The sequence below is a fragment of the Mus caroli genome, unplaced genomic scaffold (assembly GCF_978045245.1).
Source record: "Mus caroli unplaced genomic scaffold, Mus_caroli_1 scaffold_4, whole genome shotgun sequence".
Classification (NCBI taxonomy): domain Eukaryota; kingdom Metazoa; phylum Chordata; class Mammalia; order Rodentia; family Muridae; genus Mus; species Mus caroli.
The window spans coordinates 109,404,313-109,467,561 of NW_028227259.1; the positions used below are offsets into that span (position 1 = coordinate 109,404,313).

At 43.3% G+C, this 63,249-nt stretch overlaps 1 protein-coding gene across 1 annotated transcript; it reads right to left on the minus strand.

Moving 5' to 3' along the window:
* Nucleotides 1-30,617: 30,617 nt before the first annotated feature.
* On the minus strand, nt 30,618-59,561 carry LOC110288888 (guanylate-binding protein 6-like). Its single transcript, XM_085836946.1, has 11 exons — nt 59,480-59,561; nt 56,670-56,877; nt 54,629-54,756; nt 44,256-44,365; nt 43,875-44,071; nt 35,134-35,379; nt 34,144-34,424; nt 33,280-33,486; nt 32,271-32,373; nt 31,749-31,942; nt 30,618-30,863 (listed from the first exon to the last, which is right to left on the minus strand). Exons 2-11 carry the CDS (start codon nt 56,851-56,853, stop codon nt 30,651-30,653), a joined length of 1,863 nt encoding a protein of 620 aa, XP_085693072.1. The 5' UTR covers nt 56,854-56,877; nt 59,480-59,561; the 3' UTR covers nt 30,618-30,650.
* Between the last annotated feature and the right edge of the window lie 3,688 nt (nt 59,562-63,249).

Genomic DNA, 63,249 nt, shown 5'->3' on the forward strand with positions numbered 1-63,249 from the left:
TGTTGCTCTGGTGATTTTGTTGCCCTCTATGAGCAGACCTGGGAGATTAGCTCTCTCCTCTGAGTTTCAGTGGTCAGAGCAGTCTCTGCAGGCAAGGTCTTCTCTTTCAGGGAAGGTGCACAGTTATCTGGTGTTTGGACCTCCTCCTGGCTGAAGATGAAGGCCCAAAACAGGATCTTTCCCAGAAGCTGTGTTGCTTTGGCCTGTGCAGACTGCCCTCCATGGAGTCCCGGAACCAAGCTGGCTCCTGCAGAACCTGAGGCAGAAGCCTGTCAGGCTGGGCAGACACCTGTGCTCTGATTAGGAAGCTGGCCGGTTGTCTGGAGTCGAAAATGGCGCCGCCTCAGAGGCTCTGTGGCTCTCGCCTGTCCCAGAGACTGCTGGCCTCTGTATTCCACACTCTCACCTGTGCAGACTGCCCTCCGCGGAGTCAGTGGAGTCCCGGAACCAAGCTGGCTCCTGCGGAACCTGAGGCAGAAGCCTCTCAGGCTGGGTGGACACCTGTGCTCTGACCAGGAAGGTGGCTGGTTGTCTCTTAGGCATTTCAAAAATTGACCAGATTTGTTAAATCTCAAATTGATTCATCTCTTTCAAGCACATTTGTTTCAGTTCATTAGCATCTGCTAGACGTTAGTGATAACAAGCAGGTTACTGGAGAAGAGGCAGACATGGATACCACTTCATCACCCTCTTCTCAGGGAGAGAGACTCAATTTCCATAAAATGCTTAAGTAAGATCATTCTCCTCCCCCTAAATTCGGCCATAAGTCTCATGCCACGAATCATTTATAGATTGCCATTAGTCTGTGCTTCCAACATGGTAATATATGTTCTTGCCACATTGGAAACTAAACAGTCATCCCAGGCTAGACACATCATAAAATTGGAACTTGAAGCCATAGCCCGTGAGAGCTGTAAGACTAAGTACTGCACAGAGATTAGTCTGGAAGATGTTAGACAGTCTCTGAGAGGCATGTCTGATTGCATGAAGGTTGAGTGCCCTAGGGTCCTTCCCCCAGAAAAAACAGCACGGGAGAAGGTCGTGGTTACTCTGGGTAAAGTCTGTGGGCCTGAGAGTCAATCCTGTACATGGCCGCCCCTAACATTACACACTGGGGATCAGACCTCTACCTCTACCCACGGAGCTTGCTTCGTTCCTAAATCCCTTGGCTAGCCCAAGTTATATCCAAAAGACTGGAACCATTGATTCAAGCCTCATAGATGACTTGTCCTTTTGTCCTTCGTGGTCTTAGAGAATCACCCAGTGAGCAAACAGACGCTTAAGCAGTCGTTAAAAACATGGCTACAAATTTATTATACAATATGCCTTTATAAAGATATTAAAACGGGGGAGATGTTGGGAGCTATTAAGGCAACGCTATTGTCCTGATCTCTGAATTGGCCCTCTCCCCCAGAGAAGAAAAGAGGGTCAAAAGCAGGCCACTGGACACACCGCTCCGAGAACAACCACAGATCATTCCAGCCCTAAGTCAGTGCTGGTTGTCCTGACCTCAAGATGTACCCTGATACCGCCAAGTTCCTGCTTCCCCTTGTAGCTGCCAAAAGAAAAATTTCTGCTGCCCCATCCCTCCTGCTGAGAAGTACTTCCTCTCTTTCCGCTGCCCCATCCCTCCTGCTGAGGTGCATTTCCTCTGCCCCATTCCTCCTGCTGAAAGGCACTTCCCCTTTTGCTTGTGCATTTAAACCTCGGGCATGGCTAATACATTTGGGGCTTTGATGCAATCCAGAACGGTTCTGTGTCGTTATTCGCACAAGGCCCTCATCTCTCTCTACCCCCCATTTGGTTATCAGGAGAAGGTTTCCTCGAGACCCTCGAATAACTGGGCCTGCTGGACAGGTCATTTCTCTTCTGTATTTTATTGAGAAAGAGAGAAAGAGAGGTGTGTGTGTGTGTGTGTGTATTTGTGTGTGCATATGAGTGTGTGGGTATTTGTGTGTGCACATGTGTGTGTGATCCTGCCTAGGTGCACCTCTGCAAATGCACATATTTGCTGATGTCTGCAGTTGACATTGGGTGTCTTCCTCTATTGCTCTCTGAAATTTATTTATTTATTTATTTATTTATTTATTTATTTATTTATTTATTTGACAATGCCTCTTACAGAATCAGGACCTCACTGCTTTGCTATACTAGCTGAGGCGTGAGCCTCAGGGCCTTGCTGTCTCTGACCCCACCCCAGCCTTGGGATTACAGGCACACACTGCCATGCCCAACTTTTCACTGCAGATCCAAATTGACTTCCCCATGCTTGCATAGCAAACAGTTCACTGAATAAGGCATATCGTTAGGCCCTGAATTTGATTTTTTTTTTTTTTGGTTGAGAACTAGAATATTTTTATTTGTAAAATAATCTTAATGTATCAGGAAACAATTTATTCTTGATTCTGCATTAAGACTTTTTTTTCATGCTTGTTTTTTATTAGATATTTCCTTCATTTACATGTCAAATGTTATCCCCAAAGTCCCCTATACCCTCCCCCCTGCCCTGCCCTACTCCCCAACCCACCCACTCCTGCTTCCCGGCCCTGGCATTGCCCTGTATGGGGGCATATGATCTTCATAAGACCAAGGGCCTCTCCTCCTATTGATGGCCATCCTCTGCTACATATGCAACTAGAGACACAGTTCTCTGGGTTACTATTTAGTTCATATTGTTGTTCCCCATATAGGTTGCAGACCCCTTCAGCTCCTTTGGGACTTTCTCTAAATCCTCCATTAGGGGCCCTGTGTTCCATCCAATGACTGTGAGCATCCACTTCTGTATTTGCCAGGCCTAACAAGATACAGCTATATCAGGATCCTGTCAGCAAAATTTTTCTGGCGTATGCAATAGTGTCTGGGTTTAGTGATTGTTTTTGGGATGGATCCCCTGGGTGGGGTAGTCTCTGTATGGCCCTTCCTTCAGTCTCTGCTCCAAAACTTGTCTCTGTAACTCCTTCCATGGTATTTTGTTCCCCATTCTAAGGAGGAACAAATTATCCACAATTTGGTCTTCCTTCTTCTTGAGTTTCATGTGTTTTGCAAATTGTATCTTGGGTATTCTAAGTTTCTGGGATAATCTCCACTTATCAGTGACTGCATATCATGTGAGTTCTTTTGTGATTGGGTTACCTCACTCAGTATGATATCCTCCAGATCCATCCATTTGCCTAAGAATTTCATGAATTCATTGTTTTTGATTCCCTGAGTAATACTCCATTGTGTAATGTACAACATTTAGAGTTGATTCTGATCATGGGAAGGTGGTTAAGAAGGTAGTAGATGCAGAGAAAGGAAGAGAAGGGAAGAGTAGAGAAGTACAGGCTGCTTATGACCACGTAGAGAGAGGGAGAAGGGGGAAGAATCCAAGAGGGCAAGAGAGAATCAAGCAGGAAACGGGGGAGAGAGAGAGAGAGAGAGAGAGAGAGAGAGAGAGAGAGAGAGAGAGAGAGAGAGAGAGAGAGAGAGAGGAGTGGCAAGCAGCCCCTCTTATAGTGGACCAGGGCTACCAGGATGTTTCCAGGTAACTGTGGGGAAGACTATACCAAGAGGAAGGAGAGTGGGTCATGCTTTCTGGTTGTGGACCAAGAAAGCAGGGAAGACCAACAGTGGAAGTCTATAAGCTCCAAATCGGGGACGTTTGTTTTTTCAGAGAGAGAGAATGAGCATGCCTAGTGCCTCACATCAGGACAGCAGGCTGGTGATTTGGACTGGTACCCAAGAAAAGAAAAAACAAGGGAAACAAGAGTTCCACTTTCTAACTAAAGGTCAGTTAGCAGCTACAGTAATAGTGCCCTCTGTATCTGTATTTGAGCATAACATGTGTTTCAAGTTACAACTTTTTGAGGGGTATTTTCCTGTCCAGGTGACTTGACAGGCTCACTTGGATGAACTCTTAAGGACAAGAACAATATAACATGTCTTTACAATACTACACTCTTTGGAAACCTTTAGAATGCCATATCTGCCCCATGTGTTAATGATATTACCGAAAAGTCTAATTGTTTTAAGCAAATCTCATGTGACAGAGTAGATGACAATAATTTTAAAATGAATTTAAAAATGAGTCTATAAAATAGCCATGCTCCACCAGGAAGAAATAACCTTCCCTACTCTGCCTCATCAAAACATTGCTATTTACACACTTGTCACCTCCATACCTGCTACCTTCACACTTGCCTCCCTTTCCTGAGGTAATTTCAGCATAGGTATGATTAATCATGCTGCTCCTTCCCTCCCTACCCTGGGGTTTGAAGTTCTTATGGGGGAAAAACTGTGATACTTTCCCTCAGTTCTCATGGTATTTCAAATTCTAAACAGACATGTGGGAACAGGAGGCAATGACACTCTTTCTTAAAATTAGAGAGAGGAGTCCCAAAGCTGGTTATAGGAGAGTCCAATCTCAGTGCCCCTAAACCTGCTTGTGTTTGAGTAGCTCCTTAACTATATAGTCAGTAAGAGAGAAACATTATACAAGTTCCTATTAGTTCTGGGCCAGGTGGTGTGTGTAGGTGTGATGTGCTGTTCAGAGTAGAATTGCAATTCCTGCAGAGTTTACCTCTCTCTTCCCATCGTAGGTCCCAAAACAGCTCACATTATCAAGCTTGGCAGAATATAGATTAAGTTTCCAACACAGACAGAGCTTTTTGGCAGTTCAGACACAATGAACGGTGTGATGTCACTTGTGTTCTCTCTGAGAACCATGGCATCTTAAGGGAGGACTTATTTTGACTCACACTTCCAAGAATACAGTCCTTCATGAAAGAAAAGCAGAGTGGCAGGAGCAGGGGACGCTGGGAGGGGAGGAAGAGAGAGGTTTCCTTGCTTATGCCCAGTTCACAGTTGCCTTTCTGTGTAGTCCTGGATCCCAGCTGTGACAGGAGAATAGAGACAAGAGGCTGAGCTTTCAAGATCAGCAAAGGAGGGAAGTCAACTTCAAAGGAAGACTGAGCACTGGTGAGACAGGACCTTGGAATACTAGTGGGAGAGACAGCTATTCCATGAAGGCTATAGAAAGAGTTTCATAGCTCATGAGCAAGGAGTAGAGCTCTTTCCTGGCTCACTGCCTACTCAATCTCCTGGGAGTGCTTCTGTTCTCTTTATAAGCTGCTCCATGACAGCTTCTAACCATATGTCTCCAGTGCACTGCATTGTCTTGGGAACAAGAGCCTGAAGCAAGTTCCCTCTGAACCTAGATCCTCAATGAGGCAATAAACACTTTTCCCTCTCTTCCTTTTCCTCCTCCTCCTCCTCCTCCTCCCTCTCCTCCTCCTCCTCCTCCTCCTCCTCCTCCTCCTCCTCCTCCTTCTTCTTCTTCTTCTTCTTCTTGGTTTTTTCTCTCTCTTTTCCCCTTGTGTATGCCTCTGTCTCTCTGTATGTCTTTGTCTCTCTGTGTCTCTGTGTCTCTCTTTTTGTGTCTCTGTCTCTCTGTGTTTTTTTCCTTGTGTCTCTTTGTGTTTCCCTCTGTGTCACTGTTTCTGTTATCTCTCCCTTCCTCTCTCTCTCTGTGCCTCTGGCTCCGTCACTGGCACTCTGTCTATGTGTCTCTGTCACTCTCTGTGTGTCTCCCTGTGTGTCTCTCCATGTCTCTGTGACTCTGTGTGTATCCCCCTCTGTCTCTTTCTCTCTCTACCCCCTAAACCCAAATTATTTTACTTTTGCAAGCTTTTAATTGAGTCACTTCCAGTTCTATGGCTACATGACTGACATAACTCAGCATGGACCATCATCCTTTTCATGGATGAGAAGGAAGAAGGAGCACATTCAGTATTCAGCACATCACTAGGTTTTTCTGTATTCCTGTTGAGTTAATTATATCAACCATGATTACAATACTGTGGGTTGTGCACTTAGGAATAACCATTCACTTTCTCATTGGATTCAAGGCCATTCCATGGGATGGAGCATACACATAGCATTACTAAAGAGACCCAAACCTGAATTCTTATGCCATAGGTCTAGGTTAGAATCAAATAGTGATGTTCCTACAGAAGACCACAGCAATAAAGTGACTCCTTAGGACATACTACTTTGCCCATAGAGCAAAGTACCCGTGGGCTACCCTTGATCTTTTCAGTCTACATCAGAGATGCTTCTTCTTGCAGTAGACAGAAATCAACATAGAGACCTATAACCTTTTTCAGTAGATAAAAATCAACACAGAGACCTACAACTGGTCAATGTGCAGACAAGGAGGCACTTTGTACTCTCAGTCTTAACTGGGACATCTTCATCACACCTCTCTTCTTGGGGCTCAGTGAACTATGTGTTAGAGGAGTCAGAAAGATTGTGAGATCCAGAGGTGATGGAAGACAACAGGAAATGAATGTCTTTCAGACATAAGACTGACACACATATAACCTCACAGAGATGGTTGAGCATGCACAGGACCTGCACAGGTTTAAGTCAGAGGGGATACCAGTGCTGAGATGGGACATGAACACAGGCTCTATGCCAAACCAAGAAGGTATCTCCAACTGACAACTGCTTGGAAATGAATCATCTGTTTTCTCCAAAGGAGTCAGTGGGTAATAAACCACAATTATGGGTAGAACCCATGCCCAGCATATGATGGTGAACACAAAAGGAGACCAATGTTATTTGTGTAGACATTTTGCCTCATGTTATTTTTAGTTTGTTTGTTTATGTTTTTATGGGTTGATGTGCTGTGTGTGTGTGTGTGTGTGTGTGTGTGTGTGTGTGTGAGAGAGAGAGAGAGAGAGAGAGAGAGAGAGAGAGAGAGAGAGAGAGAGGTGATGCTTTTCTTCTCTTGTCTTTTTCTTTTCTTTTTTTCTCTCTTTTCCTATTCTCATTTGCTTCCAAGGACCTCGATGAGAACAGAAGGAGACCAGCAAGGCACTTTTTCCCAACAGGCAATTTTAGCTCCTGTATACAGCCAGTTCCAAGCAGAGTTAGTATCCCTGTGATGGGCTTGCCCTCCCCTTCCTAGGATGTTGATCTCAGAGCTACATTAACAGACTTGTTTCCCAAGGACTCTCTCATCTACTGAGTCCATGTCTGTTCTAACTTGAACATGCAGTCTCAAAGTACATGCCCACCAAAAGCAAAGGCAAAATCAAGGGCTCCTCCATTTTCTTGTGGTGCTCAAGTGAGCTCAAAGGCTGACTCAGAAGCTGCTGGTCCAGATCTGAAGCCTGCTGCAGCAGAAAAGATGCTGTGCTCAGGAGGGTGGCCTTGGGCTTGGGAACAGTGACTTCACCTGATACAGAACTGGGTTCATTACTTTGTGGGAACTTCACTTCCAAATGGGAGACCCTAAAACTCAAAGACAAGTGTGGGGATCTCACTGAAAATCTGGAATGCAATTTTTTCTAAAGACTCTGACTGTCACAATTGAGGGAAACCACAGGTTCTCAACCCCTTACAATTGGTTGCACCTTCTCCTTTAGCTTATTCTCCCATTCTTGTTGACCATGAAAACATTCTCTAATGGGACTTTGGTGTCATTCTTTAATTGTTCAGGTCTCTTCTGGTATACATATTCTCATTTATGCCTCTGCCCTGCTCTGAAGGTATGTCAAGAGATTTTATAAATCTTTTTGCAAACCTCTTTATCCAGAGTTTTCATTGTGTCTTAAAATTATAAACTTCAGATTTTGCTTTTTTACTATGTTTTCCCAGTAGCTATTCTCTGACAGATGACGCGAAGACTCTGCGCCAACACAGACAGCTGAAAATCACACAGCCACACTGATTTTTGGAAGCACTGTGGGAGGCTTTAACTGTGGAGGTCAGGGAGACAGTAGACAATGAAGAGTCACAATGACAGTTGTGAGACTTCAGTGAAGTTTCCAACCAAAACCACCAACCATGCCAGGAAGCCTTTCTAGATGTGACACATAGGTATGACAGTGGAAAATGTAGTGTCTACAAGCACTCTGCAGAAGTACCCAGGGTGTGGCCACATGGCTTAGTTTGTAGATCCTTGGCCATTCAAGCCTGAAGACCTGAGTTTAGATCCAATGTGAGGCCATGTGCTACAGTGTGCATATGTAACCTTAGTGGTAGTGTTCAAGGCATGTGATAGAGGCAGAAAAATACTGAGAAACAAAAGAGGTGCCCTGCCTCACACAGCATGAAGAGCAAGGAGCTCCACCACAGTGAGACACACATGAACATGCATGCATTCATACAAACGTGTGTGCACACAGCATGCACACACACATAGAGACAGAGACAGAAAGACTTTCTATACTTTAACTGTATGTAGAGGGACCTGCAAGACACACAAACATGAACATGTGTAGTATCCCCTCCCCCAGCCTGAAACCTGCTTGCTCAGCGGTGGAGCTTCCAGCTCAATCGTTCTGCCATGCCCACTACTGGAACCTGCAGCTTTGCTGTTTGGAGCCATACACAAGTGGTCACCCTGCTACTGGTCCCCGGGACTATTTGGCGGGAATCAGGCCCCCTTCCCCTGCTTCATAACTGCGTGGGGAACAGTAAAATTGAGCTTTGATCAGAATGCCTGTCTTAGCTGCATCATTTTCTCTCGCCGCCTAGCCCCTCTTCTCTTCCAGGTTTCCAAAATGCCTTTCCAGGCTAAAACCCAGGCTGTGATCTGCTGGCCAGACACAACAAACATGTACACACACACAAACACACATGCAAATATACACATGTGCACATGACAGTGCATAAACATGCACACCCACACATGCACATATATATATACACACATGCACATACCTGATCGGGGGTGGTACAACAGGCCATCATTGTAGGTCCCTGAGTTTTGTTCCCAACACTGAAAAGAGGCTAAGGTACCTTGTTTCCTTGGGTTTTTCAAGTGTTGTAGTGTAACCCTCCCCCCAGCCTGAAGCAGGCTGAGCCAGACCTTGACCTTGATGCCACTAAGGAAAGTACCTTGGGTGGAGCCTTCCTACCTAGATCACTCTATTGTTCAGCCACTATAGCTCTTCCTCTTCAAGATACTGCTACCTCCTGGGAGGCCCCTGAGCTATTCCAGAGACTACACCTTATCCTGCACTTTGTCACCTGCAGCTGGTTCCAGGCTCCAAGGATGAATTGGCGGAAATGGCCTTCCCCCCACACCTGCCTTTATAAGCACATTTGCCATTAAACGTTTGAGCCTTGATCAGGAATCTTGTCTTGGCTCCATTTTTCTCTTGATGTAGGACCCCAACCTAGGGACCCCCACTCTAGTCCAGGGACAGAGAGCACCCACGAACACAAGAATCCTCTCTTGTTGCAAGACGCACGAGGCTTTATTGGCAGAGCTCTGGGTTGACATGTACCTCACACAGGAGGCAGGGGAATCGACGACAAGGCTCGGGAGTTAGGGGTTTTTAAAGAAGCAAAGGGTTAGGAATACAAAGATTTTTGACAAAGGCATGGGATTGATTCATTAACAGAAAGATTACATATCAGCAAAAGGGGCATCAGAGCTTTGTTCCGGTGGGCTTGGGGCTTATCTTTGTACCCGGCGCCAAGGGGTAATAGAAGGGAGGTCCCGGCCAGATGGCGTGGACTAGATAAGATGACCCTGCCTGTCTTCGGATTGAGGGGAGATTCCGGCCAGATGGTGTTAGCTTAGATAATATAGTCCCATTTGTCCTTGAATACCTTTTCATCTTTATGGCCAAGATGTTTTTAGGAATGCCTTAACAACAGCCCTGCCCTGGCATGCCTGGGGGCTGTTCTGCTTTGTTCTCAGTCCCAGATCAGGGCTGTGGGATCTTAAACAAGTTACAATATTCCATCTTCCTTCATTCCCCTCTTCTTCTACTAAATAATTCTAATCCTAGAATTCAGAACCCTGTGTCTCCTAATTCTTTTTTATCTGAATTATGGGTTGGTATTGTCATTGTAAAACCAGGAGTTTGACTGCATCTATCCTGCTCTGGATGAAAGCCATTTCCCTATTAATTATGCAGGGACCAAAGATCAGAATTAGACATATGAAAATAACAGGTCCAGCTAGGGCAGAAAATAAGGATGTCGTCCACGGTGACCGAGTATACCATGACTCTAATCATCCCTGTTGTGTCTCCCGTTCTTGCTTTCGCCGTTCGAGTATTTCCCTCAGCTTTGTATCGAATCCCTGATCTGCATAAAAACAGCACTCTTCTTTTATGGCTGCACACAATCCTCTCTCTTTTAGGAAGAGCAGATTAAGACCTCTTCTATTCTGTAACACTACTTCTGATAGTGACGATAAAGATTTTTTTCAAAGCATCAATTGACTTCTCTAACATCTCTAGATCTTCGTTAACAGCATCTCTTAAGGATTGGATCCCTTGTCTCCCTTTAATTAAAGCCGATACTCCCGTCCCCACTCCTACTGCCATTCCAATGCCCAAAAAGGTGGCTAAGGTCAAAGTAACAGGTTCTCTCTTAAATCTTGTACCAGCGTACATTTCCTCTAGGCTAGATGTAGAATGATAATACACTTGAGGTAACAGTTGGATCATAACACAGAAATCATGGGAAGATTTAAAAACTTTAGTTGATACACAGGGGGTAAGTCCTGAATTACAGGCCCACCAGCCAACTGGAGATGGCACAAGATAATAATTAGTTTCTGTTCTGGATACAGATTGAATTCAGCCACACAGATGTTTGTGGGTAGGAGGGGGGGTACCTATACAGAGACCTGGGTTTCTTGCCGATACCTCGGTCAGAGTCAATTTCTGCCCTGTCCCCCATGAGCAGGAGGCATGGTTGCTAGTTTTATTGAAATCTCCATCAAAAGCAATTCCTTCATAAAAAGGGGGGCCCGAGGACAAGCATAGCCAGCAGTCCTCAGTGGCATCTGGATTTGTTCTATTGAGGGCATAGAAAGCTCCTCTCACTAAATTAAACATTTTCTGTCCCATCGAAGGGTTTGTTGGGGCCACAGTTAGGGGGTTTTGTAAGGCAGCAGTGAGAGTGAGAGAGGCAGTATAAGAGGGGTCCGTGGGCAGGGCGGGTATTTGAGTCGGGGATTTGGATTTGGCTGGGGGGCCCTGTTCCATAAGGACCTTGTTGGGCCCTATGGGTGCCACTGTCCGGTCTCCCACTGTCAGTCTGATCTTAAATATGAACCCAGGGTCTGTTGATGGAGCGTATACTCGCCAGCCCCACCTATTTTCCTTAAGCCAGCTCTGACGATCTTGTTTCCCTTTCTCGGTGAATTGTATAAGTAGGGGGTTGCAGTATTTACCTTTGCATGGTCTTGTGGGGCTGTTTTTAAAAGCACACCCATTTTCTGTATATTTAGAGAGGTCCCTTTCTCCTTGGTTTGACCCCTTATGGCCACTACCCCATTTTACTGTGATTAGATCCCAGGCAGAGGAAGGATTTCAGTAGGCGTCTCCTGTTGTTTCGCATCCCCATTTACCGCAAAAAAAACTTGATGCCCCTCCACACTCCTGTCGAAGCCTTCTGCTCTGACCCTGATCAGGGCAAACATAGAAATCTGCGGCTCTAAGATTAGCTCGATAGAACTGCCCCGAGCATCTATACGTGCTCCCTATCCCGTTTGGGACACACTGCTCTTCAAGGGGTAGGTTACTAAGATCGGTATGATCAGGGAGGTCCCAAGTGAGAGATCCTGCCGTTAACTTACAGATGTTGGGTGTGAGATCAGGCCACCAAGTCCAAGGGGGGTGCACTGCAGTGGCCACCCACACAATGTTTTCCTCTTTATTAAGCACTTCCCAAGACTGCTGAATTGGAGTGTGAGGGTTAAAGTCTGGTGGGGCGCCCCTGCACAGCAGGCGTAGCTTAAGAGGATTAGCAGTTCTTTCCAAAGTCCACTCATCTGGGTCAGTTTCTGGGGGAGCCTTCTTGACATGGGACACATGAACCCAGGCAGGGATTCCTTCTACTTTGACGGCAGTGGGTGTTGTCAGCAGCACCAGGTAGGGTCCTTTCCACCGTGGCTCAAGGTTCCCCGCTCGATGTCTCCTCACCAGGACAGCGTCTCTCACTTCAAACTGGTGTGGCACCTGAATATCACCAGCGACATAGGTTTCTTTTAATTGTTCCCAGACTTCTTTCTTCACCGTTTCAAGAGTCTTGAGACGGGCTAAAAGGCGAGTAGAAGGAACAAAGGAAATGTCTGGGCAAGTCTTACTTTCTACCGTCATATAGATGGGCGGGGGCACACCATATAATAATTTAAAATGTGTTAGACCTAGGGCTCCAGGAGTGTTTCGAGCCCAGAATAGAGCACAAGGGAGAAAGGCTGTCCAATCATTCTTGCTGGACTCTAACGCTAATTTGGTTAAGGTCTCCTTGAGAGTTTTATTCATTCTCTCTACCTGCCCTGAACTTTGGGGTCTGTAGGCACAATGTAATTTTCAATTTGTCCCCAACTGTCTGGCCAATCCCTGGCTTACCTGAGAGACGAAAGCAGGCCCATTGTCTGACTCGATTACCTTGGGTACTCCGAAGCGAGGAAGAATTTCTTCAAGTATCTTCTTGGCTACTATAGTAGCTGTTTCTTTCTTGGTGGGGAATGCTTCAACCCACCCTGAAAAGGTATCTATAAAGACTAACAGATACTTATTTCCATATCGGGCTGGCTTTACCTCTGTAAAGTCGACTTCCCAGTAGGTCCCCGGTCTATCCCCCCTTAGACGTTTTTCACCATAGAGCTTACTGGATCCGGCATTGGTGAGTGCACAGGCTCGACAGTTTCTCACTAAACCCTCTGCAGCCTGTTGTAGTCCAGGGATGCGATAAGGGGACCTACTGACCAGCCTTATTATCTTTTTAACTCCTAAGTGAGTCAGGCGATGAATGTCAGCTAAATATTTTAGCCCCTCTTCTTCTGTGAGAACTCTTTTTTCAGTCCTCCCTTCAACTGTCTGGGGCACGGTTTTGATTACCAAAGTCATTGGCCCCTGGGCCGCCTCCTTAGCCACTTGGTCTGCCATCTGGTTTCCTCTCTCTATTGGTCCAGTTCCTTTTTGATGTCCTGGGCAGTGGATGATCGCCACCTTGAGAGGCAGGTGGACAGCCTCTAGCAGGCTAAGAATCTCTTCTCTGTTTTTGATGTCTCTCCCCGCAGAAGTTAACAGGCCACGCTGTCTATAGATTGCCCCATGGACATGAGCCGTAGCAAAAGCATATCGGCTATCCGTGTAGATGTTGATAACCTTGCCCTCAGCCAGCCTCAAAGCTTGTGTCAAAGCAATAAGCTCAGCTTTTTGGGCTGATGTTCCTTCAGGCAAACTGCTGGACCATATAACAGATTTTTCATCTACTACCGCTGCCCCTGTTTTGCGCTTACCTTTTACCACGAAGCTACTTTCATCAGTGTACCAAGTCGCTGCTCCCGGCCATGGCTGATCTTTGAGGTCTGGTCGAGTTCCAGTTTCTTCTGCCAATATTTCTTTACAGTTGTGCACTGGAGTCTCGTCAATTTCGGGTAACAAGGTGTCAGGGTTGAGAGAGGTAGGAGCGGCGAAAGTCACTCGTTCAGTGAGGAGCAGGCTCTGATAGTGGGTCATTCGAGCGTTGGTCATCCATCGGTCCAGCGACTGCCTGATAATGCTCTCAAGGGAGTGTGGAGCCACCACAGTGACATTTTAGCCCATGGTTAGTTTATCAGCATCCTTTACCATTACTGCCGTAGCCGCTACCGCACGCAGGCAAGAAGGCCATCCGCTAGCCACAGGGTCCAGCTTCTTTGATAGATAAGCCACGGGACGCTTCCAGGGCCCCAGAGTCTGAGTGAGGACCCCTCGTGCTATACCGTTCCTTTCATCGATGTATAGGGTAAACGGCTTATTTAAATTTGGCAGTGCTAGGGCTGGAGCCTGAAGCAAAGCCTTTTTCAGAGTCTCAAAAGCCGACTGATGGTCTTGGGTCCAGGTAAATTCCCCTTTTTCTTTCGTCAGGGGGTATAAAGGGGCTGCTAGGGTGGCAAATCCCGGTACCCACAGTCTGCAGAATCCTGCTGTTCCCAGGAACTCTCTTACCTGACAGGGAGTGGTGGGAGTTGGAATCCGCATCACTGTTTGTTTTCTGGCATCAGTCAGCCATCGTTGTCCATCTTTCAGGATGTATCCCAGATAGGTCACCTGGGTCCTGCATAGCTGCGCCTTCTTAGCTGAGGCTCGATACCCCAACTCACCTAACTCGACCAGGAGATTTCGAGTTCCCAGTTCCCACTCCTCTCATGTCCCTGCAGCTAGCAAAAGGTCATCTGCATATTGCACCAGAGTCACTTGTGGATTATTGACTCGGAAAGAGGCCAAGTCCTGGTGTAAGGCTTTATCAAACAGAGTGGGCGAATTTTTGAACTCTTGGGGCAGCCTCCTCCAGGTGAGCTGTCCCGCCCTTCCACTCTCCGGATCTCGCCACTCAAAGGCGAACACTGGTTGGCTATTGGGATGCAATCTTAGACAGAAAAAGGCATCTTTAAGATCTAAAACAGTGTACCAAGTTCGTTCAGGTGGCAAGGTGCTGAGCAGGCTATAAGGGTTGGACACTGTAGCGTGAATGTCTTGTACTCTTTTGTTTACCTCTCTAAGGTCTTGGACTGGGCGGTAGTCGTTTGTTCCTGGCTTCTTTACCGGGAGCAGTGGGGTATTCCAAGGAGATTTGCAGGGAACTAGGATCCCCTGCTGAAGTAATCTGGTGATATGAGGACTTATACATTCTCGTGCCTCTTTGCTCATAGGGTACTGGCAAAAACCAATGGGGGTGGCCCCCGACTTAAGCTCGATCACTCCAGGGGGAACTTGTCTTGCCAACCCCATTCCTCCTGTCTCGGCCCATGCCTGGGGAAATTGATCAAGCCAGTCCTGTAGCCCCTCAGGGGGTTTTGACTTGCTTTGATAAATCCGGTACTCTTCTCCCAGTTGCAGAGATAGTACTAGAGTCTGAGGCTGTTCTATTCCCCATGACACTATCGGTCCAGGAGGGGAAAAGGTTATTTGTGCCTTCAATTTAGTCAATAAGTCTCTTCCTAGCAGGGGTGCAGGGCACTCCGGAATGACCAGGAACGAGTGAGTCACCTGATTCCATCCTAGGTCTACTGTCCTGGTCGTAGTCCATGGGTATGACTTTTGTCCTGTGGCTCCAATTACTAAGGTTTTCTCATTTTTTTTTAAAGATTTATTTATTATTATAAGTAAGTACACTGTAGCTGTCTTCAGACACACCAGAAGAGGGTGTCAGGTCTCATTACGGATGGTTGTGAGCCACCATGTGGTTGCTGGGATTTGAACTCTAGATCTTCAGAAGAGCAGTCGGGTGCTCTTACCCACTGAGCCATCTCACCAGCCCCTCTCATTTTTTTTTAACTTTCCTAGTGGGGTTTTAAGCACTGAAAACTCTGCGCCCTTATCGACCAGAAAATTTATAGGGGTCCCCTCCACTTCTAGGGTTACCCTAGGCTCGGGGAGGGGGACCGAGCCCCATCTCCCCTAGTCTTGACCTTCTCCGAGAGACAATACTTGTGTCCCTTGCTTCTTTTTAGGACACTCACTGGCCCAGTGGCCTTTCTCCTTGCAGTATGCGCACTGATCTTTTTCTAGGCGTGGTCGGTCTTTTTTGGGTCTCCTTGGCCCCTGCCTTTTTTCATCTCTCAGGTCCCCTGTATGTCTAGCCCTATCCCTTTCTCTACCTACCACTGTGGCCAGAATTCGAGTCAGAGCTCTCTCCTGTCTCTCTTATCTTCATCCTCTTTTCTCTCTTTCTTTTCTCTCTCTAACTTTTCCTCTTCTGTTTCTCTCTTGTGATACACTTTCTCAGCCTCCCTAACCACATCCCTTATAGTATAATCTTGCAATCCTTCAATCCGCTGCAGCTTCCTTCTAATATCAGGAGCTGACTGCCCTATGTAGGCCATAATCACTGAAGCCCGCTGCCCCTCTGTCGTAGGGTCGAACGGGGTATACCTCTTATAAGCCTCCATGAGTCTTTCTAAAAAAACTGAGGGGGGCTCAGCTGGCCCCTGCATAACTTCTCTTACCTTAGCCAAATTTGTGGGCCTTCGAGCAGCCCCTCTGAGACCCGCAACTAGTGCCCGCCGATAATTGGACAGCCGTTCCCTACCTTGTGCTGTGTTATAATCCCACTGGGGGTGAGTTAAGGGAAATCCTTCGTCTATCTCGACCGAGGTCTGGAGCTGGGGTCTGGACCGGCCGTCCAGCTCCATCTCGGACATTCTTCCGTGCCTCGAGGAGAATTCTCTCTCTCTACTCCGTGGTAAACAGGGTTTGTAGGAGCTGCTGGCAGTCATCCCAGGTGGGCTGGTGTGAGTACACCAGAGACTCTATCAACCCTGTAAGTCCTGTAGGATTCTGAGAAAGAAGGATGGTTTACTTTCCAGTTATAAAGGTCAGAGGACGAAAACGACCAATATTGCAGAAGCTGTAGGTCATTCTGGCCGGTAGGGGAGCTCCAACAGCTCTAAGTGGAAGCGCCATTGTAGAATCGGCTGGCCCCTCTGAGAGCACTCCCCGCCGGCTTCTCGTTCCTGCTGAGGGACCTCCCTCCCCACTCCCTAGACCCAAAGGTGGAGCTGCCAGAGCCGAGGGCTGGGCTGCGGAGCTGGGAAAGGGTGCAGGTTGGAGGACTGGGGGATAAGGCGGTGGTAGAGAGTCGGGCCATTCCGGAGGTTCCTCTATCTCCGGATAGATTTTAGAAACAGCCACTGGTTGCGGTGGGGTGGATTTCTCGCTGGCTCCTTCAAGTAGTATTTTTAATTTTTCCTTTTCAGCATTCTCTCGAACCGTCAGAACCTTGGTACCTGGACGTAGGGGTGGAAGAAATGGGAGAACCCAGGCAGGCAGGAATCATGCTAAATCTTCCCACACTGTAATATACCGCTGCTGATCTGGAAACGATCCGGAGCCTTCCTGAAAAACAACGGCTTTTACGGCCCTAATGGTGGGGAGGTGAAATGTCCCTTCTTGAGGCCAACCCACTCCGAAGGTGGGCCATACCGAGGTGCAGTAAGACTGCCAGGGTTTCTTTTTAACTACTACTGATAAGTTTTGTCCTCTTGCCCTAACGTCCGTCCAATGGTCCTCAGTCAAAGATAACGGGGTTGAGATAGTCTGACCCATAACGAAAAACAGAAACAGAGACAAAACGAAGACAGAGACAAGGGACACGAGAACGTCCAAGCACACTCGTCCCTGCCTGGACTTGTACAACCAGCCAAACGCTACCTCTGATGGAGTGGGATTCCACGTCCACTCCAGCTCTGGCAGAAAGAGCACTCTATCTCCCTCACTCTGACAAAGGACAGCCGGGTCTTTCCAACTGTCTCTGACCCTGGGCACTTCCTCCTCCAGGATCACCCTAGAAACGTCTCCCCAGGGCTGCAGCTTTGCGGCTCAGGACGTCTCCTTCCACACGCACACACACTGGATCCTCACGGATCTCAGCGGCAGCTGCCAGAATACTAACACTGGAAAACCGAGACACAGATTCAGCGGCACCACACTCAGACACACCAAACTCACACAGACGTACCTCCAAGGGATATTCTTGGGGTTCTGGTTGCCCCCAAAATCCCGGACGAGCCCCCAAGATGTAGGACCCCAGACCTAGGGACCCCCACTCTAGTCCAGGGACAGAGGGCACCCACGAACACAAGAATCCTCTCTTGTTGCAAGACGCACGAGGCTTTATTGGCAGAGCTCTGGGTCGACACATACCTCACACAGGAGGCAGGGGAATCGACGACAAGGCTCGAGAGTTAGGGTTTTTTAAAGAAGCAAAGGGTTAGGAATACAAAGATTTTTGACAAAGGCATGGGATTGATTCATTAACAGAAAGATTACATATCAGCAAAAGGGGCATCAGAGCTTTGTTCCGGTGGGCTTGGGGCTTATCTTTGTACCCGGTGCCAAGGGGTAATAGAAGGGAGGTCCCGGCCAGATGGCGTGGACTAGATAAGATGACCTTGCCTGTCTTCGGATTGAGGGGAGATTCCGGCCAGATGGTGTTAGCTTAGATAATATAGTCCCATTTGTCCTTGAATACCTTTTCATCTTTATGGCCAAGATGTTTTTAGGAATGCCTTAACAACAGCCCTGCCCTGGCATGCCTGGGGGCTGTTCTGCTTTGTTCTCAGTCCCAGATCAGGGCTGTGGGATCTTAAACAAGTTACAACATTCCATCTTCGTTCACTGACAGCTTAGTTTCCCCTCTCTATTCAGCCCGGCTTGTCTCCCAGGTGTACCCCATTTCATGTGAACTGCAGTTCTGCTTCCAACACTGTAGTATGCCAACAGCATCAGACATCTCTTCATGCTCACCTCATAGCTTCCGTGCTCCCTGCACCTCACCCTCACTCCTCTCCCAGGATCCCCCTTCCTCATGCTCACTCCTCTCCAGTCCACTCTGCTCCTCACTAGCATACTTCACATACTTCTCCCTTGCTCCCTGCTCCTCACTCTAATTCTCCCATGCTCCCTGCTCCTCACCCTCACTCCTTCCCCATGCTCCCAGCTCTTTACCTTCACTCCTTTCTTGAACAGCCTCCAATAGTCATGCTCACTCTTCTCCCTCATGATCTCCAGACACTGAAACCATCGGGGCTGAATTCTCTCTGAGAGTTGCTGAAGCTGACCAGCTCTCCCTAGGTGATCACAGATGTCTCTTCATTCTTCTGTACAAATCACCTCCTTATCTGCTACTGATTCTTACAAGGAAAATGTATAGAGATATGACCAAATTGGAAAAAAAAAAAAAAAAACCAGAAAGGACCTTTCAAAGAAACCAGTAGAAAAGTTAGTTTGACTACCACTTGTGAGAAGCATATTCTGGTATATTAAGATTTGGAATAAGCCAAGTATCAAAAAATGTGGCTCATTCACAACTAAGAAGACAGTAATGACTTCCTTCTCACAGGCTCTGTGAGCATCAGCAGCTGATGGAGCATGTCTGAGGGAAGCCTCAGTCACTGGGCCTTTTGCTCACTGTAGTGGTCAGCTGCCTTCTGTACAGCTACTAAGTTCTCATGAAGGACCAGAATTGTCACCAGACAAGGCACTAAGTACAGTCTATTAAACCCATACAGTCTTGGGAGTATAACACTAGATGTGGTCATCCCACCAGGGGCTGCAACATTAAAATATGAAAACTGACTCCACCCCCCCAACTCCACCCCCACTAGTACCTCTGACTCCTTAGCTAGAAGTGGCACTCCATTTTTTACACCCTGGACTATATGGTCAGCACAATCTGTCCTTCATGGGTTTGGGAGAAAAGGGAGGAAGTTGGGTATGTGAGGAAAAAGGGAAGGTTGGTGGAAATGGGATCATAATAGACTGTATGAAATTCTCAGAGAACTAATAAACTGATAGAAAATAAGTTATCTACTTTCTTAAATCATCAAAGTTGTCCACAAAAAAAAACCCACTTCCATATTAACATGAAATTTGGGAGGTAAAGACAGAGTTGGCAGGCTAAGGCACACTGTGTTGTTTTAAAGTCATGAAGTATATAAATATTTTCAGGACCTTGTAAGTTGGCACTTCCTTTGGCTTGGTTAGAACTCCCAGTGGTCTTCTTAAGAAATAAATTCTGTATTAGAGGTACAGAGATGGCCAAAGGTAAAAAGCACTGTCTCTGGCAGAGGTCATGGGTTCTTTCCCCAGCACACACATGGAGGCTTGCAACCATCTCTAATTCCAATTCCAGGACATCAGAAGCCCTCTGGGACTCCCAAGGCAATACAAGGAGAAGACCACATCTATAAAGAATAAAAAGCAACTTTCAATAATTTTTAAAAAGTAATCACTTATGTGACTTCACTGAAGAAAAAATGTGTTCTGATTTTTTTTAAGTTAATGCTATTTAATCAAATATGGGGTCCTTCATACATGTGGAGATATATGATGCCAGCAATATATCTTAGACGTTCTAAGCATGAGCACACATTTCAATATGATATACCAATTGTGGTGATTTAATCCTTAAGCCAAAGAATTTGAGTTCTTGATTCCCAGCTGGTGGAACTGGTTGGGAAGAATTAGTGGTATGTCCTTGATGGAGTTGGTGTCACTGGGGTGGCCTTTGAGCTTTCAAAGACTCCCATTACTATATAGCTCTTTCTCTCTGCCTCGTACTTGTGGATCAGAGGTAAGTGAGACCTCAGCTACTGCTTCAGGGCATGCCTACCCACCTATGTGCATGCTTCCTGCCATCATGATCATAGAATCACCCTCTGAAACCATAACCCTCTAATAAATAATTTATTGTGTACATTGCCTTGGTCATGGTATCTTAATACAGTACTAATAAGTTACCAAGACATGAGTATTATAAAATACCTATTTCTGTATAGAAAGAAACCAGAGTACTGAATAATGTGTTACAATACTCAGTGCACAGTACCACACAGAAATATCATTTAAAAAGAAGGCTCACAAATCCCTGTGTCCTCGAGTCCCCATCCTGAGCCTTGTGCTAGTGAAGATGTAAGAACAGAAACCAATGCATTGCTCTAGAATGTTTGTATCATGATTGTTTTCAGATAACTATGCCATAGAATTTTTTTTTAAAAAAAATACTTGGTTGTCAAAGACAGAAAGCTTCCATTAGGAGAGTAAAAATTTATACTCTATGGACATGTTGAAGCTTTCAGCTTTGGAGGTCTGTACTGAGGATTAGGGGAAAGGAGTTACACTGCACATTCTTAAAGTGTTATAGGCCTCCTTTTCTTCATTCCTAACCAGGAAAACACTCTTTCTACCATTGTGATGATTTCTATATGCTAGGCCCAGGGAATGGTAATGTTAGGAGGTGTGGCCTTGTTGGAGGAGGTGTGTCCCTGTGTGTATGGGCTTTAAGAACCTCATTCTAGCTGTCTGGAAATCAGTATTCTGCTAACAGCCTTCAGATGAAGATGTAGAATTCTCAACTCCTCCGTCACCATGCCTACCTGAATACTGTAATGCTCCCACCTTGATAATGGAATGAAACTCTGAACCTGTAAGCCAGCCCCAAATTTATGGTGTCATTTATAAGACTTGTCTCGGTCATGGTGTCTGTTCACAGCAGTAAAACCCTAAGGCAGCCAGCAGTATTTATCATCCATGAAATACTGAAAGATCGCTGAGGGAGAATGTAACCCACCAGCACCCACAGAAGTGATGTCAGGTCATTGGTTTCATGATATGAAAGGGTTTTCCAGAGTCTGCTATGGACTTCAGTTTTGATTGGGCAAAACAAATATCAGCTTAGAAGTCGACCTCTTGGGCAAATGCCTCTTGACACCTCCAATTTCTGTCTGAGCTGGATTTGCATCCTCTTCCATTTCAGGAACCTTCATGTTTTCACACAGAAAGTCAGCAGAATACACTCAAGATAAAACAGGAAATCTGGAGTAACTATGCCAAAGAAAATTAATGTAGGTTTAGCCATTCAAGACATTTAGTAGGATATAAGTAAGACATAGCTCTGTTGTGGCTATATCTATGATAGTGAAGGTGACTATATACACATTGGGCATGGTTTGAAATGGGTAGAATTAGCTTCCAATGTAGTTTTGGCCCAACCTCGGGAAGTATTCAGCTGATACTTTGGTACAATTATTATGAAAAAACTCAGTGGTTCAAATATATTGAAATCATGTGTTATTTCTAATGACTTGAGACCTCATCAATTCTTGTTGCTCAGAAATTACTGATTTATCTTGAAGACTAACCGACTGTGTTCAAAACTTCAATCCAAGGGAGGTCAGTATGGCTGCTTAACACCAACAAGTGAGGGAGGAAATTATATTCTGGTCAGGCCATACTTTGATCACTGAGGCACCAGAGTAGAATCCCAAACATTAACAAGGCCTGATGTTTAACTTTATGCATTAAACTGTCAGGACCACACCTGATACTATACTTGGTAAAATTGTTTTCTTTTTCTTAATATTCCTGTGTCTGCTCCTGTCATTCCCAGACAGGGGCAGAACCAGTTGTAGTCCCTCAACCCAGAGTCAGGGCTCTGATACTCAGGTGGCCAAGGAGTCGGCACCTGACAAACATACACAAGAGAATGCTGAATCTGAGTGTAATTCCTCAAAGCAAGCATCACGCTTATATAGTCATTACAGAAGAAAACAAGTAATTTAGGTGATACATCAGCCAAGATGCACTGAGGTCATCCAAAGCATAATGACTCTGTACACAAAACAGAGAAATGCATACATAAAAACTCCCAGGACCAGGCAGTGTTTGCAACTGAGATAAAAATAAACAGCCCTATCTAAAGTCAGCTATCTAAAGGCAGAAGCAAACAAAATGGCTTCCAATAAAACAGCACCAAGACCTCTCCTTTTCACTGTTCATTCTTTTGAACATGACATCTTACAAGATATGAGGACAGAGGAAGTAAGCTTCTCCAAGATTCCAGTAATCATAGGAATGTCTACAATATAATTTTGAAATAATAAAACTAAGTATTTTAAAAAGAAGATCATACTGTTTTAAAATAATATTTTCTGGATATGATGGGGGCTTGACAATAGTTATGATTGTTGGCACAAAATACACACTATCAAGCCAGTCAACATCCAGTGTGGAGAGGCAGTGAGCTCATGAGACCCCACCCCTAGCTGAGGAACTACTAGCATTTGATATGTGGTCACTGGGAGAGTGTGTTTTCTATGGGGGTGTGCGTCATGATAAATTGTTCATGGTCTGGTAGATGGTGTCTAATGCCCAGGGACATGAGGCCAGCATTGATTTATTCAGAGTATGAGGAAAGAGGAAATAGTGGAGGAAGAGAAGAAGACATGAAGTTGGTAGGGGTATTGCAGGATGTCTTAGAGGAGCTGAGGTGGGTACATTCTTTTTTTATTTTTTTTTATTTTTAATATTTTTATTACATATTTTCCTCAATTACATTTCCAATGCTATCCCAAAAGTCCCCCATAGCGCCCCCCACTTCCCTACCCACCAATTCCCATTCTTTTGGCCCTGGCATAACCCTATATTGGGGGCATATAAAGTTTGCAAGTCCAATGGGCCTCTCTTTCCAGTGATGGCCGACTAGGCCATCTTTCCATACATATGCAGCTAGAGACAAGAGCTCTGGGGTACTGGTTAGTACATAATGTTGTTCCAACAATAGGGTTGCAGATCCCTTTAGCTCCTTGGGTACTTTCTCTAGCTTCTCCATTGGGAGCCCTGTGATACATCCAATAGCTGACTGTGAGCATCCACTCCTGTGTTTGCTAGGCCCCGGCATAGTCTCACAAGAGACCACTATATTTGGGTCCTTTCAGCAAAATCTTGCTAGTGTATGCAATGGTGTCAGCGTATAGAAGCTGATTATGGGATGGATCCCTGGATACGGCAGTCTCTAAATGGTCCATCCTTTCATCACAGCTATGAACTTTGTCTCTGTAACTCCTTCACTGGGTGTTTTGTTCCCAATTCTAAGAAGGGGCACAGTGTCCACACTTTGGTCTTCATTCTTCTTGAGTTTCATGCGTTTAGCAAATTGTATCTTATATCTTGGGTATCCTAAGTTTTGGGCTAATATCCACTTATCAGTGAATACATATTGCGTGAGTTCTTTTGTGATTGTGTTACCTCACTCAAGATGATGCCCTCCAGGTCCATCCATTTGGCTAGGAATTTCATAAATTCATTCTTTTTAATAGCTGAGTAGTACTCCATTGTGTAAATGTACCATAATTTCTGTATCCATTCCTCTGTTGAGGGACATCTGGATTCTTTCCAGCTTCTGGCTATTATAAATAGGGCTGCTATGAAGATAGTGGAGCATGTGTCCTTTTTACCGGTTGGGACATCTTCTGGATATATGCCCAGGAGAGGTATTGCTGGATCCTCCGGTAGTACTATGTCCAATTTTCTGAGGAACCGCCAGACTGATTTCCAGAGTGGTTGTACAAGCTTGCAATCCCACCAACAATAGAGGAGTGTTCCTCTTTCTCCACATCCTTGCCAGCATCTGCTGTCACCTGAATTTTTGATCTTAGCCATTCTGACTGGTGTGAGGTGGAATCTCAGGGTTGATTTGATTTGCATTTCCCTGATGATTAAGGATGTTGAACATTTTTTCAGGTGCTTCTCTGCCATTCGGTATTCCTCAGGTGAGAATTCTTTGTTCAGTTCTGAGCCCCATTTTTTAATGGGGTTATTTGACTTTCTGGAGTCCACCTTCTTGAGTTCTTTATATATATTGGATATTAGTCCCTTATCTGATTTAGGATAGGTGAAGATCCTTTCCCAATCTGTTGGTGGTTTTTTTGTCTTATTGATGGTGTTTTTAGCCTTGCAGAAGCTTTGCAGTTTCATGAGGTCCCACTTGTCAATTCTCGATCTTACAGCACAAGCCATTACTGTTCTATTCAAGAATTTTTCCCCTGTGCCCATATCTTCAAGGCTTTTCCCCCACATTCTCCTCTATAAGTTTCAGTGTCTCTGGTTTTATGTGAAGTTCCTTGATCCACTTAGACTTGACCTTAGTACAAGGAGATAGGAATGGATCGATTCACATTCTTCTACATGTTAACAACCAGTTGTGCCAGCACCATTTGTTGAAAATGCTGTCTTTCTTCCACTGGAAGTTTTTAGCTCCCTTGTCGAAGATCAAGTGACCGTAGGTGTGTGGGTTCATTTATGGGTCTTCAATTCTATTCCATTGGTCTATTTGTCTGTCACTATCCAGTACCATGCAGATTTTATCACAATTGCTCTGTAGTAAAGCTTTAGTTCCGGCATGGTGATTCCACCAGAGGTTCTTTTATCCTTGAGAAGAGTTTTTGCTATCCTAGGTTTTATTCTTTGTGTAGAGAAAGGCCATTGATTTGTTTGAGTTAATTTTATATCCAGCTACTTCACCGAAGCTGTTTATCAGGCTTAGGAGTTCTCTGGTGTAATTTTTAGGGTCACTTATATATACTATCATATCATCTGAAAAAAGTGATATTTTGACTTCATCTTTTCCAATTTGTATCCCTTTGATCTCCTTTTGTTGTCGAATTGCTCTGACTAGGACTTCAAGTACAATGTTGAATAGGCATGGAGAAAGTGGACAGCCTTGTCTAGTCCCTGATTTTAGAGGGATTGCTTCAAGCTTCTCACCATTTACTTTGATGTTGGCTACTGGTTTGCTGTAGATTGCTTTTTATCATGTTTAGGTATGGGCCTTGAATTCCTGATCTTTCCAAGACTTTTATCATGAATGGGTGTTGGATCTTGTCAAATGCTTTTTCCGCATCTAACGAGATGACCATGTGGTTTTTGTCTTTGAGTTTGTTTATATACTGGATTACGTTGATGGATTTCCGTATATTGAACCATCCCTGCATCCCTAGGATGAAACCTACTTGGTCAGGATGGATGATTGTTTTGATGTGTTCTTGGATTCGGTTAGCAAGAACTTTATTGAGGATTTTTGCATCAATATTCATAAGGAATATTGGTCTGAAGTTTTCTATCTTTGTTGGGTCTTTTTGTGGTTTAGGTATCAGAGTAATTGTGGCTTCATAGAATGAGTTGGGTAGTGTACCTTCTGTTTCTATTTTGTGGAATAGTTTGTGAAGAACTGGGATTAGATCTTCTTTGAAGGTCTGATAGAACTCTGCACTAAACCCATCTGGTCCTGGGCTTTTTTTGGTTGGGAGACTATTAATGACTGCTTCTATTTCTTTGGGGGATATAGGGCTGTTTAGATCATTAACCTGATCTTGATTCAACTTTGGTACCTGGTATCTGTCTAGGAACTTCTCCATTTCATCCAGGTTCTCCAGTTTTGTTGAGTATAGCCTTTGGTAGAAGGATCTGATGGTGTTTTGGATTTCTTCAGGATCTGTTGTTATGTCTCCTTTTTCATTTCTGATTTTGTTAATTAGGATGCTTTCCCTGTGCCCTCTAGTGAGTCTGGCTAAGGGTTTATCTATCTTGTTGATTTTCTCAAAGAACCAGCTCCTTGATTGGTTGATTCTTTGAATAGTTTTTCTTGTTTCCCCTTGGTTGATTTCGCCCCTGAGTTTGATTATTTCCTGCCGTCTACTCCTCTTGGGTGAGTTTGCTTCCTTTTGTTCTAGTGCTTTTAGGTGTGTTGTCAAGTTGCTAATGTGTGCTCTCTCTAGTTTATTTTTGCAGGCACTCAGAGCTATGAGTTTTCCTCTTAGAAATGCTTTCATTGCGTCCCATAAGTTTGGGTATGTTGTGGCTTCATTTTCATTGAACTCTAAAAAGTCCTTAATTTCTTTCTTTATTCCTTCCTTGACCAAGGTTCATTGAGAAGAGTGTTGTTCAGTTTCCATGTGAAGGTTGGCTTTCTATTATTTTTTTTTGTTATTGAAGATCAGCCTTAGTCCATGGTGATCTGATAGGATGCATGGGACAATTTCAATATTTTTGTATCTGTTGAGGCCTGTTTTGTGACCAATTATGTGGTCAATTTTGGAGAAGGTACCATGAGGTGCTGAGAAGAAGGTATATCCTTTTGTTTTAGGATTGAATGTTCTGTAGATATCTGCCAGATCCATTTGATTCATAACTTCTGTTAGTTTCGCTGTGTCCCTGTTTAGTTTCTGTTTCCATGATCTGTCCATTGGTGAAAGTGGTGTGTTGAAGTCTCCCACTATTATTGTATGAGGTACAATGTGTGCTTTGAGATTTACTAAAGTTTCTTTAATGAATGTGGCTGCCTTTGTATTTGGAGCATAGATATTCAGGATTGATAGTTCCTCTTGGAGGATTTTACCTTTGATGAGTATGAAGTGTCCCTCCCTGTCTTTTTTAATGACTTTGGGTTGGAAGTCAATCTTATCAGATATTAGAATGGCTACTCCAGCTTGTTTCTTCATACCATTTGCTTGGAAAATTGATTTCCAGTCTTTCATTCTGAGGTAGTGTCTGTCTTTTTCTCTGAGATGAGTTTCCTGTAAGCAGCAAAATGTTGGGTCTTGTTTGTGTAACCAGTTTGTTAGTCTATGTCTTTTTATCGGGGAGTTGAGTCCATTGATATTAAGAGATATTAAGGAAAAGTAATTGTTGTTTCCTGTTATTTTTGTTGTTAAAGTTGGCATTCTGTTCTTGTGGCTGTCTTCTTTTAGGTTTGTTGAGGGATTACCTTCTTGTTGTTTCTAGGGCGTGGTTCCTGTCCTTGTATTGTTTTTTTTTCTGTTATTATCCTTTGAAGGGCTGGATTCGTGGAGAGATAATGTGTGAATTTGGTTTTGTCGTGGAATACTTTGGTTTCTCCATCTATGTTAATTGAGAGTTTGGCTGGGTATAGTAGCCTGGGCTGGAATTTGTGTTCTTTTAGTGTCTGTATAACATCTGTCCAGGATCTTCTGGCTTTCATAGTCTCTGTTGAAAAATCTGGTGTAATTCTGATAGGCTTGCCTTTATATGTTACTTGGCCTTTTTCTCTTACTGCTTTTAGTATTCTATCTTTATTTAGAGCATTTGTTGTTCTGATTATTATGTGTCGGGAGGTATTTCTTTTCTGGTCCAGTCTATTTGGAGTTCTGTAGGCTTCTTGTATGTTCATGGGCATCTCTTTCTTTAGATTTGGGTAGTTTTCTTCTATAATTTTATTGAAGATATTTGCTGGTCCTTTGAGTTGAAAATCTTCATTCTCATCCACTCCTATTATCCGTAGGTTTGGTCTTCTCATTGTGTCCTGTATTTCTTGGATGTTTTGAGTTAGGATCTTTTTGCGTTTTACATTTTCCTTGATTGTTGTGCCAATGTTCTCTATGGAATCTTCTGCACCTGAGATTCTCTCTTCCATCTCTTGTATTCTGTTGCTGATGCTCGTATCTATGGTTCCAGATTTCTTTCCTAGGGTTTCTATCTCCAGTGTTGCCTCATTTTGGGTTTTCTTTATTGTGTCTACTTCCCTTTTTAGGTCTAGTATGATTTTGTTCATTTCTATCATCTGTTTGGATGTGTTTTCCTGTTTTGTTTTTAAGGACTTCTACCTGTTTGATTATGTTATCCTGTTTTTCTTTAAGGATTTGAAACTCTTTAGCTGTGTTCTCCTGCAATTCTTTAAGGGATTTTTGTGCCTCCTCTTTAATGTCTTCTACCTGTTTACCAGTGTTCCTTTGTATTTCTTTAAGTGTGTTATTAAAGCCCTTCTTGAAGTCCTCTACCATCATCATGAGATATGCTTTCTGATCCGTGTCTAGCTTTTCTGGTGTGTTGGGGTGCCCTGGACTGGGCGAAGTGGGAGTGCTGGGTTTTGATGATGGTGAGTGGTCTTGGTTTCTGTTAGTAAGATTATTACGTTTACCTTTCGCCATCTGGTAATCTCTGGGGTTAGTTGTTGTCGTTGTCACTGTTTAAAGATTGGAGCAGAAGCTGTGTTCCACTCACCAGAAGTCTCAAAATCCTGTGGCGGGGGTCGTGGGTAGCTGGTGGGTGTCAGCCGACCCTGCCCTCTTGCTACCCAGGTACTGTTCAGGCCGGAAGAGGCCTGTGGCCCTACTCAGGCCGGTTTTCTGTTTCCCTAACTAATGCAGTCTCAGGTCCCGCGTGCAATTGGATTGGAGCAGAAGCTGTGTTCCACTCACCAGAAGTCTTAAGATCCTGTGGCGGGTGTTGTGGGTAGCTGGCGAGTGTCATCCGACCTTGCGCCCTAGCTACCCCGGAGCTGTTCTGACCGGAAGAGGCTTGTGGCCCTACTCAGGCCGGATTTCTGCCTCCCCAACCAAAGCAGTCTCAGGTCCTGCGTGATTGGGCTGGAGCAGAAGCTGTGTTCCACTCACCAGCAGTCTCAAAATCCTGTGGCAGGGGTCGCGGGTACATTCTTAATACATTATATTCATTAATGCACTAATAAGAGTCCTTGGGTCTCTTTACTCATATGGCCCATTATCAATGTTAACAGTTAAAGATTCCTTTAAATCTTACTTGTAAATATGTATATGTGTAACCTGGAGATATGTAATGGAAATACCAGGGGTTCTTGGGGGTCAGAAAAGGAAGTCAGATCCCTTGGAGTTAGATTTACAGTTAGTTGTTTCTTGCCCCGGGAACTGAGTTACCCAGGATGAACATTGTACACTCTTGACCACTGAGCCATCTCTGAGCTGTCCACCTACCTCCCTTGTGTCCCATGTATTCTCTTATACACTATATTATCATATGTCTCTTAATACAGTTTCCCAATTAATTTGCAAATAAATAAATGTGATATAAATGTGGCATGTATAAATTGTATTGCCTGCCTATGGAAATAATATTTTGATATATTGGTTTACATAAAATGTGTTATTTAAATTATTTTTTTAGACAGTCATCTGTTTTTTTTTCTTTTTTTAATTAGGTATTTTCTTCATTTACATTTCAACTGCTATCCCAAAAGCCCCCATAACCCCACACCCCACTCCCCTACCCACCCACTCCCACTTCTTGGCCCTGGTGTTCTCCTGTACTGAGGTATATAAAGTTTGCAAGACCAAGGGGCCTCTCTTCCCAATGATGGCTGACTAGGCATCTTCTGCTACATATGCAGCTAGAGACATGAGCTCTGGGGGTACTGGTTAGTTCATATTGTTGTTCCACCTATTTATTTTAATTATTTTTTAAAAAGCATAGCCACAAAGGAAAACATTAAGCCGCAAAAGTTATACTTCCTGGTACTCAAGTCTTGGTCTTGGGTGCCTTCTAGTGGTTTCTGCCATTTTAAGAAGCAGAGACTTCATCGTGCAGTGGTGAGTTTTAACTTATTGTCACTATCTAAAAATTTAAATTCCCTTTCCCAGCACTCTTCATGAAATGTGTAAGACTGAGAACGTCATGGAATGCAGGCATCCCTTCAACGTTTGACTCCAACTTATTCTCTCTAGATGAAGCCAGTAGACCAGGCTTTTTACTAATCTTCCAGAGGGCATTTCATTTGTGTTCGTGTATGTTTGCATGGCATAGTAGCATTTCTAATAATAATCGCACAGTTTTATGGTGTTTTGACTTTACTTTTAAGATAAATTTTAGCTCAATTTGGAACATTATACAGATAGCTTGACTGACATTTGTTTCTTGACTACATAGTACTCCAAGATCAAGTCATATTAAAATTCATTGCCAATCTAAGAAGTGATGTTTAAGTAGATTCCGGGATTATCACAGTTATGATATCAATGACTTTTCCTCTTGCTGAGATGAAAAACCCTCACAAAACCAACTTAAGAAAGGGTTTGTTGTGGTCCATGAATCATGATGATACATTCTGTCAAGGCTGGAGAATGCATTCTGAGAGAAGTCGAGGCTGGCTTGTTGTATTGCATCCAGAGTCAGGAAGCCACAAGTGGTAGGGAGATTGCTTTCATCTTTCTACTGTGTCTTCTGTCCACAGGAACGGTCCTGCCCCAACATAGGATGGGTTCCCTACTGTATTAATCTGAGATAATTCCCCACAAGCAAAACTGGGCTAAATAGTCCTCAAATGAGTATGGAAAGCCTTGTCTCATAGCTGACTCTATATGCAGTCAAATTGGCCAACAGTAATAGCATGTAATGACTAATTGCATATCTTCTATAGGACTCATTTCAAAAATGTGTTCTCTAAAGGCTAACATTGTCTGTGTAGCCATGTATGAGCTGTTCTGTTCATGTGGGCAGATCACAGGTACCCTCAAATCAGCACTTTTATGTTTAAACTTATCTGAGTGAAAATAAAAACCAGGCAGCTTCAAAATAAAACAATGCTTATGTCACAGTCTATTATTTCCTTAAAAGTGAAGGATTGTGTCTTAACAACACTGCAACCAGGATAAGGGAACTAAAAGCCCCTGCACAAAATGCTCTTTCGATAAGTTCCAGAGTGGAACCAATGTTTTCTTTCATATCCTTGAAGTTTTGTCCCAGTTTCTGTATCTCTGCATTCATTTCTTCAGCTTTGTTTTTAAATCCTTCCTCAAGGAAAGCCTTTTGATCCTAAAACAGTGAACATAACAAAGAAGTAAATATTGATAAGTCCCAACATTGTACGACTGTTACTTTCAAAACTTTAGCATGCAGTCCTTAGTGTATTCCTAAAAACTTTCCCTTACCATGAAAAAGATGCACCGAAGATAAACCTACACATTATGAGGAAGTAGGGTTTAAACTTTACTAATCTTGATCCACCATGTTTGTTTCAGCTGTGATGGTAGCAGAGCTGTGAAGATGTGCTTATGTTCATGCCCAAAAAATGCCACTGTCCTGTTTGCACAGAGCTCAATCCACAAAGACTCTGTGACACTATATCATGCAGACAGTGGCAACTCATTGGATGATTAAGCAGTTGATTACCATTTCTCTTGCAGCTGGACAATGGGAATACCTCTGATGTCATGTGCTCCTTAAAGGAGGCTCTCTAGCCTGGGGACAGTTACAGAACCTGTAGAAGCTGCTGGTTCACTGACTGGACATTTCCTTCAGTTTTATGATAGCATAGATCATTCTGGGAAGGTTGGGGTGGGTAGGGCAGGGTTGGAGGCACTCAGATGCCTGATGATCTGGACAATGCAGACAGACCAGTTTCTGGCATTATTACACTGCCTGTTTGTGAGGTTAGTTTAGTGAAACCTAAAAAGATAATTTTTAAATATTCCAAGTCTGTAAGTCAAACCACTGTAGTCATTAAAACCCTGAAGGAACAACAGGAAACCTGATATCTAAAGAGTCTACATAAAGAGCAAAATTCAAAGACTATATAACACATGGTGTGGGGGCTCCTTAGCAATAATATATCATGACTGTGTTCATCCCATGACCAGGCTGACAACTTTCTCCAGCTGCCTGGTGTACAAGAACTAACAGGAGGATGAGGGGCTCCACCTTCAGTTGCTTCTCCAGCATTATCTTAAGTTCTTTGATGTCCTGCTCCCTCTCCTGCTCCAGCTTCCTTCTCAGTTGCTCTAGGTTTTCTTTATGACTTTTCTCTTGAGCCTCCATATACTCCTGCTGCTCCTTCTGCTTCTGTCTTAGTAGCTCCTGCTCCTTCTCTGCCGCCTCCTTCTGGGCACGCTCCACTGCCCCAGGAAGAATCAGGAGAAATAAAAGTAATGATTCAAATAAAATGTTAACATTCCAGAACCCAGAGAGCAATTCAATAATCTGTAAGAAGCATAGGAACCAGACTCCCCTTGGCCAACACCTGGAGAGCATGATTCTGAGGGTTAAGGAGAAGACCCTGCCCATGTGACTGACACACACCGAGAACTGCCTGTGGCTTCCAAGTTTGGTATCCACAGAAAGATAGTAAGCTACTGATCTTGGCATGGATTTATTGTGGCTTCTATCAGAAAGCCATGGTAGGAATCTGACCTCTCCTGGGAGCCAAGAGACATGTTCCTGTACCTGCAATGGCCTTCTCCCCAGCAGTGAGGGCTGTATCTGCCTGCAGGATGGAACTCTCGATGATGAACTGTGACTGGAGAAAGTTCTGGAAGACTTCACATGCCTGTAGGACCAAGAGGGAACAAAGAATCCTAATAAATCCTGAGAGAGTGAGGACCCATGAGACTCAACAGAGTCCTCACTGTGCCACTATTTAGTGGCAGTGGATACTTCCTGCTCTGTGGCTCCCTCCAGTAATCTCTGCTAGAGACACCTGCCTCCACTTAGATGCAGCCTGTCACAGTCATGTGCAGTTCGGCATGCTGCAAATTAGGATATCTTCAGATATTGTATCCCAGTGTAAAGTGCTTGGTTGGGAGCCATTTCCTTCTGCTCTTGCTTAGTGTATTTCTAGGGAAGTCACTTTATCTGCCTGGACCTTGTGGTACAGATGTGTGACTGACCACAGTAGTGGGAGCATAGCTCATAGCACTTAAAAAACTAAAGAAAGGTCTAAAGAATGTACTTATAATAGTATCACTGGCAATAACAGAGTAATATTTTAGCTCTGTTATTACACTCACTAATCCATAGTTAGATCATCCTGACAGAGTTATAAAGTCATCACTCAGAATGCTTTGTTAGGATTTTTCTAAGAATTCATACTAAAAAGGAGCCATTTTGCACCAAGCATAGTCAAGGTAAAGAACTTGCTTTGAATTGCAAAGCCCTGCTTTAGTCACCAACACCAAAGCTAAAGGTGTCAGGCTATCTTCATATTTTCTTATTTCACTGACACAGTGTTGTATGTTCATGTTTTATGACATGTCCTTCCCTCTACACTCAGCTCCAGTGCTCCCTGATCCTCACCTTCATCACATCCCCATGTTCCCTGATCATCTTCACCTTATTACTGTGCTCCCTACTTCTCACCATGTCCCCATTCCTGTGTTCCTGCTCCTAATCTTCATCCCTTTGCTGTGTTCCCTGCTCCTCAACTTCTCCCTGTCCTGTGCTCCCTGCTCCTCACCTTCACCCCTTTCCTGGGAACCTGCCAGTAGTCATGTTCAATCTTTTTCCTCATGTCCATGTAAATCCTGTGTCCCCCAGGAACAGAAAATGTTGAGATATTGTCCATAAAATCCTTTGAAAGTCGATCCAGTTCTTCCTGGCAGTATTTATTCGATGCCTCTTCATTCTTCAACCAGAAAAAAGCTATCTTCTCACTTATTATTTCCTACAACGAAGTGTACAGAGATCTGACACAATTGAAGGAATACAAGGGATTAAATTCTAAGAGAGTTCATAGAAGAGCCCACCTATTTCCACACTCCACTGTTACAAGACCTCAAGGTAATTTGAAGTGGTAAAACCTGAACTTGGATGCTAAAAAAATCTGTGGAAGACCACACTAAGTGTTCTTGAGGTTCCTGGTCCTTAAGACCTTCTGTAATGGGATGGGGCTGCATCCTACCATCTCTGGTTCCTTCTGGGTGTCACATCCTGGAATTCTATCTCCAATGACACAATTATATAACAAGAAGCAATAGAAGAACAGTGGGCTGTAATGAGACTCCAGTGAGAAACAATGTCTTAGGAACACAAAAATATAGCAGATTCAAAGATGCACTATAGATGTCCTGGGCAGGATCACAATCCACAAACATAACTGGGTAAAGGACTTAGGACACTATATACTCATTATTCCATCTGTTCGACATTAATTGGCTGTAATTTTGTGAACTAGACATGCAATCATTTATAACTATATTCATCATGATAGTCTGAAACACATATCTTTAAATAAGAAATACATCTATGGCCAATGAAGGCTCAACAACACTACCATCTTGAAAGGATGGCGCCATGACAGTTAATGACATTAACAGATTACCACCAGTTTCTTCAGGAATTGCTGATTTTTGTCCTTGAAGGAATTCTCCATGAAGACAGCCATGGCTTCCTTCTCACAGGCTGCATGCACATCCATCAACTCCTGGAGAGTGTCTGTGGGAAGCCTCAGTCGCTGGGCCATCTGCTCACTGTAGTGGTCAGCAGCCTTCTGCATAGCTACTGAGTTCTCGCGCTGGGCCAGAGTTGTCACAGCATCATCCAGACAAGGCACTGCTCCACTGTTGATGGCATCCACGTAGGTTGTCACCAGAGTACCCAGTCCTTGTGAGCCAGGAGTTATAAGCAGTAATGAAAAGTTATAATGAATGGGAACCACAAAACTACACATGCACTCTCATAAACATGCATTCTAAAACGTATAGGTTTGTTTAAATACTAGGATTTATTTTAGAACTATTTAAATTTCCAAATTAGATTTCAAATCTGTCATTCAAAATGCAACATACAAGGCATTCCTTATGAAAATAGAAGGTATTAGCTTCAGTGGTTTAAACAATAATTCTACAGTAGATTAAGGAACTTTTCACTGGTGATTTGATTATCAGTAGAGAATTTTATACAGGTATGTTACAGCTGTAGATAGAAGTGATGTGGTTATTCTTTTTTTTTTTTTAATAACTCTTTTTTTTGTTTGGTTGTTTGGTTGTTTGGTTTTTTTTTGTTTTTGTTTTTGTTTTTGAGACAGGGTTTCTCTGTATAGCCCTGGCTGTCCTGGAACTCACTTTGTAGACCAGGCTGGACTGGAACTCAGAAATCAGCCTGCCTCTGCATTTAAGTGCTGGGATTAAAGGCATGTGCCACCATGCCCAGCTAAGGATTTCTAATCTACAGTTATAACATTTTACAGTTGAAATACACGTATAGTACAATTGTGTATAATTTAAAAACAAACATGCTAATAAGTTCAACATATAGTACTCTATAGAGAAGTGTGATTTAAAAATGAAAAAAAAAAAAAAAAAGAACTCACTATTCCCAGTGACCTTAATTCCCTCTTTGAGGGTCTTGATCTTGGCATAAGTGAAGATGTAAGAAACAAAAGCCTTTGTTCCTTCCCGGAACTTAAGATCCAGTTGGTCTTCTGAGATAGTCTCAAGTTTTTGTAAGAGTTCTCTGTCATGAGTTGGCCGGTCAAAGACAAAACACTTCCGGTTAGGAAAGAAAAGTCTGATGCATTCCCTGGCTGAATTGGATGCTTGCACTCTGGGATTGTAACCTAGTGTTGGAGAAAACACAAAACAACTGGAGTCTTAGCACAGAGAAAAGATGAAGGAGGCCCTGGTCTATGTGAAATGTTCTGCACTTACAGACTCTTTACCATATCCTGCACCATTTCTTTGCCTGTCTAAGGTATAACAAGTTTGTACTTGGTACAAATCTGTTGAAATATTTAAGGAGTTATTTGACTTCAGTGGAGAAGCATATGGCAGAAATCTACAGAACTGAACATGGCGTCAAGCATAATGTAGCTGTGGTGTCCTGTTGACTGAACAACAAGAGGCTAAAGGTGATTTCTGTCCTAATCACTCCTTGTAGAAAAAGAGTTGTGGGACAAAAACAAAAAACAACAAACAAACAAACAAACAAAACCAAAAAAATACAGACACAAATAAAGAGTAATCAATTATTTTAAATAGCAACATTGGCAAATCTAAGATAATTCTATGCTGACTGAAGGAGAACTATCTTCAGTCTAAATAGAACTCATTTTTGTCAAAGTCAACTATACACTCCTAGAAAGTAAAAGTGGGGAGGGAAGGAAGGGCTATGGACACACGTAGGATACATAAGTCTAGAGAGCTAATGAGTAACATTAAGACAGAACTTCATGAAACTGTATATGTATGTGTTGTGTATGTATGTCTTGTGTTTGTATGCATGTCTGCTTGTGTTTGGGTGCATGTAGAAAGAGTCATTCTCCACCTTACTGGCAAAGGGTCTCTCAGGTGAAGTGGAACTCTCTAATACAGCCAGTGTGGCTACCCATCATGCTCCAGAGCTCTCCTGTGTCCTCAGCCTGTGCACTGGATTGAAGGTAGACTATCATACCTGCCTAGCGTTGAAGTAATTCTGGAGATCTCACCTCCAGTCCTCACACTTGGGTGACAGAGCTTTAAGCAACAAATCACCCCATGCCCATATATTTGGGACATTGCTTGAAACAATTTTAGTTGTTTATGGAAAGTTAGCAATGTGAGGTGCATGATGTACCATCTCCTCTTCTGAGTAACCATTGCTTTAGTATCTATATGTGTTCTATAATATTCAGTTATAAAGCTAAATTTCAACAAGAAAGTGTTTTCTGAAATGATTTACAATGCTGTTAATCTTTTCATTAAAAATAATGAGGCTCGCCACGAGTTTGAGGCTACCTTGTTCTACATAGTGTATCCCAAGCTAGCAAAGTCTACACTGTGAGATCTTGTCTTCCAAAACTGAAAGAAAAAGAGGAAAGAAAGAAGGAAGGAAGGGAGGGAGGGAGGGAGGGAGGAAGGAAGGAAGGAAGGAAGGAAGGAAGGAAGGAAGGAAGGAAGAGAAAGCTAGTAGGTTGTGGGACACATCTTTAATCCTGATACATAAGATGCAGAATCAAGAGATATGCTGTGATCTCCAGGCCAGCCCATCTGGTCTACAGAGCATTTACCAACCAGCTAGGGCAACACAGTGATACCCTGTTTAAAACTAAACACTAGTTGAAGATCATATGTGAATTGTATGATTGTGCTACTCCAGAAATGCTCTGAGATTAATAATTGCACTGGATTCATGGACTGCTTTCTACTAACTATATGTCCAATGTTCTAGAGAAAGCAGACAGAAAATGAGAGCAGTGAGCATTCCTGAATTGATGTGACTCACAAGGCTCCATCAGCTTTAGTCTCAGGCTGACAATGCCCATGCAAATAGTTTCCAGATCATGAATGTAACTGATCCTGACACATGAATTAAAATCGGTAGCTATGACAGTCAAATAGACTCAGGAAAACCGATACTGACTATGGAGAAGGCATAACCTCAGAAGGAACTGTTGCAGCTGCTTTTGCAGACAACACAATCAATGCAGCATTAAAAACCTATGTTCTGCCTTCCGGGCCGACCAGCACCGAGGTAGCTAGGGCACAGAGTCGGACGACACCCGCCAGCTACTCACAACACCAGCCATGGGATCTTAAGACTTCAGGTGATCCGGCCACCCTCCCGGCCAGAGGACAGGTGTCCGCTCGGCCCGAGAGCCCTTTGCCTCAGGAGCAGCGGAAGCCATCTTGGTTCCGGGACTCCGACGAACTTAGGAACTTAGTCTGCACAGGTGAGAGTGTGAACCACAGAATCTGACTGCTTCTGGGACAGGCGGGAGCCACAGAGCTACTGAGGTAGCACCCTTTTCGGGCCCCAGACATCCGGCCACCTTCCTGGACAGAGGACAGGTGTCTACCCGGCCCGGGAGGCTTTTGCCTCTAGAATGGCGGTAGACATCTTTGTTCCGGCACTCCACCGAACATAGTCTGCACAGGTGAGTGTGTGCACCACACAAACTGACAGCTTCTGTGACTTCCCAAAGCAACACAGCTTCTGGGAAAGTTCCTGTTTTGGGCCTTCATCATCGGCCAAGAGGAGGTCCAAACACCAGATATTTGTGCACCTTCCCTGTAAGAGGAGAGCTTGCCTGCAGAGAGTGCTCTGAACACTGAAACTCAGAGGAGAGAGCCTGTCTCCCAGGTCTACTGATAGAGGCTAACAGAATCACCAGAAGAACAATCTCTAAACAGAGACAATTATAACAACTAAATCCAGAGATTACCAGATGGTGAAAGGTAAATGTAATAATCTTACTAACAGAAACCAAGACCACTCACCATCATCAGAACCCAACACTCCCACTTCGCTCAGTCCACGGCACCCCAACACACCGGAAAAACTAGACACTGATCTAAAAGCATATCTCATGATGATGGTAGAGGACATCAAGAAGGACTTTAATAACACACGTAAAGAAATTCAGGAGAACACGGCTAAACAGGTAGAAGACATTAAAGAGGAAGCACAAAAATCCCTTAAAGATTTGCAGGAAAACCAGACCAAACAGGTGATGGAATTGAATAAAACCAACCAAGACCAAAAAGGGAAGTAGACACAATAAAGAGAACCCAAATTGAGACAACCCTGGAGATAGAAACCCTAGGAAAGAAATCTGGAATCATACATGCAAGCATCAGCAACAGAATACAAGAGATGGAAGAGAGAATCGCAAGGTGCAGAAGACTCCATAGAGAACATCGGCACAACAATCAAAGAAAATACAAAATCCAAAAAGATCCTAACTCAAAACATCCAGGAAATCCAGGACACAATGAGAAGACCAAACCTACGGATAATAGGAGTAGATGAGAATGAAGATTTTCAACTCAAAGTACCGGCAAATATCTTCAACAAAATTATAGAAGAAAACTTCCCAAACCTAAAGAAGGACATGCCCATGAACATACAAGAAGCCTACAGAACTCCAAATAGACTGGACCTGAAAAGAAATTCCTCCCGACGCATAATAATCAGAACAAAAAATGCACTACATAAAGAGAGAATATTAAAAGCAGTAAGGGAAAAAGGTCAAGAAAGGCAAGCATATCAAAATTACACCAGATTTTTCACCAGAGACTATGAAAGTCAGAAGGGCCTGGACAGATGTTATACATAAACTAAGAGAACACAAATTCCAGCCCAAGCTACTATACCCAGCCAAACTCTCAATTACCATAGATGGAGAAACCAAAGTATTCCACGACAAAACCAAATTCACACATTATCTTTCCAGCCCTTCAAAGGATAATAATAGAAAAAAACCAATACAAGGACGGAAACCATGTCCTAGAAAAAGCAAGAAAGTAATCCTTCAACAAACCTAAAAGAAGACAGCCACAAGAACAGAATACCAACTCTAACAACACAAATAAAAGGAAGCAACAATTAATTTTCCTTAATATCTCTTAATATCAATGGACTCAATACCCAATAAAAAGACATAGACTATCAGACTGGCTACACAAACAGGACCCAACATTTTGCTGCTTACAGGAAACTCATCTCAGAGAAAAAGATAGACACTACCTCAGAATGAAAGGCTGGAAAACAATTTTCCAAGCAAATGGTATGAAGAATCAAGCTGGACTAGCCATCCTAATATCTAATAAAATCAACTTCCAACCCAAAGTCATCAAAAGAGACAAGGAAGTGCACTTCATACTCATCAAAGGTAAAATCCTCCAAGAGGAACTCTCAATTCTGAATATCTATGCTCCAAATACAAGGGCAGCCACATTAATTAAAGATACTTTAGTAAAGCTCAAAGCACACATTGCACCTCACACAATAATAGTGGGAGACTTCAACACACCACTTTCACCAATGGACAGATCATGGAAACAGAAACTAAACAGGGACACAGTGAAACTAACAGAGGTTATGAAACAAATGGATCTGACACATATCTATAGAACATTTTATCCTAAAACAAAATGATATACCTTCTTCTCAGCACCTCACAGTACCTTCTCCAAAATTGACCACATAATTGGTCACAAAACAAGCCTCAACATATACAAAAATATTGAAATTGTCCCATGCATCCTATCAGGCCACCATGGACTAAGGCTGATCTTCAATAACAAAATAAATAATAGAAAGCCAACACACATGTGGAAACTAAACAACACTCTTCTCAATGATACCTTGGTCAAGGAAGGAATAAGGAAAGAAATTAAGGACTTTTTGGAGTTTAATGAAAATGAAGCCAGAACATACCCAAACTTATGGGAAACAGTGAAAGCATTTCTAAGAGGAAAACTCATAGCTCTGAGTGCCTCCCAAAAGAAACTAGAGAGAGCACACATTAGTAGCTTGACAACACACCTAAAAGCTCTAGAACAAAAGGAAGCAAATTCAACCAAGAGGAGTATACAGCAGGAAATAATCAAACTCAGGGGTGAAATCAACCAACTGGAAACAAGAAGAACTATTCAAAGAATCGACCAATCAAGGAGCTGGTTCTTTGAGAAAATCAACAAGATAGATAAACCCTTAGCCAGACTCACTAGAGGACACAGGGAAAGTATTCTAATTAACAAAATCAGAAATGAAAAGGGAGACATAACAACAGATCCTGAAGAAATCCCAAATACCATCAGATCCTTCTACAAAAGGCTATACTCAACAAAACTGGAGAACCTGGATGAAATGGACAAGTTTCTAGACAGATACAAGGTACCAAAGTTAAATCAAGATCAGGTTAATGATATAAACAGTCCCATATCCCCTAAAGAAACAGAAGCAGTCATTAATAGTCTCCCAACCAAAAAAAAGCCCAGGACCAGATGGGTTTAGTGCAGAGTTCTATCAGACCTTCAAAGAAGATCTAATCCCAGTTCTTCACAAACTATTCCACAAAATAGAAACAAAAGGTACTCTACCCAACTCATTCTATGAAGCCACAATTACTCTGATACCTAAACCACAAAAAGACCCAACAAAGATAGAGAACTTCAGACCAATTTCCCTTATGAATATCGATGCAAAAATCCTCAATAAAGTTCTAGCTAACCGAATCCAAGAACACATCAAAGCAATCATCCATCCTGGCCAAGTAGGTTTCATCCCAGGGATGCAGGGATGCTTCAATATACAGAAATCCATCAACGTAATCCAGTATATAAACGAACTCAAAGAGAAATCCACATGATCATCTCGATAGATGCTGAGAAAGCATTTGACAAAATCCAACACCCATTCATGATAAAAGTCTTGGAAAGATTAGTAATTCAAGGCCGGTACCTAAACATGATAAAAGCAATCTACAGCAAACCAGTAGCCAACATCAAAATAAATGGTGAGAAGCTGGAAGAAATCCCACTAAAATCGGTGACTAGACAAGGCTGCCCACTTTCTCCTTACCTATTCAACGTTGTACTTGAAGTTCTAGCCAGAGATATTCGACAACAAAAGGAGATCAAGGGGATACCAATTGAAAAAGAAGAAGTCAAAATATCACTTTTTTCAGATGATATGATAGTATATATCCGTGACCCCAAAAATTCCACCAGAGAACTCCTAAAACTGATAAACAGCTTCAGTGAAGTGGCTGGATATAAAAGTAACTCAAACAAGTCAATGGCCTTTCTCTAAAAAAAGAATAAACAGGCTGGGAAAGAAATTATGGATACAACACCATTCCCAATAGTCACAAATAATATAAAATACCTTGGTGTGAATTTAATTAAGGAAGTGAAAGATATGTATAAGAACTTCAAGTCTCTGAAGAAAGAAATTAAAAAAGATCTCAGAAGATGGAAAGATCTCCCATGCTCATGGATTGGCAGGATCAACATTGTAAAACTGGCTATGTTGCCAAAAGTAATCTATAGGTTCAATGCAATCCCCATCAAAATTCCAACTCAATTCTTCAACGAATTAGAAAGGACAATCTGCAAATTCATCTGGAACAACAAAAAACCTAGGGTAGCAAAAACTCTTCTCAAGGATAAAAGAACCTCTGGTGGAATCACCATGCCTGACCTAAAGCTGTACTACAGAGCAATTGTGATAATAACTGCATGGTACTGGTATAACGACAGACAAGTAGACCAATGGAACAGAATTGAAGACCCTGAGATGAACCCACTCACCTATGGTCACTTGATCTTCGACACTGAAACTTATAGAGGAGAAAGTAGGAAAAAGCCTCAAAGATATGGGTACAGGGGAAAAATTCCTGAATAGAACAGCAATGGCTTGTGCTGTAAGATCAAGAATCGATAAATGGGACCTCATAAAGTTGCAAAGCTTCAGCAAGGCAAAAGACACCGTCAATAAGACAAAAGGAACACCAACAGATTGGGAAATGATCTTTACCTATCCTAAATCAGATAGGGGACTAATATCCAATATATATAAAGAACTCAAGAAGGTGGACTCCCGAAAATCAAATAACCCCATTAAAAAATGGAGCTCAGATCTGAACAAAGAATTCTCACCTGAGGAATACCGAATGGCAGAGAAGCACCTGAAAAAATGTTCAACATCCTTAACCATCAGGGAAATGCAAATCAAAACAACCCTGAGATTCCACCTCACACCAGTCAGAATGGCTAAGATCAAAAATTCAGGTGACAGCAGATGCTGGTGAGGATGTGGAGAAAGAGGAACACTCCTTCATTGTTGGTGGGATTGCAAGCTTGTACAACCACTCTGGAAATCAGTTTGGCGGTTCCTCAGAAAATTGGACATAATACTACCAGAAGATCCAGCAATACCTTTCCTGGGCATATATCCAGAAGATGTTCCAACCAGTAAGAAGGACACATGCTCCACTATGTTCATAGCACCTTTATTTATAATAGCCAGAAGCTGGAAAGAACCCAGATGCCCCTCAACAGAGGAATGGATACAGAAAATGTGGTATATTTACACAATGGAGTACTACTCAGCTATTAAAAGGAATGAATTTATGAAATTCCTAAGCAAATGGATGGACCTGGAGGGCATCATCCTGAGTTAGGTAACACAATCACAAAGGAACTCACACAATATGAACTCACACAATATGTACTCACTGATTAGTGGATATTAGCCCAAAAACTTAGGATACCCAAGATATAAGATACAATTTGTTAAACGCATGAAACTCAAGAAGAACGAAGACCAAAGTGTGGACACTGTGCCCCTTCTTAGAATTGTTAACAAAACACCCATGGAAAGAGTTACAGAGATAAAGTTTGGAGCTGTGATGAAAGGATGGACCATATAAAGACTGCCATTTCCAGGGTTCCATCCCATAATCAGCTTCCAAACGCTGACACCATTGCATACACTAGCAAGATTTTGCTGAAAGGACCCAGATATAGCTGTCTCTTGTGAGACAATGCCGGGGCCTTGCAAACACAGAAGTGGATGCTCATAGTCAACTATTGGATGGATCACAGGGCCCCCAATGGAGAAGCTAGAGAAAATACCCAAGGAGCTAAAGGGATCTGCAAGCCTATACGTGGAACAACATTATGAACTAACCAGTACCCCAGAGCTCTTTCCTCTAGCTGCATATGTATCAAAAGATGGCCTAGTCGGCCATCACTGGAAAGAGAGGCCCATTGGACTTGCAAACTTTATATGCCCCAGTACAGGGGAATGCCAGGGCCAAAACGTGGGAGTGGGTGGGTACGTGAGTGTGGGGGGGAGAGTATTGCAGTCTTTTTAGATAGCATTGGAAATGTAAATGAGGAAAATACCTAATAAAAAATTAATTAAAAAAAAAAACCTATGTTCCCCCATAAGGAGAATGATGTATATCTCTGAAATATATTTTAAGGTGGGCTACATACAATGACTTTATGAATAATAATTAGGAAATCAACAATTTTTAAAGCAAGGTAGACACAAATACAGGCAATACACACATCTGGACTTCAGAACGATTAGGTGCATTGATTCTACATGCTAAAGTACAAACTGTGCTCTAGGCTCTACTCTTTCCAAATGAAATTAAAAACCACTTACCAAATACTATCAGTCAATGACTTATCAGGACTTCTGCAGACCTTCATCCCATTGGGAATACAAAGGACTCCACAGAGGATGGGAGCCACTCAGCAGATGGCACCCCCCCCCACACAGCCTTCCAACCCTAGCCCTCTCTCCCCAGCCATCCCACTCTAGCCTTCCCTGTACCTGGGATCAGCTTCAGGGCATTCTCCAGGTAGTCATCACTTGTGATGTCTTCCCCATTTAACTTCAGCTCCAGCATGAAATCCCGAACAATCCAGACAAAGTCTGGAAAGAAACTCACAAATTCTGTGGAATTCTTTATTCCATTGGGATTTGGAGAAGACTTTACTCTGATCAGCTCTGTGAGTTCTGTGACATAACTGGCACTTGGCTAAGGAAAAGGGACTTCATGCACATACTCTCATGATTCTCTTATTAAAACAAATCATCTTAAACACTCTGCTCTGCCCCATCAAAAGCCACATAGTGACAGTGCAGGGCAGTGAGTCCATATTCATTCCAGAGCACTTAATGAAATTAGTAGCTCAGATCCCAGAAGGATACTGCAGCTGCTCCAGGGCCTGGTGGTTGATGGTGCACATGCTGTTGTAGACGAAGGTGCTGCTCAGAAGCACACTTAGGGCGAAGATCCATGAGTCGTTTTTAGGATTACCCTGGAAGATATGTGAAGGAAGAGGGCTGAGCAGAACATTCCTCAGAAGAGACTTGGGTTGGTCCTGTGGTCTTGTTACTCAAGGTACTCTGGGGACCAATGAAGGAGGAACAAAAACCCTCCTCTTGGTTAAAGGACTAATGTAAGGTCAGCCTGAGAAACTTAGTGGAATCTATATCACCCAGCATACAACAAAAACTTAAAGTGAGGCACAGACCTCAATGTATGGTCAGGCACCCTGAATTTCATAAGCAAGAGGAGGGGAGAATAAACTTGAACTCATTTGCACAGGAAGACTTTCTTAACAGGATACAGATCACACAGACTCTAAAAACAACAAATAATAAATAGTGCTTTGTGATTAAGAAGGTCTTTAAAACTTATAGGTCTAATAGATGGTTAGTATCCAGAATATATACAAAACATTAAACAAACAAACAAACAAACCAAAACCTAACAGCATGTACTTCTTGGAAACCATAATAATGTCTGTGTTTGGTAACAGTATATGGGATTGATCCCCAGGTGGGGCAGCCTCTGAATAACCTTTCCTTCAGTCTCTGTTTCATACCATGTCTCCCTGTTTGCTCCCATAAGTATTGTATTACCCCTTCTAAGCCTGATATAACTGTCTCCTTAGACCACTGCCAGAGCCTGACAAACACAGAGGTAGAAGCTCTCAGCCGAACACAGGTCTGAGTACAGGGTCCACAATGAAGGGTTTAGAAAAAGGACTGAAGGAGCTGAATGAGTGTGTATCCCCATACGAAGAACTACATTATCAACCAACCAGAGCCTTCAGTTCACAGGGACTAAAGAACCAAACATGAAGGGACCCATGGCTGTGGCCACATATGTACCAGATGATTGCTTTATCTTGCATCAGTGGGAGAAGAGGTCCTTGTTCCTGTGAAGGCTCAAAGCCCCAGTGTAGGATAATTCGAGGGTGGGGAGGCAGTAGTGTGAGGTTGGTTGAGGGAGTACACTCTTAGAATCAGGGGTATGGTGGGGGATGAGAGGGAGTTTCCATTGAGGGAGAACCAGGAAAGGGGATATCATGTGAAGTGAAATTAAAGAAAATATCCAATAAAAAACTGAATATCAAGAAAATAAGTGAAAATAAATGGCCCAATTTAAAATTTGTAATAGAACTAAACATAGACATGTTCTCAAATGATGAGACACAAATGGCCAAGGAGCACATAAAAGGTGAGCCCCTCTGGTGTCCACCTGGGACACAGTCAGCAAAGGTGAGCTGCTTGCTGTTCCCTAAGATCCTCTGTCAGTCTGAAGTCTCTACCTGCCTCCCTTGGGAGTCCTGTCAGCAGCAGGATCATCCAGCAAATGCCAGGAAAACCAGATGGCTAAAGGACAGCATAAGAACACAACCAGAAAGAGCCAGAGCAATATGGTACCACCAGGACTGAGCTACCTTACCAGAGCAAGCACTGGATATCCTAACACTGCCAAAACACAAGAAAATTACTGCAAACCCAATCTTATAAAGATGATAGAGGCTTTTTAAGAGGAAATGAATAAATCCCGTAAAGAAATACAAAGAAATACAATCAAACAGGAAATGGATAAAAACTGTTCAAGACCTGGAAATGGAAATAGAAGCAACAAAGGAAACACAAACTGAGGGAATCCTGGAGATGGAAAACCTAGGGACGAGAACAGCAACAACAGATGCAAACATCACCAAGAGAATACAAGACATGGAAGAGGAAATCTCAGGATATAGAAGATAAAATTGTAGAAACTGATTCATCAATGGGCCAGATGGTTTTAGTGCAGAATTCTACCAAACTCTCAAATATAAACTAATACATACACTCCTCAAACTTCCACAAAATGAAAACAGATGGAACATTGCTAAACTCATTCTATACGATCAATGTCACCATGATACCTAAATCCACAGAAACACTCACCAAAGTAAGAATTAGACCAATTTCCCTTAAAAACATTGGTGCAAAAATAATCAATAAAATACTCACAAACCAAACCCAAGAACACATCAAAATTATCATCCACCATGATCAAGTAGGTTTCATCCCAGAGATACAGGGATGTCTCAACATACAAAAATCCATCAATGTAATACAACATAATAAACAAACTGAAATTTAAAAAAATGATACTATCACATCATTAGTTGTTGGAAATAGCCTTTGACAAAATCCAACATCACTTCATGATAAAAGTCTTGGAGATATCAGGGTTAAAATTTCCATACCTAAAAATAATATACAGCAAGCCAATAACCAACATCAAATTAAATGGAGACAAAGTTAAAGCAATTCTACTAAAATAAGTAACAAGACAAGGCTGTCTACTATAGTACCTGGAGTTCTACCTAGATCAACAAGAAAATTAAAGGCGATCAAGGGGATACAAATTGAAAAGGGAGATGGCAAAACACCATTATTTGTAGATGATATGATAATATACATGAGTGGCTCTAAAAATTCCATGAGGGAACCTAGACAGCTGATAAGCACTTTCAGTGAAGTGGATAAGGACAAGGTTAACTACAATATGTCAGTAGGCCTCCTAAATACAAATGACAGACTGAGAAAAGAAACAGGAAAATACTACCTTTTACAATAGTCTTAGGTAATATAAAATATCTTGGTGTAACACTAACCAAGCAAGTGAAAGACTTGTATGGCACAAATGCCAACCCTTTGAAGAAAGAAACTGTAGAAGGTATCAGAAGATAGAAAGATCTCTCCTACTCATGGATCGATAGGATTAAGCAAGTGAAAATGGACATTCTCTGAAAAGCAATCTACAGATTTAATGCAGTTCTCATCAAAATTCCAACACAATTCTTTCCAAACCTTTAAAGAGAAATTCTCAAATTCATTTGAAAAAAAAAAAAACTAAAGATAGCAAAAACAGCTCTGTATAATAAAAGAACTTATGGAGGTATCAGCATTCCTGATTTCAAGCCATTGCTATCATTATAGAGCAATAGTAATAAAAACCACATGGTATTGTCATAAAAACAGATTGATCAGTGGAATAGAATCAAAGACCCAGAGATAGATCCACATACTTAGAGACACTTGGTTTTTTACAAGGAAACCAAAACCATACAATGGAAAAAAGGAAAGCATCTTCAACAAATGGTGTATTTAGAAGAATGAAAATAGTGTACAAAACTCAAGTCCAAATGGGTCCAAGACCTGCACATAAAACTGGATATACTAAATCTAATAGAAGAGAAAGTAGGGAATATCCTTGAACAAACTGATTCAGGAGACAACTTCCTAAATAGAATACCCACAGCTCAGGCACTAAGGCCAACAATCAATAAATGTGACCTCATGAATTTCAAAAGCTTCTGCAAAGCAAAGGACACCATCAGTAGGACAAAATGTCAACCTACAGAATGGGAAAAGACCTTCACCATCCCTATATCTGACAGAGGGATAATGTTCAAAATAAATGAAAAACTCAAGAAATTAAACATGAGCAAACTAAATAACCTAATCTAAAAATGAAGTACAGATCTAAACAGAGAATTCTCAACAGAGGAATCTCTAATCTCCAATAAACACTTAAAGAAATGTCTAGTGTCCTCAGTCATGAAGAAATGCAAATCAAATGACTGAGATTCCATCTTACACCTGTCAGTATGGTGAAGATCAAAAACACAAGGGACAGTACATGCTGGTGAGGACATGTAGCAAGGGGAACACTCCTCCATTGCTGGTGGGAATAGAAAAATGCACAACCATTTCAGAAATCAATATGTTGGTTGCTCAGAAAACTGGGAATAGTTCTACCTCGAGACTAAGCTATATCCTTCCTGGGCATATGCCCTGGGACTGTGCAACCAGGCCTTGGTCCAGATCCAGGAAGTGAACCATGACCCAGAGTTAAGGTCCTAAAGAGCTTTATAAGCTCATGATCTAGTTACACCTGTGACAGGTTAGTTCACCAATCAGGATTTAGGGACAGTGTGATTTCCTTAGGCACAAGTCTTTATTGTACACGTATCCTGCTTCCATTGGATGGGGTATTCAGCTGTGGCAACGGACTTGCCCTCTCTAATATTCATTTCCTAACTTGTATACCAGGATTCGACTTGTCTTGCCTCACATTCGTGTCTTAACTTGCCTACCAGGATGTCAGTTGTGGGGTAGTGGGCTATGCAAAGACAGTCTGGTCTCCAGTCGAGCTGAGGTTGTGAACCCAGGAGAAACCCAATGGTGATAATTCACCTACATGGGATGGAAGCCGTTTCCTCATGTCTCCTGGAACCCTGGCTCCTGTTGAAGTTACCACCCTCACAGTCCCCACAAGAGAAGCATGTGGCTAGTAGTCATGTAGACAATGTCCCAAGCTTCTGACCTTCAGGCTAGCTCCTCACAGTCACCTAACAACAGTAAGATATCAGCCCACTATAAGAGGGGCTGTTTGACTGCACCTCATGCTCTCCTTTCACTCTCTTACTCTTCTCTCCCTCTTACTCTCTGAAGCTTTTACTTTCCTTACTCTCTCTTACTCTCTTTCTCTCTCTTACTCCCTAAGTTTTTCACCTCTCTCTAACCTCTTAGTCTCTAACCTTCCTTCTCTCTCTCCCATTCTCCCTTTTCTCCTCTTGGTAATGGCCATTCTATCTCTCGCTTTTACCTTCTCTCTTTCCCCTGCCTTTAAAGCTCTAAAACTATAGACTGTCTCTGTTCATCAAGGCCTGCTGTGCTTGGACGATGGGATAGGCTTTCTCCTAATGAGCTTTTTCTAATCTCTGGTCAGAAGGCCTTCCTGTGGTCCAGCCATGGACCAGAATAAGGACTCTCACGTGAGTGGGAACCTCTCTCCCTCTGCCCTCTGTCCCATAATTCCAGGTACAAGGGTGTCGCCCCGGGGCCCCTGGTACTGGGGACTGCCCCTTGTCCACCCCCTGCTATGTAGAGTCAGTGGCTTAGATGCCTATCCAGGGCTAAGTGGAAAGCGTCCGGCAGCCCCCCCCCCCCGTGTCTGCGTGTCCAGAGCATATGAGGAACTCTGGCCAGACATGGGCTCTTTTCCTACCCCCTATCCCCCTACATCCCCATACCCCACAGTCAGTTACCCAAGTATATGACTCTTTCTGCCAAGTAGGTTTTCAATTCTCAGGGAGGTCTTGGGAACTAAAATTTTCTAAGCCATTACACAAAACGGAAGTCTTATTCCAAATAGTTTCTGATATTGGTGCAGACATCTCTCCTAGGTTGGTATCTATCCCAGGGGAGGCTTGTATCATAGAAGCTTATACACTAGTGCAGGAAATGCTGCTGGGTGCTTGGTTCAGGTCCAAGTTTATTGTAGGTAACTATACAAAGCAGTTCTACTGATTTCTATCATGATTGGTTTCCAAAGGCACAGAATATATAATCAACTTGGCATTAGAAAGTTTCCTAGAAACAGCAGAAAAATAAACATGTTTCCTGATAATGGCAAGCTAGCCAGGTTAATGTTACCTAGACCTTAACCTTTTTACCTAGGCCTTAACATTTCATCTGGATATTAATATTTTACCTAGGACTTGTCAGAAAATGTCATCCTGAGTGAAGTAACCCAGATCCAGAAAGATACCCATGCTATGTGTTCACTTATAAGTAGATACTAGCCATAAAGTACAGGATACCCATGCTATAATCCACAGACCCAAAGAAGCTAAGTAATAAGGAGGGCCCAGGGCAGGATGCTTGACTCTCACTCAGAAGGAGACATAAATTAGAAATCAGACGTAGATGGAGAGAGGGAACTGGGTGGGAAAGGGGATGGGGATGGGAAGAACAGGGTTGGGGAATCAGGTGTGAAAATCATATGTGGGGATCAGGTGTGGGGGATCAGGTGCGCAGCAGTTCAGTTGTAGGGGATTGGGTGTGGGGGATAAGAGGGGTGGGAGAAAGTGAAGGTAAAACTTAGGGAGAAGCATTTCTTGGACAAGCTGGACACAAGATAAGGGAGATTCCTAGGAGGATACAGGGGTGACCCTAGCTGAGACTCCTAGCAGGGAGGGATATAGAGCCTGAAATGGCTACCTCATGTAGGCAGGCAGCACTTCTAGTGGCAGGAGGGAATGCCAACCCAAACTATGTCCTGTCTTCAAGATTTGCAGGTATAAAGATGTAGCAGAGATTGAAGGAATAACTAACCAATGACTGGCCCATCTTGAGACCTACCCTAAGGGAGACAGTAAACTCTTGGCACTATATTCTACTATGCTTGCAGACTGGAGCCTAGGCTAATTGTCATCTGAGAGGCTTCACCCAGCAGCCAATGAAAACAGATGTAGAGACTCATATCAAAACATGAAGCAGAGCTTAGTGAGTTTTGTTGAAGAGTCAGGGATTATGACTGAGGGAGTTTGAGTGGTCAAGAATACCAGATGAAGACCTACAGGGTCAACTAAGCTATGCCTATGGTGGCTCACAGAGGCTGAACCATCAACCAAAGAGCATGCAGGGACTGGACCTAGGGCCCCTACACATTTGGAGCAGATGTGCAGCTTAGTCTTCATGTGGTCCCTTAACAACTGGAACAGGTGCTGTTTCTAACTATTGTCTTCCTTTGGATACCGTTTTCCTAGCTTGACTGCCTGGTTGGCCCTCACTAGGAAAGGATGTGTTTAGACCTGACAGGACTTGATGTGATAGGGTGGGGTGGTGCCTGGTGAGGAGGGGGCTCCCTTTCTCTGGCAAGAAAGGGAGTGCAGAATGAGTAAGGGTTTGGAGGGTGGGGCTGGGGGGGTAGAGGGTGGAAGATGATGCAATCGGGATGTAAAGTGAATAAATAAATGGGAGAAAAAAGAGATCCACCATGGAACCGTGAGTTATTAGTGCTTTGGGACTTCATCCTATGACAGTTAAAATGTCCACATGCAATAAAGCAAGTGATAAGGCATGCTTAAGTACTGAGACACATGGGAGCTCCTAGAGACTGTGACAGCAAGCACAAGACATGCACAGGTTCAAACTAGACACTGACAAGGGAAGTAGACATGAAGGCTAAGGAAGGATGATGTTAAAAATATGATTGTTGCTTGACAAATGGTTTCTAAGTACTTATAAATATGCTACTTGTGTTAGCATGCTGTCTAACTCCACCCCACAGTTGAAGGAAGATGAAATATTGTAACGTGTGAGTTGTTTAGGAGCCCTCTACCCCGGCCTGGGACTGAGAACAAAGCAGAACAGCCCCCAGGCATGCCAGGGCAGGGCTGTTGTTAAGGCATTCCTAAGAACATCTTGACTGTAAAGATGAAAAGGTATGCAAGGACCAGCGGGGCTATATTATCTGAGTCAACACCATCTGGTCGGAACCTCCCCTCTGTCTACTGCCCCTTGATGCCAGGTAAAGTCATGCATCAACTGGTTGCTATGTGAACAAAGATAAGCCCCCAGCCCACAGGAACAAAGTCCTGATCTTTGTAACCTTTCTGTTAATGTTTGAAAAAACCAATAGAAGGTTGCTATGCTGAATTCCACACCCCTAAGCCCCTTACCCATAAAAACCCCTAGCTTTCCAGCCTTGGGGCCGATATCCGTTATCTCCTGTGTGGGATGCATGTCGGTCCGGAGCTCCGTAATTAAACGTCCTCATGTAATTACATCAAAAGTTGGTCCTTCGTGATTTTTTGGGTGCACACCAATCAGAAATTGGGTGGGGGGTTCCCCACTAGATCTAACACATTTACCTGGCAACAGCCAGGTATGCTCCTTTCCAGTTACCTGCAACAGCAAGGAAGGCCTGCTGTACTATAAAAGGGGCTGCTTTAACAATCTTCTCTCTCTTGCCTCTCTCCCTCTTAATATCTTGCCTCTCCCTCTTGCTCCTCCCCTCTCCCCATTCCCAACAGAACAGCATCACACTCAATAGCCAAGGCATGGACTCATCATTAAGTAGATGTGGACAAAGAAAGCATAGAACATGTCCAATGGATTCTGACACAGAATAAGAAAGAAGGAAGGAAGGGAGGGAGGGAGGGAGGGAGGGAGGGAGGGAGGGAGGAAGGAAGGAAGGAAGGAAGGAAGGAAGGAAGGAAGGAAGGAAGGAAGGAAGGAAAGAAGGAAGGAAGGAAGGAGAGATAGGCAGGAAGGAAGGAGAGATAGGCAGGAAGGAAGGAGAGATAGGCAGGAAGGGATGAAAGAAGGTAAGGACAGAAAGACATGAGTTAGGAAAAGAAGGAAGGATAGACAGATAGAAAGGAAAAAAGAAGGAAGGAAGGAAGGAAAAATGAAAGGAAGGATGGAGAGGTAGGCCGGAAGGGATGAAAGAAGGTAAGGACAGAAAGACATGAAGCAAGAAAAGAAGGAAGGATAGACAGATAGAAAGGAAAAAAGAAGGAAGGAAGGAAAGAAGGAAGGAAAAAAGGAAGGAAGGAAGGAAAAAAGGAAGGAAGGAAGGAACGAACGAACGAAGGAACGAAGGAACGAAGGACAAACAGACAGGAAGAAAGGAAGGAAGGAATCCTGTGTTGGAAATGTGTGAATGAGTATAGCATGCATCTAGAAAAATAAAATGACCAGCACAGAAAGACAAATGCCACAAGATCCAACTCACATACAAAACTAATAACGTTGAACAGAAATAACACAGTGCTGGTTCCCAGTGTCCAGAGAAGGGCAGCACTTCAGAAGATTCTGGACAAAAATCTATTCAGTTACATAATAAAATTAACAGAAAGCATGAAACACTTAGAATAAAAATTGGGTTTCTAGTCATTACTATGCATAACAGCAATGTTAGCTATGGCACAAAAAGTATGAGAAACAAAATCAAAATTAGACAAGTGGGCAGAACCTGACTAAAAGCTTCTTGCCAGAAAACAAAATAACCAATCAACACAACACAAGGCTTTTATCCTGTAAGTTTGTTGTTGTTGTTGTTGTTGTTGTTGTTCATGGTGGTGGTGGTGGTTGTGGTTCTTTTGCAGCTCTCAAGAATTAAACCACAAACCAAAGGGTACACATGGAAGTCCCTGTGGCTCCAGCCGCATATGCAGCAGAAGATGGCCTTTCCTGACATCAATGGGAGGAGAGGCCCGTGGTCCAGTGAAGCCTCAATGATAACTCAGCCTGGAGGAATGCCAGGGCACTGAGGTGAAAGTGGGTGGGAGAGCACCCTCATAGAAGCAGGGGGAGGGCAAGAAGATAGGGTATTTGGGGAGGGAAAACTGGGAATTTACATTACTTTGAAATGTAAATAAATAAAATAGCCAAATAAATAAATAAATAAGAATTCCCAGCATGCCCTCCCTATGGACTATTGATAAGTTTTACCATTTTCTTAAAAAATGTAAATCTGAGGGTTGTTCAGATGTCTGAATGGTAAGAATACTTGCTGTTCTTCCAAAGGACTGGAGTGTGGTTCTCGACATCCATGTCAGGTAGCTTCTAACTTTCTGTAACTCTAGCTGTGGCCTCTGACCCCCAAGGATGCCTGTACTCACATGCAGAAACACACACTACACATAAGAAAACTAACAAAAATATATCTTTCAAAAATAAAAATATAATTCCTTAACCCCATCCCCAAAATGTACCCTTGGCATCTCAGAAGACAGGTCAGAAGCCATTCTTCACCCACTGAGATGAGCAGATGCCACCCACCTTCTCAGCAAATTGTCCTTACACATCACTGCTCCTAGTAGAAGTGACACTGTGCTGCCTGGGTCACCTTTCAGAACAGAAGGCCTTGTTCTTCTAGCAATACTCACAAGGCAGCACTTTGAATGACAAAGGCTTCCAGAAAAGACTTCCAGGAATAGAGAGGCAACAGGGATGGAGATCCAGCATCCTTGACCCAACACAGACCAGGTCACAAGTTCCAGCCACAGCTTTCCCTCTGTAGACTGACAGATAAGAGGCTGGCCCCTGATAGTTCTTGCCTCTCTCCCTACTGATTCTTTCCAGTTCCTGGACTATATCAGAGTAAACCCACATGGGATTCTTAGAGAATCTAGGAACTTTTTTGGAAGGAAGAACCTTTATTCTGTTCACTAAAATCTAACTAACTACTATGCCTTAAACCCAGCAATTTTAATTGTTGAATAAACTTCTATTAAACAGAATCTAATCATTCAACCAAATAGCAAGACATAAAAGCATGTTTTGCCTATTAAGATACATGTCACTTTATCTGAGAGTGAAGTCTAAGTAGAGCACTCTTTATCTCACTGGTTGCAGTTCAGTCATAATTCACACACAGATCAGAGTTAGATAACAAGGGCATAGAATGGCCAGCCCTAGCCTCATCCTACCTTTTCCACATCCCCCAGGCCCTCGGTGTCCAGGAGGACCAGGGTGTGCTCTGGCTTGGTGGGGTGTGGCATGCACCACATCCAGATGCCCTTGGTCTGAGACTGCACGGTGGAGCCCAGAGGGAAGCCTGAAGGGAAGAGAGGAGGAGGAAGGTCAGGATGTGAGTGTCCTGCACAGGCAGCCTTGTGTGCTAAACCCTCAGTGCCCAGCTGCCAGCATTATTGTGAGGGATTCTGAAGGTTTTAGGACTTGAAGCCCAGTGGAGGATGCAGGTAACTAGAGAAGGGATTTTGAAGGTTATAACTCAGTTTCCATTTCCTTCCTCAGTTTCTGCCTGCCTCTTCTGTGAAGCCAGTTCCAATATCAATGAACCAAGAACTATGTAGTAAAATAAGTCAGGATAAGTGCCTCCTCATTAAGGTTTCCTCTTGAGTTTTTTGGTCACAGCCTTGAAAAAGTACAAAGAGGGGGCTATGCCTGTGAAGACTGGCTGTAGTAGCAGAATGGAGGGAGTGTTGTACCTCAGCCCTTGAAATGAAGCCCCATCTCCCCTCAATAAGGCTTTCCTTTATAAATGATAGATTCCAAGCTATAAGAAGCATTTAATCAGAGAATGAAGCCACACAGGGGCTCCAGAAGGAAATAAAGAGGCACCCACAAGGCAGAAATCATGGAGCTCTCTGGCAACTGCACAGAGTATTTGGAGCAGCCATGGTTGTACACACCTGCAATCCCTATATGCAGGAGACAAACATGGGTGGGTTTCCTATGGTTTAAGAGCCACTAGGACCCCATGGCTAGAGCCAGGCCCACCAACAAGACTTCTAAAAAAAAAAAACGGAGAAAAAAGGAAAGAAAGAAAAAAAACGGAGAAAAAAGGAAAGAAAGAAAAAAGAAAGGAAGGAAGGAAGGAAGAAAGAAAGAAAGAAGGAAGGAAGGAAGGAAGGAAGGAAGGAAGGAAGAAAGAAAGAAAGAAAGAAAGAAAGAAAGAAAGAAAGAAAGAAAGAAAGAGAGAAAGAGAGAAAGAGAGAAAGAGAGAAAGAGAGAAAGAGACAGAGAGACCAAGAGAGAGGGGAGGGGAGGGGAGGGGAGGGGAGGGGAGGGGAGGGGAGGGGAGGGGAGGGGAGGGGAGGGGAGGGGAGGGGAGGGGAGGGGAGGGGAGGGGAGGGGAGGGGAGTAAAGGGGAGGGGAGGGGAGGGGAGGGGAGGGGAGGGGAGGGGAGAGGAGGGGAGGGGAGGGGAGGGGAGGGGAGGGGAGGGAAGGAAAATAAACAACAAAAGAAAACAAAAAAACAACAATGACAAAAAACTCAAAGGTATTTTTGTAAATGGTGGGAAAACCACATGGGCTCCAAAACAGAGACACATTAAAAAAAAAAAAAAAAAAAGAAAAAGGAAATGGTTTCGATAGTTTTTGCACCCAGAATGATTAAAGACAGAAGTGTGCTGCTATAAAATTGTATAAAGTCCTTTTTGAAGTTTATTCAAGACATTTATTTCTATGTAAACTATTCATGAATTTACTTATTTCATTTAATGAATATGAGAATTTTGCTAGTATATATATGAGTATACTGTGAGCATGCCTGGTGCCTATTGTAGCCAAAAAATGAGCATCAGTTTCTTTCAGGTTGGACTTTCAAAAAATATAAGTCACCCTGTGGGTGTGCAGACCCAAACCTTGCCTGCCTGAGCAACCAGTGCTCTTAGCCACTGAACCAACTCTCCATCTCTACCTATCAGAGATTTTTAAACTCTTAAGTATTCAAAGACAAAGAACTGGGGCGCAGGATCCCATTGTTCTAGGCATCAGAAAAGTTCTCATCATGAGCACTCAGAAGGGAGATTTTCTTTAACAGAATGGAAGGGAAGAGCACAGGAGAGATTATTGGGGAGCATAAAAGAAGGGATTGAATTTAGCAGGAGAGGGTGGTTTTGCTAAAAAGGAGTTCTGCTGTCCAATGTTATAATTGGGAATAAGAATTAAGGAAATGTGACAGAGACAGTCAAACCTTTGGGTGGTACCCAGCGTGCCACTCACCGTGATTCTGTCCTGCCAGACAGTTCATCAAATAGGACTTCCCTGTACGGTACAATCCAACAATAGCCACGACTACCACTGGCTGAGAAATCTTGTTCAGAACTTCTATGGCTTCCTGGTTCACGGACAGCTGTTCATTGTGGTTTTCCACAAGACAAATGGGAGCCATTTGTGGTTGGGTCATAGCAATCTGCCAACGGAGATGAATCTATAATAGGAGAAAGTGTAAAGTCATTCTCTGCCTCACAGACACCCAATGGCTCAGCAGCTAAGACCAGTTGGTGACCTTTCTAGGTTTCCTCTTTGCAGGGTGTTGCCTCCCATGACAATGTGTAACCTCGAGTCTGCAGTGGCCTCCTTCTCTTTCTTCATTATTCTTCAATGTTCTAAAGAAGATTTGGTAACACATGGGCTGCTCTCATGTACAAAGTTTTAATTCAATGAAATAAAAGCCAAACAATAGTGATCTTCATCAAGGTAACTACATGCTCTATGATAATCTCTGTAATGTGCACTTTTCATATGTGACCTCAAAAGCCCGAAAATACTTACTTGTTACAGATTATTCCAACCATGCTGCTAATGAGAAAAGCAAGTTTCCAAAACATAACAACCCAGCAAAATGGCAGACTGGTGGGCTCTAGGCCGTTGGTATCTCCATGAATAGATTTAAAATGGCTGAAAATATGTAGAAACTGTGAACAATTCCCATGAATTACACAAACACTGAGATGTGCAGCTGAATAAAGGGTGGGAATTACAAGAGTCCTTGTTTGTCTTTTTACTGCCTACCTCTGCCCTACCTGACAAATGTTCAGTCTGCAAGAAGCAACACAGAGCTTAACTGCAACAGGCTAACCTGGGGCTACCCTGATCTCACTTTCACCTAACTTGTGTTTCAAGTAGGATTATTTCTTGAACATAAATACAAAATCTCAACATGAACAAAGAAATAGAAAAACAGACTTTGTAAGATTAAGGACTTTTGTGTACCAGAGCATTCTATAAAGACTGTAAAAAGTCAATGCAAGAATGGGTGAAGACGACCTGAAGTAAATCACATGTGTGATAAAGGGTTACTATTTTAAACAAAGTAGTAATACATTTCATCATAGACAACTCAGTTCTAAACTGAGAAAAGCACTGGGTTGAAATCTCTGCCGAGATTTACAAATGTCCATGAGCATACTATGAGGATAGTGCTCAATATTGGAAATCACTTTGCACGAGAAAACTATAAAATTTAAAAGTAAATGTATTTGAAAAAGATGTAATTACAAACTGGGAAGTACCAGGGTGAAAGGTGAAGTGTTTCTGTTCCCAGGACAGAATGGCAATCAGGCTTTATTAGGGAAACATGGATGCAAAATGAACAAACATTTCATTACAATATTTTTGTTTTGCCAGGATGGAGGACCTAGTGTAAGAGTCTAGAGTCACATGATCATGTGTGATTTGGATTCTTAGAGCTCACTGAGGCTGAGGGTTGCTATGGGTTAACACACATATTTCTTTGAAATGGTTTGCTTAGTTTTGCTGATGTTAGCAGTTTAAGCTTAAATGAAGTTATTTTAAGAGCTACTTGGTTTTGTTGCTCAACAATTCTTCAGACCCAGTGTTCATTATAACAGGGCTTTGAAAAACATTGAGGAAGTGCCAATCAAACCACAAAGCATCACTTCATACCCACAAGGACAGCTACCACACAAGGACAGCTACCAGACAAAGCAAAAACAAATACATATAACCCGGAATTTAAACAACTCAGGTGTCAGTCTTCTGCAGCTAAGAACACAGAATATTACCTCACGGGAAACAGTCCTGGTTTCTGAGAAAATATATAGTTATGTTTGACCTAAAAGCTCTTCTTTGATTACAACACAAACAAACTAGAAAACAAGGACTTGGATGAACCTTTGAGCTGTATTGATCGTGGCAGCTGTATTTACAATACCCACAATGTGGACACAGCCCAGTCTCCCACTAACAGATCACCAACAGATGCATACATTAACACAGTCTGATAGCATGCACAATAGAATATTATTCAGCAAGAAAAAGGAATAAAATTCTACTGCAGACTTCTTTATAGACCTTCATAGACTTGAGGCTATCCATGAATCCCTGCAGACCAGACAACACATAACCTGCTTTCCCTGCTCTGCCTTTAGTGCCAGATGAGCATGAAGACATTATGCCAAGGAAGGAGAATGTGCAGAATCCTAAAAAGTTAGATAGAGGTGACGTCTCTTAACTCCAGAAACCAGGCTCTCTGCAGCTTAGTCCCATGTATGAGATAAGACTAGCAGCCCAAACAAAATGCACATAGCACTACGTGATCTCTACATCTCATACAACCTAAACATCAAGAGAGAACTGGACTATCTTCTTACACTTAATACAAAGTCAGTGAGGTAGGAACTAAGTTATTTCCTGATAGAGGTTTGCCAAGCTCTTGTGCTGAATTTTCCTCACAAGGTTCCTCCACAGAAAGACTTTCCTCTGACTACAGTTGCCTGTGAACCAGGGAAGGAGCTGCTGCTGAGGTCCCAGCTGAGGCAGGACCAGGGCTCTTCCCACAGCTTCTCCAACAGAGCAGGGCAGCCAGCTGTGTCAGGCTGCCACTTTGTAGCTGTCTTCAATCAGAGGAAAGAAACTGACCTCCTAGACCTAAAGCCAGCCACAGCCCCCTGCAGACCAGAGAGCTCAGAACCTGCCTCCCTTCCCTTCCCTCAGTTGCCACTTTGACTTGGAAATCAAGCTGAGGTCCTGACTAAGTTGCTCCTTAAAGAAAGGAAAAGTAAATGTACCTGGTCCCACAGCACAGGTCCAAGTGCAGTTCTCAGCTGCTGCTGCCTCCTCAGGCTCACTTCTGCTCTCCTCCCTCCTGCTCTCTTTGCTCCTTTTTTATGTGAGCTCACACACACACACACACACACACACACACACAATGGAAAGAAATCACATGCTGCAGCAGAAACAAAACTGAAAGTAAAGTAGAATAAGGCCAATGGTAACTTAGCCAAGGCTGGGGTTGGGAGGGAGGTCAGAGATTCCTGGCTGAAAGAAAAGTCAGCGAGATACTCTGTTGCAATCAAGGGACAGCAGGCCTCCACTCTGGAATGTGTTTACTTTCTCTTTCCTTTGAACCCATCTCCAGTTTCTTCCAGCCTTCTTGGCACAGATAAAGCACAGTAAACCCAGGCCCCCATCAGTGGAAATACACAATCTGGGAGGATTGCAAGTGTGCTTCTCTCAGGGGAAATCCCTGGTGCTTCCTGATCAAAGAGCTTTAATGTTTTAACCATGTGTTTTCTAAAACAGGAACCATCACTGTTGCCATTTCTTCTGGGCTGCCCCGCAGTTACCTGGCAACAGCCAGGTGGGACTGTCTTACAATAAAGGGACTGCTTGTCCATCCCCCCCTCCACTCTTTCTCTCTAATAGTCCTCTCTTACTTTTTTACCCTCTTTCTTCTCATTCCCTCCTTCTCCTTCCTCCCCCACTCTCTGTCCCTCTTTCTCTGTATCTACAACCCCTTCAACTCCCCTCTCCAGGTCTTAAATACACTCTGTTCTATACTATACAACTGTGTGGCTGGTACCTCAGGAGGAGGAAGGGATGCTTCAGCACTGGCCCTCTGAGGCACCCCCACCACCTCACCATACCCCGCCTCCACCACTCATGTCCCTGGCTTCTTTTTTTATTAAAAAAACACAGCAGTCAATCTAAAAACTGTTTTTTTTTTTAAGAAGTAATTAAAGAATAGTAAGTAGGAATTGTGTTCAAGGTAGATACTAAGAAAACTCACTTCAGAGATGGGAGCTTAAAAATGAAAGCTTTATTTTCTGAGCTCTTAGGGAGGCAGACAGTTTGGGATCTGAACGTTGTCCCTGATGGGAAATTGAACAGCATTTGTAAAGGATGAAACACAAAGTGAGAGGGGAGCTGCAAGTTAGCCATTGTGTTTTCACCTGAAGGATTAAACAAGGGAGCGCCCCTTGGAGACTGTGTTGGCATCAGAACATCCCAAAACAATGACATCACATAGATGACAGCAAGACCTGCAACCTGCAGACTATTTGCCAAGACAACAGGCACCATATTCCCAGCATCCACTTGGCTCACCTCCCACCTTAAATCGTTTTCCATATAAATGAGGGAGAATGGCCCTTCCTCACTCTCTCCCCCCTTTTCTCTTTCTGACACTACCTTGTCTCCCCCTTCCAATAAAACCACTTCCACATTGAACTGCCTTGGCCTAGTGTGCTGTTGAGATGAGACCCGCCATTCTAATACATCATTTGGTGTTGATACCTGGGAAAACTCAGAGGTTAAGGGAACATCCGCTGCAGAGCACTGCAGCAGGAGGACCCTAGTGGAGGTGTTGGACCATGGCCAAGTGGGCCAGCAAATGGCAGCTAGCTGAGGTTGCTGTAGGAGCCTCAGTGCTCAGAGCAGCTGAGACCACCAGCAGTGGACTGAGCCAGAATTCTACCCCCTGCTGAGCCCTGCTGCCAACATTGCTTCTTCCAACAGGATATCTGCTGGTCCTTCAACCACAAGAGCTGTGCCCTCCTGGTTCATCTTGCAGGCCTGGCTTCCACACTTCTACTTACCAGTTCGCTAAAATTCTCACACAGACACTGGCATATTAATTGGTAGGATCGCTTGGCTGGAGGGCCTCTAATTTCTCAGATAGGGCCTCACCAGCCTTTTCTGGGAACTAAGAGGTTGGCATTTTACAGTCATGCCTCCAGCTGACATACAAGTTAAGACATCAACTGTTTGGGTGACCAACCCCCCCCCCCCCAAAGCTGCTCTCATCCTCCTCACCCACCCCCTCGCCGGGCTCTTGCAGCCGCTTGAAATTCCTGGATCCAGAGTAGGACACTTTCCACAGTAAGCCCAGGGCTATTTGAAGCCCCCATTACAACTTGGACATCTAGCCTGGCTGATTTCTTTTTTGGTTTCTGGATTGTTCTCGGGACACCGGTAGGAATACTCCAGTAACCCCCAAATGCGTAATAAGATGTCTTCAAATGTACCCGCAGGAACCCCACTGGGATGTCTCCTGGTGCTGCAGACTATCCCAATCTTTCTTGGGTCTCCTATCTGCGCAGAACGGGTCTCTAGTTGCAGATGGGCAAAGGAGTTCGCGAATGACAAAGAAATACGACAGGAGAGAGCATGTTGAATTTGAGTGTAATTTTTCAAATCAATCATCAAACTTTTTATACAGAAGAGTAACAAGAAACCAGGCAAGTCACATCCACCGAGTTACAGTGACACAATACAAAAGGAATGTATACATCAAAAGATGGCAGGGACCAGGTCGTGTTTACCACTAAAATGGGAGCCAGCTGTAATCCTAGTCTATTGTTAAACCCACCACCAGAGGTTCTTAGTAAATGCCTGATTTATGCTGTTTCTTTGGTCCTAGTGAGGAAACCTGTGTCAGGGGGATTCCCTAACTCTTTCATGGTAAACCTACCTATTCACTAGGCCATTGTGTATTCATTCCCTTGTTTGGGTGAGACTGGCTACTGTCATAAGTAATCACTCTGCAGACTAGCCCTGAACTATTCTAGCTCCATTCTTTGTAATGCCTAATTAGTTTCACCATCTCTACTAGAAATAAATTTGAATGTTACTGAATAGGTAACATTCTTACTGAATTCCAGCTGAATTCCAAGCTCATTGGCTTCGAGGATTTTCTAGGACATTGGAACTCTGGTGGAGGCTCACCTATGTTAAAATTCAATCTTTAAAGGCACTTATAATAAAACAATATTGAAAGAGAGCATACAACATACTAACACGGGGATAGGGTTTGAATATATGAGTTATGAGAATGCTAAGGTTCCAGGAGGCTGAGTTTCCTTGAAACTCTTTGCCTTGTGAGTGCTTCCAGGCCTCCTGGCCTGTCAGGCAAACTTCACTGGAGTGGGTGTAGCATCCTGGAAAATCTCAAAACTTATGAAGCTAACGCCCTACTTGAAGGTATCAAAATTAATATACCTCTGCAATAACATCTGGATTCAGTACCACAAGATAATGATTCCAAATGGCCACTTAATGGTACCCTAGATCTAGTTTTTAAAGGGATCTTAATATATTCTGTCAGCAAACTGGCAAATGAAAAAGGTTATCTGCCACGCCCTGCGGTCAAATCAGCTTGACATGCTGAAAAAGTCTGTAAGCACTCAAGGAGGAAAAGAGTTTCAAGGAAGCTCACCTCCTGGAGTTTTGGCATTCTCATTTACCCATATACTCATATTCTATTCCCACGTTAGTCTGGTGTATGGATCTATGAGCTCTCTTTTAATATTTTATTATAAATGCCTTTTTAAGATTAAATTCTGTTATAGTTAAGTCTCCCCAGTGTTCCAAGGTCCCAGAAGCCACCAAGCTTAGAATCTTGTAAGAATGCAGTAAGGAAGTTAACCTATTCAGTAACTAATTAAACATTACAATAGACAGAGCCAGTGGCTCAGAGCTGGTCTGCAGAAAGAGCCAGGGAATCTCACTGAGATAGAAATCTTCAGTACAGGCTACATTGCATATTAAAAGCAAGTTG

What these genes read in the sequence shown, in the direction of transcription:
- LOC110288888 (XM_085836946.1), bottom strand. Translation starts at nt 56,853, where the DNA reads ATGACCCAACCACAAATGGCTCCCATTTGTCTTGTGGAAAACCACAAT. An exon ending in AATTCCTGAAGAAACTGGTG is followed by an intron (nt 33,487 to 34,143) that starts GTAATCTGTTAA and finishes ACTTCGTTGTAG; the next exon opens with GAAATAATAAGTGAGAAGAT. An exon ending in TGGGGAGAAGGCCATTGCAG is followed by an intron (nt 31,943 to 32,270) that starts GTACAGGAACAT and finishes TTCCTGGGGCAG; the next exon opens with TGGAGCGTGCCCAGAAGGAG.